The sequence below is a fragment of the Momordica charantia genome (genome assembly GCF_013281855.1).
Source record: "Momordica charantia cultivar OHB3-1 chromosome 8 unlocalized genomic scaffold, Mcharantia_2.0 BLBB01000008.1, whole genome shotgun sequence".
Taxonomy (NCBI): domain Eukaryota; kingdom Viridiplantae; phylum Streptophyta; class Magnoliopsida; order Cucurbitales; family Cucurbitaceae; genus Momordica; species Momordica charantia.
The window spans coordinates 28361455-28431657 of NW_028275166.1; the positions used below are offsets into that span (position 1 = coordinate 28361455).

The following is a 70203-nucleotide window of genomic DNA, read 5'->3' on the forward strand; positions in this document are numbered from 1 at the left end:
ACTAATACATTTCAACTCTTAATTGCAACATTAATACAAATTTAAGAATCAATTTGATGAAATTAAAACCTTAGGATAAAAATTGATTTATTGTACCGAGTTTAAGGATAAATTTTGGTTTTTTGGTTTCTCCTCCAAAAAAATGAAATTACAAAATCCTTTCAACTATCTCTCAATGAATTTACGGGTTTATTAATTTAAAAAGTAGGACATAGTACTATTTTTGGTCCTAAAATTTGAATTAAGTGTCTATTTGATCTTTAAAGTTTCAATTGGAACATTTTTTGTCATTCAAATTTGTAAAATAATTCTAAATTGTTGACTGGTAGTTGAATAACTTTAAGATGATGTGACTAATAATTTAGTTAGTTTAATGACTAATTTGGTAAAATTTGTTAATTTAATAATATTTTATGGTGATTGGACTTCTTCTCCTTCCTTTTCTCTTTCTTCTTCTCCTTCCTCATTTTCCGACAAGAGTGGGAGACAGATGGTGGCGAAGCAAGTGTCATCGGACGGCGATAGCTCGAAGGCAAGGTCTACTAGAGAAGAAGGAAGAAGAAGGAAAAGGAAAGGAGAAGGTAGAAGATAGCACTACGTCAACTATCAATCCAAAATAAAATTAATGTATTTTGCCACTTAATTTAAAATGGTCACGTAATCATAGTCAACAATGATGTTAAGTACCACGTAAGCATTCTGTTAGATCAACTAACGATCAAAGAGCTCAACGACCATTTAAAATCATTTCTCAAAATTCATGGATCAAAAGTGTCTATTTTAAAATTTGATGAACCAAGTAGATATTTAGTTATAATTCCATGGACCAAAAATATTTTTTTTTCTTAATTAAATATTATTTTCACGTCTACAGCAGAAAAATATATAACTGATACATTAATGCCATGTCAGTTAAAAAAAATAATAATAAAATAACGATCTATCTTCTACGCGTTTTAGTGTTGCAATAACGTAAAAAAAACGGACAGCAGAGACTAGAAAAACGTTTTTGAAACCTCAGTATTGAAAATGTTAGAATTTCAAATTTTAGGACTAAAATGAAGTTGGAGTCAAATTTTTTGAGTCATAAACTGTATTGCGTTTTTCTTCTTAAAAAAGAGAGTTGTTGGGTTTATTTATTTATTTATTTTAGTAAGGATAACATTTTCCTTATTTATGTGATCGCGAAAAAAAAGGGAAAAAGTCAGTAAAGATAATTGCATGAATTTTTGTGGATAAATAAAATAAAAATAAAAAATAAAGATAATGCTAGGAATTCAATTTATTTAAATTATTTTTTTAGTGCACCTTCAACCTTAATTGAGCTATGCTCAAATTCACTATTTAACTTTAAATTTAAAGTCACCCAATTCCTTTTTTTTTTAAATACTGTACCTTCTTAATTTAAAAATTGGTATTCTTCATAAAGTTTCGAAAAATAATAATTTATCAATAAAATCTGTTATGGAGAACGAAAATGACCCGAAATGAGACAAGGAGTTGAAGTCTGATTGGGGAAGACCGGCCCGGGACATAACGGGCCGGCCAAAAGAGTGACCTAACGCCGGGGCAGAGAACGAGGAAAGCGACCAGAGGGAAGCCCACTGAGCCACGAAGGGCTCGGCCCCGACCCGGGGCTCGGCCCACGGCCCAGCCAGTGATCCCCCGTCTTCGATCGACGATGTCGCCCAGGCCCTGCAACGGTGAATTAGGGTTAGCTACGGAAGATTCTGGAACAACTTCACGCTATAAGTATTGATCCAGCCTTAGAGGTATAGGGGGAAGAGAGTTGACTATATTTACGTTATTCTCTTGCTAACTTAAGCATCGGAGCCCATGTGACTAGAGTCACACCGGTTTAGCTCGATTTGATTTTGCAGGTACTAGTCTCGGATCAACAAGTTTGGTGGATGCGAGGTAGTGAACCGGAGGACCGAAATCCACGCATCAACAAAATCAAACTTTTTAGAGATTATTTTTAAAATTTTAAAGTTCATAGATTATAATTGAGATAAGACTTGAATCTCTGACTTCACGAAAAAATATTTTATAGTTCAGCTATTCTTAAATTGACAAATAATAATACTAAAATGCATAGACTCTTTTGCAAAATAGATGTATTTTCCTTTTGGTTAAAATTTAAAAAAAAATAAACAAGGTTGAAAAAACCGATGATTTTTGTTATTTTTTTTAAAAACAGTCAGTTTAACGGTATTCATGAAAAAAAAGCATATTTTTTTAAAATATAAACTAGAGTATATTTCTATTTACTTAAAAAAAAACTACAAATAACGAATACTGAAAAAATAAATAAAAAAAACAGAAATAAAAGTAGTGAGAGTGACAGAACACAACTCCGAAGAGAGGGGGTAGAAAACGGTTCAAGTTGTAGAATAGAAAATGGGATGCACTGACTCCATTGAAGCTCTCCATTGACTTTCTTCATTTTCTCTCTCTCTTTGAAAATTCTTCTTTTTAAGCAATTGGTAGAGAAGTCGAAGTTGTGGGGGCGGCGGTCAACCAAATACAGTGGAAACCAAGGATGTCGGCAAGGTCACAGAATTCTTTTGACAGAGAGGCACTGCCAGATTTGATCGACTGAGACGTCCAGAAGAAGCAATATACCTCCATTCAAGATCCCCACAAATCAACTGTATTTCTTTATTCAAAATCAACGGAGATTTGGACTTTGTGTTCATTCCCCTGTTTCTTTCGGTTCTTCAACTTATTCTCTCCGCATTTGATGGTGGCATTCTCTGGTAATTAGAGCTGAACATCGCTTGGGTTGATTTTAGGTTTTGGCTTGAATCTCTGTTCTGTTTGGTTTCTGGGGTGGTCTTAATTATGGAGATTGCAAGATTCAGCGTTGTAAGCTGCTTGGTGGTGATTTCGTTGTTGGCAAGTGGGGATTGCAACCTGGTGTTCCAGGTTGAGCACAAGTTCAAGGGCCGTGAGAAGTCATTGAGTGCGTTCAGAGTCCACGATTTGCACCGTCGCGGCAGATTTCTCTCTACCTCTCCTATCGATCTCCAATTGGGTGGCAGCGGCAACCCTTCTGAATCTGGGTTAGTTTTCATTAAAATTCTGCAATCTTTATTCGGTAATCTTAGTTTCTAATCGCTTGTTTAGTGGATGGATAGTTTAAGATTCCGTTGTGATCTTCTTTCCAAAAAGGTTTGTGTGATTGGATCCATTTCTATTCTATCTGCTTCAAGTAAATACCGTGTAGAATCTTTTCTTATTTTTAAATTTCTTTACGCTTTCTAAAATCACTGCATAAGTTTTTTTACTGGCTTACGGACTTGGGTGTTTGGGGGACTTGATAACTATGTATTTTTCCTTTCATTATTTCTTTTTCTTGCTATTGTTCCTCCTCTGATGCAGAGTATTGATTACTTTTTCATCCTTTTTTGTGATGCTTGCACCAAGATTCCGTTTATCATATTAATTGTTGGATGGTGGATATATTTATATGCTTTCTTTTCTCCATCTGTTGGATTAGGCTGTACTTTGCTAAAATTGGGCTTGGGACGCCTGCAAAGGACTATTATGTACAAGTGGATACAGGAAGTGACCTTTTATGGGTGAATTGTGCAGGCTGTACAAACTGTCCAAGGAAGAGTGATCTTGGTGTAAGTCTCTTCAACTTAAAAAATGCTTCTTGTATTTTTCATTATGGTCAGAACAAGTCATCAAACATTAGTCACTTCTCATCTTATTGCATTGATCGAAATTTCACAAGCTATGATCTGATTATTGAAAAAACATCCATTATATGATCATTCGGCTACAGATAGAACTGACTCTATACAATCCATCGAGCTCCAGTACTTCAAACATCGTTACATGTAATCAAGATTTTTGCACTTCCACATACGATGGTCCAATTCCTGGTTGCAGGCCCGATCTACTCTGTGAATATAAAGTTGCATATGGAGATGGAAGCTCAACTGCTGGATATTTTGTAAAGGATCATGTATTACTTGACCGAGTGACAGGAAATTTTCAAACTGCATCTACAAATGGGAGTATAATATTTGGGTAAGGGTAGCATTTTCTACATTATCATTTATTTTTGCACTGTGTCTGGGAGCTGAAATTTTGGGAGATTCTGTTGCTAATCTAGTAACTATAATAGTTTGAAGAATATGATGCCTTGAGGAATATGATGATGTTGACTGTAACAAAAAGAAAAGAGAACTCTTTAGATGCTTTGAGATTGTTACGTTTATAATCTACCTTGAACAAGTAAGTTCAAGTCATTTGGGTAATTTACTTTCTCAAATGCTTTTATTCGTTGGATCTTTACCGTCTCCAAAGTTGTGGTTTTTTAAGCAATGGCTATATGGTTTTATTGTTTTGAAAATTCAAGTTCTTTTATATGAATTTGTTATTGCATCTTGAAATTTTCTACTTGTACAATGATTTAGTAAAGAAATGTTTTTGGATGAATATTAGATAACTCAATCACTAACCAGTCATCTGTTTGAAATATTGTATATTTAGGGATTAATAGTTACCTACCAAGAAGAGATTGTTATTAATTTCCCCTCTTCAATTGGCTGCTGTTGGCGTGACAATGTTTTAGCCGACATTGCTGTTACTGTTAGTAAATCCCAGCATCTCCTTTTATCTAACTGTGATGTAATATTTAAGTGCCATAAATGTGCTACGTTTCCTTCGTGTAATTTGGCATTGACTTAATCATTTTATGTTTCTTTTGGTGCCTGTTTGATGACTTTCCATAATGCATGATTTATTTCTGGTCTTATACTTTTTTATCTCTTCATGCTTATGTTTTTTTCCCTTGATGGATGGATAGTTGTGGCGCTCAACAGTCTGGCCAATTAGGTGCAACATCTGCTGCGCTTGATGGGATACTTGGTTTTGGACAAGCAAATTCATCCATGATCTCACAGCTGGCTTCATCAGGAAAAGTTAAAAGGATTTTTGCACACTGCTTAGATAATATTAATGGAGGTGGAATTTTTGCCATTGGGGAGGTGGTCCAGCCAAAAGTCAGCACTACTTCATTGGTGAAGCAACAGTACGTTGGTATTCCTTGCGATTAGTATTTTTTTGTCATTTTGAATCTATAATGTTGATTTACTTTAGAAACTATAAATGCTGAGGGATAGTATATTTTGGGTGAAATATTTTCATATTAATGTTGTTAGAATTCATATAAATGAATTAAATTTACCTAACTCATCAGCTTAAGCTTTTGGGTTGAGTGGTGGTTTGTTCATCGAACCCCTGCGTTGTCGTTTCCTCCCCATTTATTATGATTTCCACTTGTTGGGTCTTGGGTCTTGATGTTGTTTTCCAAGCCCACAAGTGAGGGGGAGTGTTAGAATCCATATAAATGAATTAAATGTACCCAACCCATCAGCTTAAGCTTTTGGGTTGAGGGGAAATTGAAAGCAGATCAATGAAAAATCCCATAGAAAATGAAGAAAAGTGAACTTCCAGAGCCATAATGTCATACCAATTTTATTGAAATGTATGCACAGATATTTTATCTATACGTTTGATCCTCACGCTACTTTGGAGACTCCTTCAACAAGGCCTCTACATCAAGTATTCCTTTTGATATTACCTGTTGAGGCTTTCATAGAGTCGTTCGAATTAGTAGGACCCAGGCCTTTTCCTTCATGAATTGTTAGTGTTGGAAGCCTTTACCAATTATGATTTTCCTTCTTTGTATAGGTTGTATTTCGAGATTGTAATGGGTGGGCTTTTTTGGAAGGTTCCCCCACTTATAGTTCTTTGTTGGAATCACATAGGTTTCCAAGGCAAGTCTTGTGAGCCCAGTTGATCCTTCTCCTCCTTTTTCCCTCCAACATCTCTGAATATTTTGAATTTTTGGGGATAACATTGTCACTTTCCAGCCATTTGGTCAGTCCTTATGCTGGTTGGGTACCTCCTACACCGTAGTTACAAAAAACCTTCTTGTGGATTGTTGCCCACCAAGAAGCCATATGTTTAATATTCACACAAAAAGAATCCACCAAGGCCCTTTTTCCTTAAAAAATTCTACTATTTCTTTCTTTTCATAGAAGCCATAGGAGAGCCCTTGCCGCACAATTCCAGAGAACAAAGGATTTCCCTCTAAGAGTAAAACCACCAAAACCCTCGGTGATGAAATCATCAATTTTTCTAGGAGGACAAAAAGAAAAATCAAGAGCAGCAACCACAAAATTCCAAGCTTGGATAGCAAAAGGGCAATGCAGAAATAAATGGTCAATGTTTTCGGTATCCTTCCAGCACATATGGCACACTGTTGGAGAAAGTGTCCAATGGGGAAGTCTTCTTTGCACCTTATCGGGCGTATTAATACCCCTATAAAACAGGGTCCAAAGGAAAATTTTGACCTTCTTTGGCACCCTAAAGTTCCAAATAGAAGAGGCAGTAGCAGAATTCAGCTTTTTCGAGGGAGAGGTGATGGCCAAGAAGGTTGATTTGACTGAGAACGTGCCTTTGCTATCTGCTTTCCACCCAATCCTGTCTCTTCCTTGGCCTAGAATCACCCCTTCCAATTTTTCAGTGAGGGCAGCCCATCTATCAATCTCCCTATCAAAAATATGTCTTCTGAAGCCTAAATCCCACGTTCCAGCCTCTGAAACCCAATAGTTAGCTATCGAACAACCCTTCTTAGAAGAGAGCCTATACATATCTGGGGAGGAGGTAGCAAGAGCTGTAGAATCCACCCAAATGTCCTCCCCAAAACGCACTTTTTCTCCAGAAGCCACTTCGAAGAAGGCGAGGGTTGTGAATTTCCTTCTCGTTTCTTGAATGTCTCTCCAAGGCCTTCCTATTGAGGTACCATTTGTTGGATGCGTCGACCAACCAAGAGCTTATTCTTCGTAGATAGCAGCTATGATTTTCCTCCAGAAACTATCCTTCTCTTCCCCAAATCTCCATAAACACTTCATAAGGAGGGCGTTGTTGCGAAGCTTTAAAGAGCCAACACCTAAGCCACCTTGTTGATCAGATTAGATAACGCAGCACAATCCCATCTACCTCCGTTCCAGATAAAGTCTCTGATGATCTTTTCCATCGAAGAAATCACAACCTTGGGAGCCTTGAGGATAGAAAGATAGTAGATGGAGATGCTGTTTAGAACGGATTGAGCCAATGTAAGGCGACCCCCTTTCGAGAGCATCATAGAACACCATTTTTGAAGACGCCCTGCCAAAACGGCTCTGAAACAAACAAAAAAAAAGGTGCGTGCTGCACTCACGAGGGACTGCCAGTGATATACTGGAGAAAGGTGGGGATGACGTCAAGTCCGCATGGCCCTTATGGGCTGGGCCACACACGTGCTACAATGGCAATTACAATGGGAAGCAAGGCGGTAAGGCGGAGCGAATCCGGAAAGATTGCGTCATTTCAGCTTGTTCTCTGTTACTCGGGACCAATATTTCTCTTCACTTACACCACCTCTTAAAGTCTTGCAAGATCAATCGAAGGAGTCAATATTATTATCTTAGAATTGTATTGTCGTGTATCATGTGAAGGCACCATGAAAATTGATACCTCTAATGGTGTAAAGCTTAACAAATGCCAACGCCACGATCATATGGAAGACTAGGAACTGGCTAGGGTTGTAGAAGTTCTGTCAGAGATGTTACTAAATATTTCTGTTGTTGACAAATGTCACAACTGGTGACATAGTCTCCCATGGTCTTCCTCATCGCTCCCCTAAATTAAACTGAGCAACCAACCCCATACTCGAATGCATCTCTCTCTACCACAAATTCCTGGTTGAAATTAGAAAAAGAGTGAGAGATCGAATTTATCGTTCCTTTCTGAAATTAGAAAGAGTGAAAGATGGAATTTATCATAGTATATTTCTTGTATGGAAAAGATATATAAGTAGTCCTAATTTTATAGTGTATTTGGCTAGTAGGTATACAAATACATGATAAAAGAATATGGAAAGAAGGTGAATATAAGAAAATGTCCAAATATAGTGGGATATATGAAACAAGTGCTCCAACGATAGAAAAGACAGGTCGGAAATGTATGCTGGGTTTAGGATAAAAAACCAATATCTTAAAAAATCCATCTCAAGTTGAGTTATATATGATTGACCAAAACTTGGATCCCGATTCTTCAAATTTTGTCCTTGACATGGGTTTGGTGAGAATGTCAAACTGTTCACTGAGAAAGAGTTAAACTAGAGCAATGATTTTTCCTTCCATCTTTTCTTTGATATATATGCCTATCTATGTTGAGATGATCACAAGAGTGTTCTCGTGGCAATGCTGAAGGCATGGTGAAAACTTTTGAAAATTTTCCAATTACCTTGTGAACCGTAATTGGTGTGTCAATAGCGTTTTTGTTGGTTATCAAACATGGGGAAATAAGGATTTTGGATGCCCATAGGGAAGGAGAATAGTTGCAAGCAAGCAACCCCCATATGTGGGTAATTTGCTGCTTATTTTACCCTTCTCGATTGTAAAATAGATTAGTCCTTTGATGTTGGTTTTTATATGCATTACAAATTGTTCTTCAAGTATTTATCCTTTCTTTTCTTAATTGGTGGCCCCTGGACTTAGTTATTTCATCATCTACTTTAGGGCACATTACAATGTGGTTATGAAGGCAATTGAGGTTGGCAGTGACGTGCTGAATCTACCCACAGATGTTTTTGAGACTGATTTTAGGAAAGGAACAATTATTGACAGTGGAACAACATTGGCTTATTTTCCAGACGTGATTTATGATCCATTGATTACCAAGGTAACACATAAAAGTATTTCTTTATATTTTAAGTTTGTGTTCTTGCTTTCCTATCATAAGACGATTTAAAGTTTATGTTTCTGATACTGAATCTGTATTTACTATGCTAGATTTTTGCAAGGCAGAGTGGACTGAAGTTGCATACTGTTGAAGAACAGTTCACCTGCTTTCTATATCATGGAAAGTAAGACGAGAAGATACCTACCTGACTAAGTTCACGTGACCTTTGTTGAACTTATAGAATATCGATATTATCGTTCTAACTTTGATGCTCATTTAGATTTTTTTTCTCCTTTCACATGATAGTTAAATGCCTAGGCTAGTTTTGTATTTTCTGATGCTGTTTTCTTTTTTGGTCAGTTTTTTCTTGATTCATGAGCAAAGATTTATTAGTTTTGTCCCTGGGTAAATGATATCCATGTCAATAATAGTACTAAATCGCTGGAGGAAAAGAGATATCTCGAATTAACATGTAAACAGTTCATCATATTTTAAATAACTTAAAATGGATTGTGTCTTGTACTAAAATCATGTTATTGTTCCTGTGTTAAAATTGGAAAGCTATGAATTTTAATTTCAATTAATCATCATAGTTACCCCAAAGACTCTGATGACAAGAGTTTGAGATGTTTGGAGATACCCTCTCGGAATTGGCCTTCGGATAGGTGAAGCCTCTATAGGGTGGGGTCATGAGTGGGGCTGTAACACCCTGGTTATCTAAAAAGGATGCTAATTATTTTAAGAGTTTAGCTTAGTTTTCTTTATCCAATGAAAACATCCTCGCACATAATTACATTGTGGAAGATACTTGTAACCGTTGGTGAATTAAAAATGTTCGTTATCTGGACATTCTTTGAAGTTGCTAATGTGGCTTTTATGTTCTTCATGCAGTGTTGACGATGGATTTCCAACTGTTACATTCCATTTTGAAGATTCACTATCTTTGATAGTTTATCCCCATGAGTATCTATTCGATATTGCGGTGAGTGAAATGAACTTTAAAGTACGATTAGAATTCCCTTTTCTCATTCTTTATTGACAGTCACCTCAATATTAAAAATCTATAATTTAAAGGTCAGTGGGTTATTAATTACGAAAGTTTCCCTGGGAAATTTTTTGGTAACACATCCAAGTTTGTTTGTTGTAGATGGGTTGCCACTAATAGCAGTTAACTAAATTAATTAATTGTCAAGTGGTTGATACATCAATCTCAGCTAGAAAGCATACTGAACCAATTATGCTAGTGCAAACTATGGCTATTTATGGATTTCTTATGATTTTTCACATACCATTGTGAATTACTTGTGCTTTCTTCTTTTTTGGATTTTCATTAGGTGTATTTAGAAGTTTGATCACTTTCTGAGCCCAATTTGTTAACCTTTCCCATCATATCTGCAGAATGGTAAATGGTGCGTCGGTTGGCAGAACAGTGGTTCCCAGTCTAGGGATGGAAAGGACATGATTCTGTTGGGAGGTTAGTGACGAACAAACGCATCTACGTTTTCCTAGATTCTGATTATGAAATTCTGCTGCTGCAATTTGCTTTGTCCATATCAGAACTTCGACATCGATTCTAAATCTTAAAATTTGCGTGAATGCCAGTTTATTGAAACATCATGTTCATACTACTTAGTACACTAGTGTTATCTGTACTGGAAATTATGAGAATTGGGGAACAAAAATAAAAGATACAAGACATTGGAAGCACAATCCCATTAAATGTGCAGAGTTACCATATAAATTATTCATCCAAAAGATCTCCTAAGCAATTGAAAGTTCATCAAGAGCGGTACTTCAAATCACTCAAACAAAGACCTGAAGGGATTCTTCCCCCCCTCCCCCAACTTTTTTAAAGAGTCATTTGTAGAGATGAAACTAAATTAAATGGTGATCTTCTTGGGGATTTACACATTATTATTAACCAGTTCTTCCATTTGTTTCTGATTTCAGATTTGGTGCTTCAAAATAGGCTAGTTCTGTACGATCTGGAAAACCAGGCCATCGGTTGGACAGAGTATAACTGTGAGTATAACCAGTTTTTCCATTTGCTTCTGATTTCATATTAGTCTAGATGGATAAAATAAAACTAGGCGGGACGAAAAATTTGATGGGTAGGCGGGTAAAGTAATTGGCCTCATGCCTTTATTATATTCCATTGACTTACTCGTGTCAAACTATTACTCATTAGTCCAATCAGCGTGCCTGCTACATCAACCTCTAACTTAACAGTGTCTACTATTTGGTGCCGAAAATTTCACTACTCTTAAAATTTTTTTTGTTCTTGTTTTTTTGAATATATATTGCAGGCTCTTCAAGCATCAAGGTGAGGGATGAAAGCAGTGGAGCCACATATTCAGTTGGTCCTCATAATCTTTCTTCAGCTTCTGCTATGAGAATTGGAAGAATTTCAATTCTCTTTCTAATACTTCTGCTAACCATGCTTCATTCTTTCAGAAATTAGAGTGTTTCCCAAAGTGACATCAATTTTACCATGTTGTATAATAATTATTTCAATGTAAATATGCTCTGCCCACATGATTCTTTTTTCATTATTGAATTGGTTCTTTGTGATCCATTGACAATACTGAATATATAGATATTTTTTTGGGCTGAGTGAAATACTTGTGTTGGTCTTTTTGATTATTGAAAAATCAAACTGTCTTTGTTTAAGACCAATTTTCATTTTCCCAAGCTGCCCATAATTATTATACAGGCCTCAACTTTAACCTATATGGAAACTTTATTGTAATGTTACACTATTTATTCAATCTTCAAGTATTTATTGTTCACAAAAAAAATGCATGATTTGTTTTCTTTATTCCACATTTAATTTTTCTTTAGGGATGACAAAAATTGAGAAAAATATTTATTGAACTTTTTTTTTTTTGCAGTCGAAATGAGAATACATAGCCTACCTTGATCTCGTCATTACCCTTGATTTCTTAAAATACAAATACATTACATATTTGTTAACCTTTTTGGTTAAACTATTTACAAAAATTATTAAATATTCTAAAAATGAATTATTTTAGGTAGAAAACAACATGAATACAGTTTTCTTTTTGGATTTAAAAAAGAAATAATGTAGTTTGTAAAAAATAAAACAAAGTTGATAGTTTTGAAACTAATGACAAAGATCAAGGCAGGCAATGTAGTCTGAGAAATCAAGGATATTCATGTTGAAAATTTTAGAAAATATATAGAAATGTAAATTTTGGAGGGGGAGAGAAATAATAGGAAATACTTTTTAGATGAAAATTTTAAAGAGATAAATTTAGGTAAGAAAATATTTTAGAGTAAGAAATTTTATTAGAGAAAAATATGTTGAAGAAAAAAAGGTTGAGTATTAGAAGAAAAAAGATTTTGAAAAACAGAAATATGTTTTTAAAAACTAATTTTTTTGTTTTTGAAATTTACTAATAGTTTACAAAACGATATTAAAAAATAGAAAATTGAATTAGTTATCAAATTTTTCAAAAATAAAAAATAAAAACAAAAAAACACCAAATATAGAGAAAGACCAATTTCAACATTTGAAAAACATGACCAAATAATGAAAAGTTTACAAAATTAAAATAGAAATTGACCCAAAATTGAATATGAATATTGGAGATTCTTGAAGTGCTTTTGAACAATTCACATAGAAGATACTCAAATGTCTCAAATTCAAGCTCAAAGTTGAAAACTTATTAACTTAAACTAAGCTATTTTTTCAAAGCCTCCTACAAAATAAAAATAAATAAATCTGTGTTTTTCATTTTTTAATAGTTGAAGAAAGATGTGTATTTTGAAACCTTTGGAGTACATAGTTATCTTTAATTACAAAAAAAAAAAGGAGCATTTAGTTGAATGTTATATAAAATTCAATACATTGTTGGATTTTAATTTGGCTGTGATTTATTTTTTGTTGGTTAATTAGTAATGTTTAGAATATTTGATAATACAATAATTTAATTACAAAAGATTGAAGGTTAGGCACAAGTTATCAACAAGGATTGATCCATTAAAATTACTTTTTTTCTTTTCCGCAAGTGTCTGGAAACAACTTTCTCACGAAACAATTGTCTGACCATACAACATTTGATACCAAGAAACATATGGAAAAAATTAATTCATAAGATAGAAACTCTATATTTAAGTAAAAAAAAGGCACACCAAAAGGAAAATGAGCTTTCACCTTCACCCAATAGAACAAAATTCAAAAAGAGAGAAGCCACGAATGAGCAACGTGCACTTCACAAAAAGGCCAATTGAAGAAGACTTTAAGATTTGCAAAACAAGTTGAATCTTAGAGGGCTTTACAATCACAAAATTTATTATCAACATGACAAATATAACCAACAATTCGTACAAGATTTATGACAACAACAAAAGGATGGCAAGTATCAGATTCTACAAAACTCGAATTCTAGCGATATGAGAGACTCGACGATTCCCAGACGCACTAATAAGGCTGGGCCGACCTCTCTCGGGTTCAATATTTTATGATTTCTTTTCCTCTCCTACAGAAAGAATAATAACAGAAGCAAGAAAAAGGAAAGCTGGTAAAATTTTACCCAAACAAGGCAGTAGGCAGTAGGCACCCATGAGAATGAGATGAATCTTCTTTACTTTTACTTTTCTTACTTCCGCCCTTTCTTCTCTTCTTTTCCAGGATCGAATCTCGGCAGGTTCACCAAAGTGTTCACGCGTGAGACTCCTTCAAGGGCGGACCATTCTATTCCCACCTCATAATGTTCTTCCTCCTTAAATTCATCTTCTTCTTCGCTCCCATCCTGCAGAATTTCCTTGCTCGTTCGGACAGTTCCCGACCGAATCAGACCATTGAGGCCAGAAAGATCTTCGTTCTCAACTGCACTGCTGATCACTTGATCTGCTGATGTAGTATGTTGCTCTTCTGACTTGGCATTGGAAGCAGATGATAAAGTGCTGGAGTTTGAGTCGAGGAAGAGGCAAACCACCGCACAGTCGTCGATCTTGGAAGTTGGGTATTTATATTTCCATGCTTTAACGGCTGTCTCGACCAGGGTTCGAGCTGCGGTGGTGCGTTTTGGAGCTGATGCAACAATATCTACAACCTCTTTGTTCGACAGCACATCCCATATCTGCAAAAAGGAACACAAACCAAACTCCAGACATGAGAAGAACAGAAGCAGGATCCACTTTTGAAAGCAAATGGTAGAATAAACTGTTCTCATAAGTCATACTCCATCTGTAGCCAGAACAATGAATTTGTCTTTTTCAGTGAGCCGTCTATATGATATTTCAGGTACGGAGATAAGACCAAAGTCTTTGAGACAGAAATCTCCAAATGCTCGTGCCATGGCGAGTCCAGGAGAGTTGCTGTTTGGAAGCCAAACTCGAGGAACATCAGGTTCATCTTGGAGAGCAAAGACACGACCTTTACACTTACGGATTCTCTCTGCTTCAGCTGTTAAAGGGAAAAAGATCATCGTACAAAATTACTTTAGCAAAGTTGGCTACAGTCAAATAAATTACAAAGTAACTTAAAATGTGGCTTATACGAACACAGTCCAAAGTACTAGACTTAGATGATTGGAAATGAGATAAGCCCCTCTAGTTATTATTCAAGATATACAGTACAGCCCATTGTCCAAAACTTCCATATTGGATTGTTACCAGTTGTTTAGAAAGAAAAGGAAGTACTGACTTTGTATTTAAACTCGAGGAGACTTGGATACCATTTGGTTTGAGATTTTATTTTTATATTTTCACAAACAAAGAATACTATGAAAACAATAAAAATGTGTTTGGCACACTTGTTTCTGACACTGTTTCTAAAAATTTTGAAAACATTTCCAAAAATAAAAAGGAAGAAAAGGAGAGTAGATTTTCATCAGTACAGTAATATGAAAGGTTTTTATCATACTGCTCCCCATCAATTTTCTGCCATAACAACATTATTTATGTAGAGCCCATATATTAGAACTTAGAAGAATATTTCAATAGAGTCGAGGTCAGGGTTGAGGATGGGGGAAAGAGCAAAGACCTGGAAGATTTGGCTTGAGATCCACCGTCAATTGAATTGCAACAAGAGAGCCGTCTGTATCTCTCGTACCCAAAACAGCTCGCGAGTCCCCAACATTTCCGATGACAAGATCCTGGCCCTGAAAAAAGCCCAACTATTTTCATGAGCAAAGAGAAAAGATATCTTATTTGAAATCAAATCTGAAACATTTATTTTTTAATATGAAACAGCACCTGCTTCACCATAGTCACTGCTGTAGTCCCACTACAGAAGCAATCTATAGTCTGGTGCATTCTTAGTTCCCTGTCCATAACTTTAAAAGCCTTGAAAAATGAATCCCTCAAAGTATGGAAAATTTCAGGTTGCTTTTCTGTTCCATCAACATCAGTGGAGGCCCTAAACTCTTCATCAGCAGATAAAAAGGAGGTAGCTTCGTCCGAGTTAATGCTTCCAGTGTTAAGGCTGATCTCTTTAAGAACATCATCCGTGGTCAAGTTGACCTCCCAATGTGCACTCAGCCTGAGAGGAAGAGAATCCCGAACTTTCTTTGCAACCATATGACCGTAGGGGCCGTGGCCATCGAAAACCCCACAGAATATTGTGTCAGTTCGAGAGCCAAAATTCTGAAATCGAAGTTTAAATCAGAGTCAGTTGAGATAAAGATATCATGCCATGCTGGTGCACGTTCTACTATCTGACAAAAGGGGAAAACAACCTAATGGTCGCCCCTACCAAGAAGGCAGAACAAAAAGTGGTAATGGGATGCTTGGAGATACTCCCCAAGATCCCGGATTTGAATCCATGTTGAAAAATGAAAACTCATGAAATTAAAAGCTCGTGCTATCTCTCGGAGTTGGCTAGGTGGGCAAAGCCTCCCCACGACTAGTGGAGGGCGGGTCATGAACATAATGCAAGGAGTGAGGCCCACACCTAGGTTATCAAAAAGAAGAAAAAAAAACATACACAACATTTTTTTTTTTAAACAAATAGTTATAGGATATAAAGTTGGCAGAAGCAAAAATAAAATTTGAGTAAAGAAGAAGCAACCCAAGTGATGTAAACTGTGTTGGATCAGATTAATTAATAAAAGAGACTCCAAGCAAGCAATTAAGCCTTGAATAACCTATGCATATGCTGATAATAGGAAACTCACACGCTATGGCAAACTCGAAAGGAACAAAATTAAGCTTAAACAAATCAATGGATTTTCTTTCATTCTTTCCGTTTTCTACTTGGATCTAAGATTATGGGCGTGGACATGAGAAGAGTAAATACTAAATAGGTTGTGAAAGAGAAGCAACCTCCCAAACAATCATGGCATCTTGATTGGTCCCCTTCTTGCCCTGCTGCGTGAACAGAGAGGCGACATCACTGAAGCCATTGAGGCAGAGGCGCCCCGGAAGCTGATGCAGCGGGAGATCGCCGAACGACGAATTCCGGGAAGAGTTTCGTCGCCTGGAGTTCTTGCGGTTCTTCCCGGAACCCAAGGCCGGAGAGGTTGGGGATCCAGGAAGGGGGCTCCTGCTCTCCGCAGACAAGCAGGACCCCATCCGAAGGGCCCTGACAATGCTTAGAATGCACTCCAGACCAACCCCGCAATGAAACCCCTCACAATTTTCTCTGTGCGGATCCGTCAGGAAGGAACCCCTTCCGCCTTCCAAATTCCCCGATCGCTTCAATCCAACCTCATCAGATCCTTCACCATCATCAATCGATTCCAAAATTACAAACACTAAACAGAACAAAGGCAGGGCGCTTTCCTGGAAGAATCAATGCGGGAATCCCACTGCAGCACCTTCTTTTCGCTTTAATCCAAAAAGGAAGATAATACAATAATAATAGGATAAAAGTGGAGATCTATTTTTGCATGCAAATGGGTGAAGATAGGATTATACTTTCCGATGCCGGCGATATGGTAACTTGTGAGGATCAATCGGAGACGACAACGATTTCCCAATTGACTGAGCTTCCTTTCAGTGCCAAATTATCCGGGGAAACGAAGAACAAAAGGAACACCCCCAATTTTGAATCGGAGAAATCCCAAAACAGAGGTTGTACCACGGATCAATCTCGGATCACAGAACAGGCAATCGAAACACGAACAGGTGGGTAAATAAGGAGAGGGAGAGAAGGAAATGAAGTTTAGAGAGAGAGAGGAGAAAGAAAGGAAAGGTTGAATCTGGAGAAAGAATAGGAACCACGAAACTTTTGCAAATGGCAATTGGCAAAAGTTACAAATATTTCAACGTGTTTTTGGACCTTGTGTTGTCTATCACTCTCACAAATCTCACCTTCTCCCCCACACAAATTGTGGCTCCATAAAATTGGACAAACTTTTTTCATTTATATCTATTTTCATGTCTCAAATACTACATGTTTAAGATCAAAAGTTTTAAATATCGAGGTTGATTGAAAAACATAAGTTGTCGAGGTTGAGTGTCAATACCAATAAAAATATCGATAAAATATCAAGATTGATGGATGTTTCTATAGAAAAATTTTAAAAATAGTAAAAAAAATTTAATTTAACAAATAAATATTTTCTATTTATAAATAAGTTAAAAATAATTAATATTAATAATATATATATATTATAATTTTTTTTATTAACTTTTCATATTTTGTCAATTTTTTTATATTGTGATTGAAATATTGATTTACTCCTCATGTCGATGTCGAATTCATAGATACATGAACATGTTGATGGAAATGTTAACGTGTGGATGGATATTCAATATCATGGTTTTAAAGGAAAATGTCGATGTGTTCTAAAACAAAATGAAAAATGTCGATGTCTGAATTTCTATGGTTTTGTCGAGTAAATGCAAATAGAATGTTGTTGTTGATGAATATTTTTGAAAAACTTATGAATTTTAAAATTTAAAAAAAAAATGAAAAATGTCGATGTCTGAATTTCACCCTCATATGTCGCAATCAAATAGACTCCTAAGCTAACTTTATATTTGACATAAAAAAATGTTTAGGAGATGATGATATAAAATTCGAGAAATAATTTTAAATGAACGAAATTGAATTTGTTTATTTGTATGTTCACTGCGAAGAGAGAAAACAAATTACTAAGGCAAGATTTTATCTGGATTTATAATTTGTAATTTACTTAAAAACGTTATAAAATCCGACAAATTTTGATAATTTTGGTTGGAAAATTTGTTTACTTTAGAAACACGTGAAATCACATCAAATTTCAAATTATTATATTTCGTGATAAGAAAAAAAATCATTTGAAATTTATGGGTATAAAAACATCCCTCAAATCATCTAAAGTAAGAATAGTAAAAGTCTGAGTGACCCCACCATATGGATCCTCTCATTACACTCCATTCACGTGATATATTAAATTAGCATGAATTTAGTGACAAAATTACATAGGTAGAATCAACCATTTATGCAAGTGTTCTTGGACTCGCATGGTAAGGAGGACCACTCTGTTTTCCCAATAGCTCAATCGTTTTAGAAACACATTCAGTCAGGAAACTGACAACGTTTCTATACAAAATAGAATTTATGTTCACTCATATAATGAAAAGTGAAAATGTGTATTTTTTTTCTCGTCTAATAAGTATATAATTAAACAATTCATAAAAGTGTTGGTTCAAAGCATAAATAACACAAGTCGACCAACTTGAGCTGTCTAACCCAGATCGACCCATTCGAACCCATCAAAGACAACCAACATCAATGGCTGACCACCTTGGATGGACCAATCCAGGTCAATTACCATAGGCCACCCATCTCGGATCAACCACTTCGGGCATGCCAACATGGGCTAACAACTCAAGGCAACCACCCCGTGTCAATCAAGCCAGACCGACCAATCCAAGCTGACCACCTCAATCCTAACCATCCCAAGCTCGACCACCCCAAGTCGATAAGCCCAAGTCAATTGGCTCGAGTCGACTAGCATGAACCGACAAGCACGAGTCAATCAACCCCAATTGACCATCTGAGCTGACTACCCTAGGTCGATCAATTTGGGCCAATGTACATGGGGTGGGTGCAACCACCTCGGGATGACCATCACAAACCCGACCACCTCGGGCCGACCATCCTAGGCCTAGGCTAGGGCGGCCATCATAGCTTGAAAGCCCAGGTATACCAACTCGAGCCAACCACCCGAGGCTCCAACCACCTCGGGACAATCATCACCAAGCTTGACTACCCCGTGACGACCATCTTAAAAAGTGACAAGCACGTGCTTGATGACCTTGAGACGACCATCCCAGGTACTGACATTGGTCGACTAACGCCTATTGGCTAGCCAGGGCCAACTAGATCGTGTCGACCACCCCTTATCCACCAAGTCTAGCTAATCACCCCAAGTGGACCAATTAGGTTGACAAACCCAAGCAAACCAACTTGGGTTGACCACCATGGGTTGACCCGTTTGAGCCGACCAACTCGAGTTGACCACCTCGAGTCGACCAACCCGGGATGACCATCTCGAGCCCAACTAGCCTGGGGACCAACTTGAATTAACTCATGGCGACCATCACACAGACCTACCACCTCAGACCCATCCAGCTCGGGCCCGAGCAACCCAATTCGACTATCTCGAGTCGACAAGCATGAACATGATGACCCAAGGATGATCATCTTGGGTCAACCAACATGGTTGGACTTAAGACAACCATCCTAGGGCAACAAGACTGGGTCACCATCTTGGACCGATCACCCCTAGCCAATCAACGACATATGTTAATTATTCTAGGTCAACCAACTAGAGTCGATACTAGGGGTTGATCAACCCGGGTCGACCACCATGAGTCGACCAACTCAAGCTTACAAGCCTAGGATGATCATCCCAAACTCAATCATCCTAGGCCAAACCATCCAAACCTCAACTACCTTGCATCGACTAGCATGGGCCCAACGACCATCGTCTTAGGTCTTACAATCCAGGCCCGATCACTCTAGGTCGACAAGTCCTAGGCTGACCAATTCGGGTCGACCAATTCAAGACGACTATATCCCAAGTTCAACCAATCTAGACTAACTCACGTCTACCGACATGAGTTGACCTTTTTGGGCCAACCATCCTAGGTTGATGAACTCGAGCCAACCACCATGAGTTGACCTTTTTGGGCCTACCACCCTAGGCTGATGAACTCAAACCAACAAATTCGAACTAACCAATACGGGCCTACCCGAACGAGCTGATTAGCTCAAGATAACTCAAGATATATATGGTGGTCGCTTTTTAAGAATTTTCAGAAAAATTAAAAATGGCCATAAAGATTGGGTAGAGAGAAAGAAAAAAAGAAAAACGTAATAATAATAAGATATTTATAAAATACTAAATTTAGTGTAATGGTATTCTCTATTTGTTATAAAGTAATTTATTTATCTTAATTTATTATTATATATAATGTCTTATAATTATAATTTTAAAATCACTCTAGAATACAAACATTAATAATTTAAAATCAGGTGGTTTTATGTAAAATTCTAAATATTAATAATTTAAGGACCTAAAACCAAATATTAAAATTATTATATAAAATTCAATCATTTTTTTCTTTGTTATCAATTACTAACCATTCTCATCCAAAACGTCTGGATGTTATATTGTTGTATGATAACAAAATGATCTAAAATTCTGATGGACGGAGTATCGAGCTGATAATTTAAGACACAAGACACGTTTTTTCCTTTTTATCCTTATCTTATCCTTATCTATTTGAAGCATGCAGTACATGTGTCCGTACAACTTCAAAACACAGAGACAATCACAAAAGAACACGTGAGGACACCGTGCAATGCTCCAACATAGAACATGGAAAATAGCCTTACTTACAAAGGTCTCAAAGTTAGAGCCAAGTCGCTTTGAGAAGTGGCTGCATGGAAACAGCAGTATCTCCAAAAGTCTCCACCAAATCACAGTGCCGAGTCTCGCATTCCACCTCCACCCCCAACTCCTCCTCTATATCGTCCGAAGCCGAAATGAGCAACAACTCGCACCCCTCGAAGTTCAAGAACTCGGGCGGGTCCGCCGCGTGGTACCCTCTCGACCCAAACTGGCCCTGCAACCGCGCCGGAAACCGAGCCCTGCGCTTCGGCTTCGGCTTGGTCTTAGAAGATCCACCTTGGTCCGGGTTCTTTATTTGTATGATGAACGAGCCTTCCCTTTCGATGTTAAATGACTTCTGAGCCTCGTTGTTGTTGTTCTTCTCCTCCTCCTCCTCTTCTTCTCGAGGAAACTCGAGCTTGTAGATCAAGTGAGTGTGATAGTTGTTGCCCTTCTTGTGCCGTAGTATTCGGTAAACGCCTTCGCCCACGGCTCTTGCGGCGGAAACATGGCGATGCCCTCGCGTTGAAGTATCGTAATCCTCTGCATGAGCCATACAATAATAAAATAAAATAAAATAAAACTGGACTCCTCGTATGCGACTAAGAGAGAGAAATATAAAAACAAAAAAATAATGTGTTGTCAAATCTTTGTTCTTTGGAGCCAAGAAAAATTAACCTAGTTCATTCGAACGTATTCGGTGTTCATAATTAATTTTATATTTTGTATAAACAGCGTCTGTTGTATTAGTTATTAAATAAATATTTTATGGTGAGATGAGGTAAATATTTATATTTAGGTTGAATTTGGAACACAAGACGTACGTGGTTGAAGAGCAGCTTTGAGACGTTGCACGTCGGTTGTGACCATGTCTACAAATCCCCAGTAGGGTTGGCTCTTGCGGGCTGGGTGCGGAAGCCTTTTTCGACCCATGATGATGAACCGAAACAGGGGTTCCTTTTCAGTCTTCACTTCCTAAATACATTCCCACCACATCAATTATTTAGTGACGTCCCGTTACAATTTTCTTAAGAAATTACAGAATTCTGCAACTAAATTCGTTTCTTATTTCTCTTTTCTTCTTTTTTTTTTTTTTTTTTAAGATTCTAAGGGTAGAAATTTAATTAATTAAATTAGATTAAATTTACCTGGGCGTGGGCCCCATGTCCAGCTTCAGTTTCAGTTTCAGTTGTTCCGGAGCTCTCACCGGTACCGGAGTGTGGGCGCAGGATAATGTAGAATCGCTGCACGTCATCAGGGCTATGCGCCTCTTGCTTCTCAACTTTAGGCCTGTAGAAGAAGAATATTTCTCCCCTCTCCTGAAATTTTAATTAATTAATGTTAAAATTTTGTTCAAACCAAAATGAATATTTGAACACAGAATATAAATAATTAGAATCCAATATATATTGTGCTTGTGCATGCTGGTTGGTTAGGTTAATTAGAGAATATTTGAACACACCTGTATTTGAACAGATCCAGGTTGGGCATCTGTGTCGAATTGTTGGCGCTCTCCCATCTCCGCTAATTTATTTGTTTCGATGGCCGAATCTCCTGTTTTTGTAGGTTGCCAATTTTACTTTCCTTTTTGTTTTTTGCCACACTCATGCCCAAGCGACACGATGACTGCCACGACACAGACTTCCTCGCCATGTGGAACACAAACAAAATTACACCTAATTTTTTCTCAAAATATTTATCTTCAACTTCGGTACATTTTTCAGTACTTGAAACGTGTCTATTTTCCAAACATTATGATAAACAGATTCTTTTTTCTTTTTTCTTTTTTTTTTTTTACAGACTGATAAATAGGGTAGCCTGAATCCGCCAAGACAGTTTAGAAGGAACAGAAAGTTGACACAGCCTATAACGTACATTTTAAAGATAAATTCCTTCATCGCTTTTTTTAATTGTTTATTAAAAAAATATAACCAAAGTCTATGCACGGTAGTAAGGTTGTTTAGCTTCTTTTCTTTCCCACCGAATATTTAAACAAAAGATTTAATCCTACTCATTCTAAATCTCCCTCATTCAAAACAGAATAAGAATATATAATTATTTCTTCAATTTCAAAACTACAAGACTTGAAATCATCTCTTAATCTAATAATTTGACAAACTTAAAAAGTCAGAGGATATATACGCTACAAGGTTCGGATATTACAAGTGTAAATATAAATGTTGAGAATTAAGAAGGATTGTCGTGGGGTAAAAATCTTCTTCAAGTACTGTAATATTGGTGCACCATAATTTTATTTACCTAAACCAAATTAAAAAGATTTTGAATATTTAAATAAAAAATATAATAATAAATAAAAGATTTAAAAAATATTGTTCTCTCAGGTAGGAAAAGATTCTAATATATCTCGCAGTCTCTCCCAAGTAAATTACGCCTAATCTCTAATCTCAAACAAAATAATTAGAAAACTAGCGAAATTAGGAATTAAATTAATAATATAATTGCAAGACATCACTATGTCTGCATCAGTACTCTTAACTTCTTCAAAGTTGCATCACGGGATAATGACCAAAATAATTGTTCTTTTTCAAATAACTAAGACATTTTAAAACTTCAGTTCAAAAACAAAAATTAAATTTAAACCTTTGAGTTGAACTACCCAAAATCAAATAGAAAGAATCACATAAAATTATCGTTTCGATCTTATGCCGAAAACAACCAATATTTCTTACACATTAACATGCGCAAACTAACACAATTAAAACCCTTACTAAAGCATACCATTAATATTCCACAACTCCACATATACTTGTGGTTTGCAACAGCCAACAGCCTACTATTCTCGAAATTCTTTCAACTGAAACACAGCTTAGGAAATGGATACTTACAGAAAGACTGAGAGGCTAAACTTTCCAGCAACCAATGTTGACAGTACTTGTTTCTTTAATCGCAACTCAATCTGTACCTTTCAATTCCATGCTTACTGCACACCACTTTAGAAACTAAAACTCAAACAACTGTACCGCCCATTTAATGAACTTTTTCTTTATTCCTAGATCTCCATTTCCTATCCAATCTTTTTAAAAGAAAAGTTGAAAGTATATTTTAGTAAAGACCATTTCTTATTTTTGTTCTCTAAACTCCAGCAAAAGAGAAGGAAAGAAAAGTACCATATTGCAGACAAGAAATGAGTGGAAAAGGGAGAATAAGGAGAGAAAAAGATCATTCATCAAGCCGACCTATGAATTTAGGTTCTTAATACATGGAACGGTGGTGGGTCAGCAGTTAATAGGCCAAATCTTACCAATTTCTTACATCTTGTGATCAAAAGTCTCCAAAATGATGATATGAAGAATTTGTGTCCAATAACCTCAGACTGTATGCCCTATGAAGACTGCAAGAAAACTACTCCACTAACAGCTAGAAATAATTTCAGTAATGAGTACAACCATACCTCTCAAAAGTATTGTCAACATAACCTTGTGGTGGTCATTATAAAATCATTAGAGAAGATACAGCCAAACTGCACTCAAAATAGAGGAAGAAAAACAGGACATGAACCTGTACTTTCACTTCCATTGGATCCACAGCAAGAACTGTTTAGTACCGATCACGGCGCCTGCACAAAGCATGAAAATCCATAAGAATTGAGGGGGGGAAACGATATAAACGGAAAAATAATAAATTAATTGTGATACAATGCTAAAAAGAAGAACCAGTCATCATATCCATGTGGTTTTTAAAATTTAATAAAGAATAAATATAAATCTTTAATTTCTAATCAGAAATCCAACCAAATTGAATAATGGCTCCAAACCATACAGATGCAACAGGTAGGGGACAATGAGAATGGAATACAAGAATAGTATCCCTAAGAAAACGTGCTCCTTGGCAGTTCTTAGTAAAATTTATTAGATGGCAAATGATATAAAATCTGTATTAAAGAAATTGTAAGATTCTGAATCACCATCTTTTAACCATGAATATTCAGGCCAACTTATGTGCATATCAATTTATCTCATAGAATACTATTTGACCCTAACATTAGGTATTGAGAAACTTGTAAAATAAATAGCATTCTTGACAGGTGTGGTAAATATGATTTGAACCCAAGGAGATTTGGAATCACCATGTTATAATCTCAATTTCTAAGGGATGTAGATAACTAGTTATCGAGACTGTTCAACACCCTCCAAAAGAAACTGCAAATATTTGCATTAGATGTTTATGAACTACCAACGAGACATTTCCTCAACAGATGTGACATACGAATGACAACAAAAGAAATCACACAAGATACATAGCACAACAAGTTCTGATAAAGTCATTAAACAGTACTTGTGACGATCATAGTCCCTTGAACGTTCACGGTCTGCTGATCGTGAGCGTGAACGTCGACGACTTCTAGAATCATAAGTGCGATCTGAATCCCTATTGCGTTCTCGGTCATAACGATCACGATCATGATATCTATCACGATCTCGGCTCCTACGATCATTATCCCTTCCACGGTCACGACTATCACCACGGTCCCGGTCTCTACTCGGTTCTCTATCAGGTTCTTTACTGCGCTCCTTTGATCTAAAAGAGAGCAGCTGGATAATGAATAACATACAAGTATATAAAAAACAACTTTAGTTATAATAACAACATTTACCGTCGATCATCATGCCGATCAACCTTGCGACTTTTGTTTCTTTCTTCCTAACAAGGTAGCAACAAGAAAGACAATTGAAACCACACAAAATGTTGATTTAATGGAACATCATATCATGTCGATAGCACAAGGCATCATAAACTAACAATCATCAGCACTTATAATCTCAAACCATAAACCTCTAAGGAGCCATAAGGTTCGGTTGTATGCTCCTGGGAATATGATGTTTCAGAATCAAATTTGTGTTTGATAGTGAACAAAAATGTTATCAGATTAATGTACGAATAAATGATGTATGTATTTGTTTTCTAGGATTATTCTTTTCTTATGAAGTTGATGTAATTGTAAGACATTAATTAATAAAAATAAATAAAATTAACTCCAAACAGTTAATAAATTTAAATAAATGAAGTTTGACAAATATATTAATTTTAAGTTATATAAATAAATTAATTCTAATTAATAACCTAATTTTTTATTAAGTTCAATTAATAAATCAATTTTAACAACTATGATCTAATTAATTATCAAATAATTATAATTAATAAAGATTGATGATAAATTATTTACCTGTAGTATTAAATCGTGATCATTAAGAGTATCTAATTAATAAATTAATTTTAAATAATATGTTGGAATTAAAATTAATTAATTAAGTCAAATTATCAAATTAGTTTTAATTAATAAAATTTTAATTAACTTATTTTAAATTTTATTTCACCGTCATTAGTCTGTGTAAATTTATTAATTAATTTAAATTTAATTAAAAATATATGACTAAAAATTTTTATAAGAAAACAAGTGATTAACAGAATCCCAAAACTCTTCAAGACTAGAATAAAAGACTTTGAAGACCCTCTGATTCCTCTCAAAACCAAATCCTCCCTGATGTACATAACTGCATTTGCCCACAAAACACTAGCTTGTCCTCTGAACGAGTTTCCAAGAGCCTCATCATTCCTATTCTAGAAGCACCAAAGAATGCCAAAGAGATAGCCCACACAATGGAATAAGAGGTGCTGATGATTTTCCATCCCCCCAAGCATAATGATCTTTAAAGATGCGGACCAAGGCCAGAGTCGATGACATGGAGTGCATAATAAAAAATAATTCAAGGATGAGTTAGGATTTACTACATGGAATACATCAGAATAATCTAAAATTTCGGAACATGGGTAGGAGACAAGGTTTTGGAAAATATCCCTTTCCTCTGGCCTAAAGAGATGGTGCAATCAGTCAGTCTGGCCTCCATATAATAGATCGCTTTGCTTTAGAGATAGGGCAATCAGTCAATCGTAGGTGTGGGTCTCAACATATTTCCCATCTAACTCCATGAGACACTTAACTAATATCATAACATAACATTTGATAACAAAATATAGATTTCCTAGGCAGTTGGCCACTAAAACTTGCACCCCTGCTCTCAAAATCAATTAGAGTTTGAAATTTTTAACACCATTAAGTTATACTTATAGTTCAACTGACATGTGGGTGGAAACTTGAACCTCTAACCTAGGTTAGAATAAATGTCTTAACCAATTGAGCTATGCTTTGATTGGCGTTATACTTTTATGAATGGAAGAATTTCATATTCCAATTTATTCATTCATAAAAAATCAGGTTTCTGCGGAGTTTACCTCCTACCAAGGTTTTACTGCAAGAGCAAGTTCTTCTTACAGAGAAAATTACTGTAGGATAATTTTAGGGTAACATGGATTTTATCCTCAGTTTTGTTAACTGCAGCTATTCTGTTAGATGTATTAGTTTGGAGGTTATTTGTTCATTACTTAGCTTACCTATTAAGGAGAGTTTTCACTTGTATTACGTAGTTTTTTGACGTCATTCTAATAAAGATTTCTCGAAGGCTAGTTCCCATCTTATTGAACCAGGCTAAGCCCAATGGCTAGCACTACGAAAACACCAGCAACCAGAAACTTGCATATACTTTGTGGTTTAGGAACTCAACAAATGTCATTCAAAAAATAGACACCAGTGGAACTTATCATATTACGTGACCCTCAAAATAAGATCCAGCTCACTGCAGTCTGGCATTCAGTCCATAACACACCTAACACTTCACCAACCAACCATAAACACACCTTCCAGACAAAGCAGGTTAAATATAGTCTGATCTCTTTTGTTTATTTTTAGCAGCTAGAATGATGCATATGGAACCGGTAATGTAACAGACTAAAATCATCTAACCTGAAGCTCTGCTAACTTTTCACGGATTTGCATGTAGCCAAGGTGAAGCTTTCCTCCAAAATGATCTGCTAAACGACGATCACTGAAAGAGAAAGAAATTAAAATGGCCTAACACTCGCAACAAAAAATTCAAGAATTATCATTTATTTTGAAAATTACAAAAACATGTAATGCATGGTTCCCCATAACATTCTAAGCAACAATAGCATGATCCACAAATATAAACAGAAATAACGCACAGTCTTTAGCTGGAAAAGTTATCCTCGTAAAACTGGGCACAAGAGCCTGCTGGGGAAAAGGAGGTATAATTGTCGGGTCAAAAGCTGAAGCACTAGGAAACCCCAAAGACCAACTTTACATTTTCCTCAGAAAGCTTAGATCATTAAAGTAACCTTTATACGCTTAAAAATGTACCTGTCATATACGCTTAAAAATGCCCCACAAATGTCACACACCCGCAGCTTTTGATCCGTCTGGGTAAATCCAAAAGAAGGTTACTTGGTATGAGATATAAATAAATTTGAAATAAATTTGTATATTTTATGCTTTGATATGGACTGAAGGCCATATTATAAATCTCATGAACACTTCAACATTCTTGCAGCCTGTCACTTCCCAATCGCAACACTCATTTGTTTACTGTCTTGAACCATTTCTTTCAACAATCAACAAATATCGCTGCACAAAACTTCAGACTACTACACTGCAAAATTCTATTTTCACGGATATTCTCATTTTTTTTTCTTTTGAAGTTCTTTCGATTGCCACACAGATTAGAGTAAATAATCAGAATTCAAAATAACAATTCCCTGGAAAAGATGAACGGCTATAGCAAGAACTATATATGAGTAAGTGATTTCAAGGCGCAAGGCACACCTCAAGGTGCAAGCTTCTTTATCGCCTTAAGGCGAGAGGCGATAAAAAAGCGTCGCCTAAGTAAAGTGAGGTGCACTTAATAAAATAATAATTAAATATTATTTATAGTAATTTTGTGGAAAAAATAGAATACTCTGTATGCAAATATTTGTAAAATTATTTATTGCATAAATAAAATTATATTAAATAATTAAACAAATTAAACATATAAGTTTTTTTAAAAATTTAGTAAACATAGTGGTTAAATATGGTTAAATAGAAAGATGTTAAAACATTTATACTTAAATTAAACAAAAATTAAATCATACTTTGACATCACTTTCTCATAAAGAAAAAGAAAAACACTTCAATGAAAATAGTGAGTGCTTAGTGACATTCGGAAGTTTTGCCACCACATGGCAATTTTATTGCATGTGAGTCTAGCACTAACACTCCTTTGAACAGCTTGGCGGCCGCTTTTGTCGCCATGCAAGAATGGTATGACGACAAAAAAGCAAATGAGGCGAGCGCCTTATTGAACCTACTCGCCTTGATTATTGCTAAGGCGACTAAGTTCCTCCTCGCCTCGCCTCTCGCCCAAGGCGAGCGCCTTGGGTCGCCTTGAAAACACTGATATGAGTCTTCTCTAGAGAGCTTCCAATGATCCTCTTCAGAGAGCTTTCAGTGGCCCTCTAGAGAGGAATCTCTAGTTTCATCCTAGCATCATGATATCTTGGAACTATCATAAAGACATTGCTCAAAGACAACAAGATCTTTATTAAAGAAGTTGGAGGTAAGGAAAGTAGAGCTACTTTGTTGGAGGAAAGCACATAAATACACATATCGTAAGTAGTTAATGGATGTAGGTAAGGCGAGCGCCTTGGGTCACCTTGAAAACACTGATATGAGTCTTCTCTAGAGAGCTTCCAATGATCCTCTTCAGAGAGTTTTCACTGGCCCTCTCCAGAGGAATCTCTAGTTTCATCCTAGCATCATGATATCTTGGAATTATGAGATAGACATTGCTCAAAGACAACAAGATCTTTATTAAAGAAGTTGGAGGTAGGGAAAGTATATCTTGGAATTATCAGATAGACATTGCTCAAAGACAACAAGATCTTTATTAAAGAAGTTGGAGGTAGGGAAAGTAGAGCTACTTTGTTGGAGCAAAGCACATAAATACACATATCGTAAGTAGTTAGTGGATGTAGGAGTTCCCTTTTCCTTCCCCCAAAGGATTTTCAAAAAATACCTGGACCAAATAGAAAGGTGGCTTTTAGAAAAAGAGCCATAGTAAGTCTTAAGCTTCACAATGATAGTAGGAAAATCATTTGAAGTGGAAGATACCACACATAGCCCTGTACCCTAACTGCTGCCACATGTGCTACCAAGAGACAGAAACACAAGGTCGTCTCTTCATAACTTGCGGCTTCTCCTCCTTGTTTTGGAGTAGAATGCTCGGGACTTTCGGATGGCATACAGTCTTATACAATATTCCTCCATATTTCTTAGCTCTTTGCTGACTGGTAATCCTTTTAAGAATAAGGGGGAATCTAATGAGAACATTTCGTCCGAGCTTTTTTATGGAGCCTTTAGTTGGAAACAAAATAATCTTCAACACCACATCTCTCCCTTTTGAGGTTTTGTATAGGATTATTTGTTTTAGCTCTTGGATGGTGTAAATGTATTTATTCCTCCTTCAAATAGCTACTCTCTAAATGCCCTTGCCTCTAATCGGAAGACTTTCTTGTAATTAGCCATCATGGCTTTTGGTTACTTCATACCATCAACTAAATACTTGTTTCTTGCCCAAAAAAAAAAGGAAAGACATTTGAAGTAGATGGAGAAAGGTGTGGAGCAATTTGAAGTAGATTGAAGGATATATGCAATCAAAATCTTTGAATTAGCTTCAGGCTTTTCACTTATTTGTCAATGGTTTCCTTCCCTCATCTATTGGTTGAGACTCTTACAATTATTCGAAATTGACTAAGTCCCACCAATCTCAACCTATGGTACTACTATGTTACTTGCTCCCTGTTAATTTTAATCTTAACAACAAAGCTTCAATTCTTTATCCCAATGCAGTTAGATCTTCCTTCAGGTCTATAGTTCGGTCTACTTCACTCTAGAGTTCATCTTCATAAGCTTTTCTTTCATAACTATTCTCCTTCCTTCACGACCTACAATTAGAAAGCCTTTTTTCTTTGTAACCATTATGGTATATTCCATTAACATCAACGAATACTTGTTTCCTTAAATCTAATTTAAAAAATGCTGCTCATTTGGAGCAAAGTAGCGTGGCTATATTCTTCTCTTGTTCTCGCAGTTATTGGTCTGGGTGAAATCCTTAGGTTGATTCTTGTATCGTCACCAATATTGGGGAAAATTTTTGCTCAACTCTTGAAATGGAAGCATTCATTATTGTCTAAAGGATGTAGGCTGACATTGTGATACATCCTAGTCAAAATTGCTAATTCAGTTGAGAAGATTCCAACGAACTTTCTTCAAGAAGGGTGCAGCAATAGAAAAGTGCTAGGAATGGCCTTTGGGGATAATTAGAGTTATTAATAGAATAGAAACTGTAGGTTAGTAATTAAATAGAGAAGTTGTTAGGGAGAGTTGTTATAAATAGAGTGAGAATGAAAGGACAAACTTAGGCAATTGTTCAGTGTGATTTAGGCTGGAGTGATCTCGAGAAGAAAAGGTCCAAGTACCTCGAATGACTTGAGGATTATTGTAATCCTTCTATCATTTCCTTCTCGCTCTATTTATAGCAACTCTTCCTTACAACTTCTAGTAACATGCCCTAACTATTCTGACAACTTCCCTATCTAATTACTAACATATCTTTATTATTCTATTGATACCCCTAATTACTCCCCCAAAGGTCATTCCTATCAAAAAGGTGGGATTTAGTTAAAGGGAAATTTTTCTCTCTTCCCACTAGTAGGGGAGGTCAATTGATAGGCAATCTAATTCACAGAAACGCTACTTTACTGGCCAAATGGCTTTGGTGAAGATCCCTTGAAAAGAAATGCTTTGTGGTATAAGGTTATGGCAAGAAATACCAAATTCAGTGGTTGGGGCCTGGGATCAACATACTGTTCTCATCAATGAAAAAACCTAAACTGAACTCCGGCAGAAGACATTTTATTTCATCAATAGGAAGTACAGTACATATGAAGAAACCTCAAACTGGAATCTGACGGAAGACGAGTATGGTATATGTTAGGGAAATTTTTGGGTCACTAGGTCCCAAGTGAACTTATTATGAAATCCAATGAAAATTTAAAATTAAAGAGAGTGAGAGAGAGAGGAGAGATTTAACTTCGTGCATGTATTTTTCCCCTTGACAAAAATAAATAAATAAAACAACTCCCCGTAAAACAGTGACTTATTTTAGATATTGGAGCGGAAATAAGAAACTAACTAACTTGCATTTCATTTGAAGCTTATTCTTATTCACTCCAGCTACAATATTTTTCCAGTCATCTGGAAACCGCTCATTTATGGTATAAACTTCTCAAGAAAAGAAACATAAATATGTGAATGTTAGCCTAACTTTTGCTAATCAGAATATAGATGCATAATTTAAACTTCTCAAAGATAAACTTCCCATTCTAGGAGCAGTCACAAACAAGCCCAATGTATACAAAAGAGACTGCATCCTAATACTATTAAACAAGCACATCCACAAATTGAGATGTGAAACACACCAAATATGAAATAGTGTCAATAGTTCCACCATGGCATGAATAAGTAGAATTATTTTACATGATTCATAGTTTAAATACTAAATTTGCTTTTTTCGTGAAAGAAAGAAATCATGTTTTGCCAAATACATGAGAAGGGTTCAAGAAAAAGGATCTCACAATTCGCACATCAGCAGCAGTGTATTTGGACGAATCCACCACCGGCTCCTGCCTAGCAGGCAGCTGAACAAAAATATACTGCTATTAATAAGATACTCCAGAAATACAAATACATATATATATATATTAAATTTTTTAAGAAAAGTATATATACTTGTAAGTATAAAACATTAATTGACTCTCTCTCTGCTAACAAGTGAGGGACGAACCTTCTTAAGTGCTTCAGCTTCCTCCAGCGCTTTTTGAGCCTCGTCGATCATTCCTTGCTCACCTGAAAAAAGGAGAGAACACTATCAGTTAAAACCAATGTTTAGCAGAGGTATGAAAAATGAACTTCTAATACCCATTCAACAGAAACAAGCTGACGAGACATGCTGACAACTATTACTCCTACTCAAACAATTACACATCAATTATTATCAATCATTACACAAAAAACATGATAAGATGAATAAACCCCAACAGTTACAATTTATGACATACTTCGAGCACACAAAGCAGCTACTCATAAAACAAGTACACAATATAACCCGTGTCTATTGAACAAGACTTACCAAGTTCCTCAGCCTTTTTCAACTTCTCATTAATCATCTCCTGTGTACGAGGATCAGAAGCCACAACAGGTAAAGGAGCTAGAGGTGGTGGGTTTGGCAGAGGTTGAGGTAAAGATGCCCTATCTTTATTAAAAGCATCTAAAAGAAGCATGGACTGTTAAAAAGTACACATTTAAAAGTTAGACAACACATACTCACGTTGAATGTTAATAGAACAAAAATAAGAATCATGTAACATCTACCAGGTAAAACTATAAGCATATAGATGGAAGGTTCAACCATTTTTCATCAAAGTATGTACCTGTTTGTCAGCTCGTTGAGTCCTCAATTCTTCTACAACCTCTAAAACTCGAATTTTAAGATCTGTCTTGCCCTCAAGATCTGCAATATTTGAGACCACAACTTCTCAATGGACCTTCAAAAAGTAAGGATCATAAACTAGAAGAGAAGCCATCAATTAAAGTAAAAACAACTTTAGAATCTCTAATACCTAATAAACCTACCCAAAAATAGAGAGGGAAAATAAGAGAGAAATAAATCTCAGCAGAGACATTTTACAAGTTTTGCATGTGTGCATGCAGCACACTACTATGAATTGAATAAACGAAAAAAGACAATACCTTTAAACATAAGGCATAATGTACGGGCTCTTCAACATTACAAGGTGCTTAGCATAACTTTTGAACTAATGAAAGTGCTTCTAAACTAAATTTAAGAACATTAAACGATTTAAAATTTTCGGCTACATGGCAAAATTTTCTTTTGAAAGTTTTAGAAGCACACAGAGTTTTTATAGAGTGGCTAATTAATATTTTTCTTCCAAAGGTGCTTCATTTTTTAACACACATCATAAAATTTTCATTGAAATAATGGGCAAAGATCCAACACACCTCTTCCTAAACTGCCCTTTTGTTGCTGATTGTTGGGCGAATTTGTTTAATACTTTCAACCTCCACTGGGTCTTCCCTAGCAATGCTTCAGAAGCCTTTGTACAACTCATATTGGGGACAGGTTCTAAAGGTCAAGCGAATAACCTTTGGTTTAATGCGATTGTAGGTCTGCTGTGGAAAGTGTGGCCCAAAAGAAACAAAAGGACCTTCCATGAAGATGAAACGGATAGAGCTATCTTTTGGGATCTTGTAAAAAAATTGTATCTTCTTGGTCTTAACCTTTTTGAAACTATGGAGTGATGCAAATCTTTGTCAATTAGGAGTCTTTTTCTTGTAAAAAATTGGCTTGTGGGGATATCTCATCTCCCCTTTTTGTATACCAAGTTGCCACTTGTATCTAGTTAGTAGTTAGCTCCACCCTTTCCTCCCAAAGGGAAACTTTCATCCAATCCATATTCTCCAAGACAATTCCCAAGCCCATCTAGGGAATTTTCCTATAGCTCTTTTTTCACCTGTTAAGTGTCCCCTCTCCTCCCCTTTCCGCCCCGTTGTTTCCCTCGAGTTAGAAAATTCCAAAAAAAGAAAGGAAAAAAAAAACCACATGGCAGGCCTTATTTGGGAAAGTCAACACCTAAGATCATATTCAAAGGCATTCTCCCTTCTTTTTGGGGTTGGGGCCGCACTAGTGTGTGCTCTGCAGAAGTACCTCGAAGGATCTTGACCACATTTTATGAAGATGAGAGCTTGCTGAAAATATTTGACGTTGATTATTTGAGTTGTTTGGAGTATTTTGGACTCATAACAAGGACTGGCATTGATAGAGAGATTTTAATGTTCCCTCCTTTTTGTAATAAGGGAAAGTTTATGGGGCAGACTTGCTTTTCTGCTATTTTGTTGGAGATTTGGCTTGAGAGAAACAATAAAATTTTTAAAGGAGTTGAGAGATCCAGACAGGATAAATGAGAGCTTATTAGATTTAATACCTCCCTCTGGGTCTAGCCCCAATGTCTTTTGTAATTTTCAGTGGGGTGTTATTCTTTTTTATTTGAACTTCTTTCTCTAGGTGGGCCTCCTTTTGTTAGGCTGGATTCAGTATACCAACCAAGATCTTCTTTCTCATAAATACTATACTTTAACTTTATACCATAGTTCATTCGACCTGGGAAATCTCTCCCTAACCATTTGGTTTGGCAGATACTGCTCCATATTTATAAAATTGCCAACTCCCGAACTGCCACTAAAATGTTTGGATGAATTGCTTTGCTCCAACTAGACGCCTTAATCTCTTTGCTTTGCTACCAACCCAAAAAACCCTAAGTTTCTTTCAGTTCCATTCCAATAGCAACCTCTCTTAGAATTTGGAAAACAAAACTATTATATATAGGAAGGTTTGAAGCTCATCCTACACTGCATAAGTTCATCCTACCCCTAGACAAACAAAACTATTTCCATCTATCAATTTTTCTCGAGATCTAATCTACAGCACGGTTCTAAAACTCATATCTTTTTTTAATTTCCTCCCACAGGCATCGCATCCCCAAGTATGAAAAAGGAAGATACTTATACTTCCACACCACACTTTTTGTGCCAGCACAAAATTCAAATAGCCTTTCCAAATTAAAAATTAACTCCACCCCAATGAGGATTTTTTTAGATCAATTCGCTTTTAGCTCAAAAGCAGCCTAAAAAAATATTCATCCTCTTTCCAATAAAGAATAATACCGTTTGAAAATGGAAAAATCTTTGCTGATAAAAGGGTTGGAGGTCGGATGTCAAAAGCAAATTTTGATATTGCTTCTAGTGGCAATTGAAAAGGTTTATACCGCCCCTGGAAAGATATTGCTAAACAAAGACTTTCTTGGAGAAGAACTCTTGCTATAAGCTGGTAAGGGTGATAAAATATCTTCTTGGGATGATGGTTGGTTAGAACCCCAGCTGCTCAGCTATCTCTCTTTCCCACGATATACAGAATTTCAGGCAGTGTTTTCAAGGCGCAAGGCGCACCTCAAGGCGACGAGCCTCGTTATCGCCTTAAAGCGAGAGGCGACAAAAAGGCGTCGTCTGAGTGAAGTGAGGCGCACTTAATAAAATAATAAATAAATATTATATATAGCAATTTTATGTATTAAAAATAAAAATATTTATAAATCTATTTAATGTACAAATAAATTTTAACTTAAATAATTAAGTAAAATAAAAAAAAATTTAATTTAATAAGATATTAATAAAATTAGTGGTTAAATAGAATACTAAAATTAAATAAAACTTAAATCATAAATTAACTTAAATAAAAGAATTTATTTCACTCTTGCCTGCCAGATGGCAAAGTAAATGCAAGATGGCAAAGTAATTGCATGCAATTAGTGCCTTGAAAACCTAAAAGGGAATAGGAAAAGACTCCACCAAACCTCAAATACCAAAATCTCTTTAATTCTACTTTTTATTCTTCTTCTACTTCTTCCTCTTTTCCGATTCTTCATCTTCGGTTCTTCTTCTACTTCTTTCCCGAGCACAACCCGTTCATAGGTGAGTGAGACTAGATCTTTTGGCTGTCTACAAAGAAGGAGATGACTTCATAATCGTGCAATGACCAAGCAAAGGCAGTGGCGGTGGTGGCAGTGAAGGATGAAGCAGTAGTGGCGAAGGAGGAAGGTTTTCGGGTGTGGGTATTTGAATCTTTGGGTGTGGGTTTTCATCTTTTTAGGGGTTCTTTCATGAGTTTTTAACATTATAACAAAAAAAAAAAGAGTCGTCTTGCTTCTAAGAGGCGCTCGCCTCACCTTATGACAATGGCGCCAAGGCGCAACAAGGCGCACAAAGGCGAGCGCCCGATTGAAGGCGCTCGTCTCGGCGCCGTTCAAGGCGCGCCCAGGCCAAAACGCCTCGCCCCTCGCCTTAGGCGAGCGCCTGGGCACGCCTTGAAAACACTGATTTCAGGGGCAAAAAAAGGCTTGGTGCAAGAGATGTGGAATAGCAGTGCTTGGAATATGAAGAAACCTCTTTGACTGGGAAATAAATGAGTGGGATAGGCTCATTACGATGACAGAAGTTACTATGGTGGGGCTGAAAATGATACTCTTTTATGGAATTTAATAATTAGGGTCATTTTTCAGTTAAGTATGCACTGCTCAGTCTCCATACAGAAAATAGGAACTCGACTCTACATTTTGAAACTTGATTGAGAAAGAAAAGTGTCCTTAAAAAGTTAACTTCTTCATGTAGACTATGGCCCTCCAACAGAATTGATATCCTAGCTAGGGTGCAAAAGAGAATTACGAATTTTAACCTATCTCCTCAAATGTTTATTATGTGTGGCAAAGATGTGAAGTCGATCTCTCATCATTTCATCCATTGTAGTTTTGCCTCTAAAGTTTGGAACTTCGCCGGCAATAAGTTTGTGATGGCCTGGACTCACTCTTGCTTGGTTGAAAATTAGCTCTCTTTTGTGCAGTAAGTGGTTTAAGAGAGGCAAAATTTTGAATTTGCAAATACCCCAAGCATTTCAAGAGGCTTGAACTATCCAAAGAAAACTATGCTCCAAATTCTGCATACTTCTGAAACCCTAACTCACTATATTCATAACACATTTCACTAACAAACTCCTATGATTGACAAATATCCCCTATAATGTCCTAATATTTGCCTAGTAATGTTTCTAACAGACTGATATTTTGACACAATTCAAATCATTTCCAACATAAAAGAGTAAGCAATGCATTGTATGGTATGGAAAGAAAATAAATAGGTCCTGGTATTTAAGAGAAACTTGATAAAGGAACCAACTAATTTTTCCACCAATTCAAATGCAACTACCGTATTGGTCGGCTTCCTTCAACTTTTCTTTAATTTGCTTTGATAACTCAAGCACCTCAGGTATCTGTAATTGAATAGATAAATAAATGAATAATATCACCATAAAGATTACAGCTTCACCAGATACCCCAAGGACAAGTACCTGGGTGACTTCAGAAACAGAAATTGCAATAGCTGCCTTTGCATCTTCCTCCTCAAGTCGTTTTAGAGCTCTAGCAATTTTCCTATCACACTCGATAATGAGACGATCTATAACATCCTCCAAATCTCGATCATAGTTATGAACCCCCTTAGCCTTTGCTTCTTCATATCTAGAAAGAGTTAAAGGAACCACTTCGAAACAAATTATCTGCATTTGAAATCTTCCAATTCCACCTAATTTTTTTTAGGTAATTGAGATAAGTAAAAATATATACATCTTGAGCAATGTTTTTTCTTTCATGTTTCTTGATAACAAAGTGGCGAATTTCTTTTATGTAATTGAGATAAGTAAAAATATATACATCTTCAGCAATGTTTTTTTTTCATGTTTCTTGATAACAAAGTGGCAAGCTATATTCATAAATATTCAAAATATTTGAACTCACGACTTCTTACCATTCTAAAGGAACTATAAAATTCATTATTTTCAGTTAAATATTACGTAATGCATCATCAAGTTTTCCTTTCCCAACTTACCAATAAAACAAAATCTTTACAAGTTACACAATACGACAAGTACTATAGGTTTACAAGATTCAACTTTTAGTCCATAGATCCATAAATAATCTAAGTTAATAATAATACAAAAATAAGCACTAAGATTCTAATATGATGATATAAGTTAATTACAATACAAAAATAAACACTAAGATTCTCACATGTTAAAATACAAAGTATATATGTCGCAGGCAAGGCATGCCTAAATTAATCAATTTGTTATTAGGCTAAGCATGGCAAAATTGGGTAATAGATTATAATGGATTTTTTTATAAGAAAGTGAGAACGTATTAAATCAAAAGAGCACAAGAGGGAGATGAGATACCCCAGCCAAAGGATTACAAAAAATAGCATGTACAATCAATGGAAAATTATGAATCTAATCAAATGAGATTCAACATCATGATTTTTTACACAGTTGAGACACCACTCCTCAAGCATTACAGATTACAAAATAAGTAAAAATAAAGACGATTTCCTTCAGGTAGAATAGCACAAATTCATTAAAGACAAATCGCAGAAAATAATGGCTCAAAAATACTTTTAAGAAATAAGTAATAACCTAGGCAACAAAATATAGAATAAACTTTAATGAATGATTAAGGTCCCTTCTCAGAAACTCTTTAATCGACTAGCGCACAATTGAAGTTCCATTTTCAAACCAAATGATAATAGCAAATTAACCAATTCAATGGCTCTAGCACCGTAGCTAGATAGTAAGGCACCATAAAAGAAATATGTCCGAGTAATTCCTGCTATGCTATTAACAACAAACACTGTGACCTGTAACTTTAGCAAGGATACTCTTTCCTAAGTTGCAAGGAGTGGATCTTCGGGCATGGACCCATATCCATTTTCTGAAACAGAACACAAATTTGTTGAGATTGTAGAATAAATTAATATTTTAACCGGGGAAAAAAATAAACTCGATAGCAGAAATCAATTTCCCACTACAAAGAAAAACAAATAATCCTCGGCATTTTCTCCTCCATCTTTCCACATCCAGACAGCTGATCACCCAGATTTTTCCTAACAACTAAAACAACAAAAACTCGAGAACCAGCGAAGAACAGCGTAATAGCACGCACGAAACTTTTACCGGTGTTCTGACTACCAAAGCAATCCTCTAAAAAAAATATGAGGTGGGAAAAAGAGGAAATACTGAATTGATCTAACCGTGAGTTGGAAGAGCTCATGGGGACAAAGGCCGACTAAGAACATGCGGCACACATCGCGGTCGTAGTACTTGCGGCTGACTTCTTGAACGTCGCCATTACGATTGGCGCCCATTAGCTGGTCGAGTTGCCTTCTAAAAGCATCCATGGCGGTCTCTCTCTCGCTCCAGGAAACCTTCCCACCAAAGGGTGTCGTCTCTCTACTCTAAGAGCGATGGTGTCGGAGGCAAATACAAAATTAGGGTTGGATTCGATTTGGGTTTCCGGGTACAGACTCGAAATCTTTCGGGGGATTGCAAAATTCTCTTTTCGACCCGTTTTCATTTTTTCCGGAGCATCCGACAGAGCACGGCTTGACCCGACTTTTCAATCTTGCTTTGCCCCGGCCGTCTTAGCAAGTGAGAATTTTCAACTTCATCTCAATGGAACGATCGAATTTCAGGTTAGATATATCTCATTTAAGTTTTTTATGGAGTGATGATTTATTCATTCAGGTATGGGAGAAGGTAATTAAATTTATCCGACTACTGCAATTTTATCGGTCTGCCTGTCTTTAATAATTAATTCACGCTGACCACATCTGATAGGAATCATCAAATCTATAAATAAATCTTGAAGTAGCTCATAGTAAGGGTTCAAAAGAAGAGATATCTTCAATCCTAATATATAAATAATACCAATATATTAAATATTACAAAAAATATATATTTATAACAGAGCCCCTGACCAATTCGAAACAAAAATAAATAAAAACATAGTTCCAATATTTTGGACCTTAGTTCCATAGAACAATATACTACTGCTGGTATTACCTGCCTAAACAAGAATTCTTGCTAACAACAGAGTTAACCCATTACCGCTTAAGATTTTAGATAGAACGGTGATTTATTTATCTCTCGTCATTATGAAATGTTTTCAAAATTATATACAAATTTTAGAAATGACAAAATTAATCTTTCATTTCACAGTCATATTTTCTTTTTTTCCAAACTATATATGAGAGCATTATTTTATCTAGAACATAAAAAATCTAATATTTAATTTCAAAAAAATTTCATATACGACCTTTTTTTATATACACAAAATTCTAGAGAATAAGAAACAACGAATGGATACCACTAAAGAGAAAGAACAACAAATCAAAAACAAAAAACAGCTACTTAATGTGTTTTTGTTTTCTTAATGGAAGAAAATAAATGAAAAACAAAAAATAAGAAGGTTAACATGGACCCTTTAACTGCCAAGTTCATGTTGGTTGAACTAAACTTAGTTTATGGACTTGTTCTTAAATTTAAAAACTGTCTGATATTATTTCTATACTTTTTAAATTTTGTAAAATAGATGTTTTGACTTTCAATTTTGTGTTTAATATGCTGGTCATTGATCGACTAATCGTTTTTAAAATTCACAAACTTGTTAAACATGGAATAAAATATCTCAAATTCCTAATAAATGTGTCTAATACGTACGTGAATCATAAATAAGGTTGAAATGAAAATGAAGTAATACAATATATTAAATTCAAAGTCTTTAGGTTTCTGTTAAAAAGGAGGTTGCAAATAAAGAAAACAAGAAGTCAAAGGATAAGCACAAGGATAGTTATTCAACGTTGACATACAAGTTTTTTCCATCATGCTTAAGGATAATATTTACTTTATGAACCATTCAAACTAACCACTTAAAATAAATAATTGTTGTAAGAGTGGGATTGTGGAGAACAATCGAGCAAACTTAGGGAAGAATATATTATCCTAATAGATTTAGGTAAATATGTTTGATCACTTTTTAGATTTTTCAATTGCCAAAACATCGTCATAACTACTTTTACATTTAAACGAGTGAGACCATGTAAACAAAAAAGGCATCAGAGTTGAACTTTAATATTGGTATAAAGTTGCTAAATTTTGGAATTAATGAATTTGAGAGGGTGATAGGGTTAAATTATGAACTCTTTTGTATTCGAAGTTTTCCTGGAGTTGGTAAGGCGAAATGGGGCCACCCTAGCCCAACCACCAAGCCTTGCAAAAGCGGGGGTACGACTGGTCGGGCAAGTGGTTGAGCGGGATGAGCCGCCTTGTTTTCCGAAAGAGATCGGGGAACAGATTCCCCCGAGCCTCCCCCAGGGGGGGCGAGTCTCAATTCGAGATCAGAGTTTGATCGAGGGCGCTTCTCCCCAATATGAGATAAGTTGGCTATAGTCTTGGTCTTTGATGAGGAAGTGGTGGCAGGGCAAAGAATGGGTAGGGATCCGCCTCGAATCAAAACTCTTTCTCCTTAGCACAAGCACTAAGTAAGCAAGCTACCTTTCTTTTCTACGCTACGATCTTTCTTCTCTTATGAAATTGTCGAAGCTTGGCTAAAGCGAAGCGCTTACCAAGTGCGAAGGAAAGGCTTACCGTGGTTGAACATGGACCATATGAAAGGAGACAAGCACGTAAAAAAATGTGTAGTTTGAGAGTGAGTCTTACCTCTATGTTATAAATATTTTGTTGAACTAATATAACGTGAACTCTAGTAGAATAAATTTCCACCTCCACCAAGTTTATACTAGTTTCAACCTGGCACGAAAAAACTTTCACGAATAGCAACGATGAAGAATAAGATTTTTATTGATAATGATCGTTGTAGTCTTTTTAGTTCCACAAATGTATAAGTGAGAAATTGAACCTTAATGATATGTAACTCAACCTTAATGATATGTAACTTTCTCCGCCCTATATATGATGTAATATTTGAAAAAAAAATTAAACAAATGCTCATCACTCTTCTTTGTCATTTCCCCTTTACGATTACGATTTAATTTTCAAGGAAAAATATCAAATTTGACCCATCAAGTTAAAAGAACTTTTTTTGTAATAATGTTTTATTTTAAACTTATTCTAAATATATATATCACCCCATCATAATCAATAATCAATAGCTTTAAAAAACTATTTGCGTTAAAATAGCTTTAAAAATCTTATACTATCGGCAAATAACCTTTTGTCTTCCATGAATGTCAAATTTGACAAACGTGGTGAATTAATTCATAAGTAAAAAAAAAATGAAAAAAATTATTTGTTGAGTATAATAAGTGGGAGGAGAGATTTGAACTCATGAACCCAGCTGGCTGGTCAATCTCAAAGATCTTATCGGTCGGCAAACCGGAGACGGACGACCACGGTTCCAACCTTACCAGCACCAGAGGTTTACTAATCAATGAACCCCCGAAACCTACTTTCTTTTCTGACAAAATCAACCAAGCCTAACCGGTCACGACATGTTGTTGATATTGATTGAGTTTGAGGGACTTTCGTTGACTGAATCCATCCATAAACCTAGACCCCGGCAACCTTCGTAACCAAAGTGTCACGACAACATCCAAAGGTCACTTTTAGATTCTTAAGTCGGTGAGCAAGGAGGTGTTGGATCGGTATGACAACCCTAGAGGGGGGTGAATAGGGTTTAATTAACAAAATATAAACTTTTTAATAAATGGGCTCAATTTAAATAAAAATAATACACTTTTTTTAGATATGCAATTTTAACTAAGTAAGATAAAACACATTATAAGGCAAACAAGAGAAATTTAAAGCAAACAATCAAATTCTAAGATTAATTGTAAAAATAAATAAGAGAGAGGGTTAGAGAAATTTGACACCGGGAATTTTTATAGTGGTTCGACACAACTGTCCTACTCCACTTCCCAAGCACCTCTTGGGTTGTAAATTGAAATTCTGACTCTTTCCACGGTAGGAGTCAAACCGGTACACTGCTCTTCACAAGAGCAAAGACGATCATCTCCACGATGAGGATCACACCGTTACAATGAGTTGAAGATTTTGAAACACGCACTTACAAACTCTCAAATAGAGTAAATATACAAATTTGAGCTCACAAAAATTTCAATCCTCATAACAATAAAATTTCTCTCACAAATAAGATGGAAAGAAAAAATTGAGAACTTGGAGAGATTAGCAAAATGAAAATTTTGAAGTTATGGAGGATTGAGAATAAGAGAATTGTTGTTTGATTTTGAATGAGAAGTTTAGTTTAAATAGAGGGAAGAAAATGGTAAAAAAAAATCAAGTTTAATTTTAAACCATTAGATTTTAATCATTAGGAATGAAGGGTTGAGATAATTTTGAAAAAGAATTAAGTATAATATATATAATAATGATAAAATAAAATAAAATATATATATATAAAAAAGTGATGTGGCAAGTTATTTTAATTATATATAATATATATAGGTGTGTTGAGAAAACGGTAACTTTTCAAAAAACTTTTTTTATTCTTTTATTTTTTTTTAAACTGACAGCATTTAATGTGAAAGTGACAATTTTTTTTTAACAAAGTTACCAACGGTAACTTTTGACTTTTTCTTTTTGAATTTTTTTTTGAATTTTTTTTTATTTTTAATCTTTTTTTTCAATATATATATATATATATATATACTTTAAAAAGAAGCTTGTCACTTGTCAGCTTACGAACTGTCCACGTCATCTTCTCGGATATTTTTCCTTCCAATTTGTTTCGATCGTAACTTCTCCGTTTGAGCTCCGATTTGGATGATCTAACAGTCGTTGGAATCGTTGTAACGAGCTCTACACTGTGGACACTTTAAAATACACAAAATGTCAATAAATAAAATTAAATTTGTTATCATCAAAACATTAATTAATTAATTAAAATTAATTAATTTGAGATTAAGGCCAAAAAGCCAACAGGAGGAGCACGTAGGAATGCCGACCACTACATAAATAAGCAACTTGTGGCTGAGAGAAAGCGAGCAGCACCTTGTCTTGTATAGGTTGGGCTCCGGCTTGAAGAAGCGAGCCCAAGACCTATGTCAATTACCGCTGAACTAAGCCCATGTCGACATAATTAAAAAAAGATTATGGGGATATTCCAATTTTATATTCATTTGCATGTAACCAAACAAAAAAAAAAGAAAAAAAAAAACTTTTGTCAAACCTCTCCTGATCTCTGGCATAATTCTATGAGTTTGTTCTCTCTTCTATCTCCTGCGTGGATAACCTCAATCTTAACGAAAGTTTTGTGGATGGAAAATTAGAAGATCCAACCAAGAATAATTACTGAATATAATTTCTAATAAATATTATAAATTAGAGAGAACCAGGAGGAGTCAAAATTAAGAGAAGTACTTGTAGGAAATGTTCTTTTGTGACGTATATGTTTAATTTTATGATTAGAGAATCAATTATTGAGATTTAATAATTAGATCAAAACTTTGTTTCATAAAGTAAACCCAAACTTTTCTCAATTTGAGGTTTAGATCAAAATAGAACAAGACATACAATAGTATTCATTCAACAAAATTAGCCTACTAAAATTAAACAAACCAGGAAATTAAATAAAAATAATAATAATGGAGATTTAACGAGCTCTTGAAGGAACAGGTTAATCACATTTCTTAAGTATATGGCCCATAATTATCTCAATATTTAAATTAAAGTAGTTTTATTTATTATACCATGAAAAAAAAGAAAAAATTCATGTCCTATACCAAATTATAGATTCTATAATTACTTGAACACCTCATTAAACAAGTGGGGGTGTAGCTCATATGGTAGAGCGCTCGCTTCGCATGCGAGAGGCACGGGGTTCGATTTCCCGCACCTCCAAAACTTAATTTTTGTCATAAAAACGACGATATATATTCTCATAAGAAATTTTAATACCTTTTTTTTTTGTAAAATTAATGATGCAACTGGAAAAAGCATAAAGTAACATCGTGACATTCTCAAAGGTTCGAATATACTCACCAACCCATTGTTTTTTTTAGTACAACAGGTGTGGGTAGGAGAATTCAAACTCTTGACTTTAGAGATACGTGTCAATTAGCACTAACTTTATTGAATAATTCAAAGAATGCAATGCTCTATACACAACTCTAGATTATACTATAATTTGAATGGTTTATTAACTAATTAGGGAGTGTAGTCTCATATTGTAGAGCGCTCTCCTTGGATTGTTCTAAATTAAAGAAGAATCTAGAATTATGTATAGAGCATTTCATTTTCGAGGTTTTCTCGCATGCAAACAAGTACTCTACCATATGAGCTACATCCCCTACTTATATAATAAACAGCTCAAATTATACGAGAATCCTTAAGTTAAAAAGTAAAATCACTTGATAAATAATTTTTTTTTTGTACAATCACTATGTGATAGTGGGAATTCGAACTCACTTTGTAAGAATTTTCATGTTTTATCAAAAGACACCACTTTGTAAGAAATTATATGTATATTCAGATCAACGTGTTTCTCGTTAATAAGAAAATATGAAAGTTCAAGGAATAATAAAAAAGCAATCCCCCAGAGGGGAAGATTTGAACTTCTCATCTCATAAAATTAAAGATGTTCATTTTATCTACGGGGCTGGAGACTCGCCTATAAACGGACAGGAAATCTTTGTTTAAATTCCTTGTTCGGCACGGATGGAGAAATGTTTTTCCCCATCCCACCCGGCTCACTTTTAGATTATATATATACTAAAAAAAATATCTTATTATTCACTCCATATTTATATATACTAAAAAAAACTATATTATTCTCTACCCAATATATAGAGGGAGGATTAGAGCATGTAACAAAGTTTTATCACTAAAAATTAAACAATTAATTAGAAGTTTCTTTATAAAATATATTCAATCGAGAAATAACTTTAAAAATAAAAGAATAAACGGGAAAAAATCCCCATAGGTAACCCAATCCCATAAAATCCCCCTCCACCACCACCCCCACCCCCACCCCCACCCCCACCCCCACCCCCACCCCCGAAATTTTATGGAAATTTTCAAGGATGGGGAATTAAATGGGCTTCCTCGTTTCTGATCTCACCCCATGAACATCTCTACACAAAATGTTATTGTATGTTTTTTAACAGCATTCTACCATATCAGCTACACCACCTATAAATGAAAAAATTGTTCAAATTATACTAAAACCTACAAGTATGTGTACAGAGCCTTCCATATTTTGATATTTTTTTTTTAAAGTTGGTTGGAAAAGGGAATTGGACCTAAAAAAATGCATTAATTGCTGAACTAAGTTTATGTTGGCCATTTCATTCTTTGAGTTAATAAATAAAAGGTTAAAAAACATTTTTAGTTCTTGTACTTTCGCTAAAGTAACAATTTAGTCCCTAAACTTTAGTTTGTAACGATTTAGTCCATGTACTTTCAAATTGCTAACAATTTACTCCTTCAACTTTAATGTCTAACAATTTAATACTTGTAATTTAAAGTTGGTAACGATTTAATTCCTTATCGTAAAATTTTTTTTGTTAAGTTTCTTGTACGTATAAACTAAAGATGGACCAAATATGTTTATGAATTTATGAAGATTAAATTGTTATATGATAAAATTTGACACTTAATTTTAATAAAAAAATTTTACGATAGAGACTCAATTATTATAAATTTTAAACTACAGGCATTAAATCGTTGTAAGTTAAAATTCATGGAGCATACTAAACACGAATTAACTATTAAAATATAGGAAAAGTCTATACAGTATCTACTTATCCAATATGTGCATTTTTTATCAAACAAAAATTGTCTTCGGTAGATCATTTAATACATGGTTTTTTTTTTTTTTGATAAAGCATTACATGATATTTATCTTAAAAAAATATATTTCACAAATGTCGATTTGTTTTCACTATTTATAAATGTAGATTTTGAGATTTGAATTTACATTTTTAACCTTAAAATTATCCACAATCAATACCATCTCATTACCTTTATTAAATCTTTTCTTAAATATATGTCAAAGCTAGCATACCTTCACAGCTCCAATCATTTCGGTGAATTTATTTCACTATTTCGGTGGTCTTTTCTAATTTTCCGACGACCCATTATTTTTTTCGACCTTCTATTTCACTTTTCCGACGACCATTATATAATATATATCTTTTAATCTAATATATAGTATGATAAACATAAGTTATATAATACATCCTTTTTACACAATTAGATTATATAATATATAATTTTATCAACAAAGTATATGTGGTATATATCTAAAATATACTCAATATCATTCATAATATTATAAGCTATCTACAAATAATACAATTGAAGTATGATTGAACATTACAAAATATATGCTCCATATACAAAAATATATGGAGGATGTTAAAAATTTAGGCTACTAATTCTCCTACTTAACACGTTTATCAAAAGACCTTACTTTTTCTACGGAAGAATACATTATATTTCTTAAAAAAAATGTATATATTCTTTTACAAGGATGTAACTCTCATATTGTGTCTCTCTTTAATAACAAAACAAGAAGGTGCTAAAGTGAGCATAGGTTAACGGGATTTCATCCTATAATTTAGCTTAAATTAAAAACTTTAAACATGAAGGTTTGAAGGTGATAAAAAAAATTGGAGGTGCAAGGAATCGAACCTTGTGCCTCTCACATGCAAAGCGAGTGCTCTACCATATGAGCTACACCCCCTCAATTGGTACTCATGTTTTGAAACTAACTATATGGAAACAGCATTCCATTCTTGAAGATTATTCATTTTTACTCCATTCTTGAGTTAATAATAAAATTAATATAAATATTGAGAACTAAGATTCATGATGAGATTGTGGATCTTTTATCAAAAGACACAACTTTGTACTTTGTATATTAAAGTATACATTCAGAAGATATGTAAATGTGTTTCTTCTTGAAAAGGAAACATGAAGGTTTGGAAATAATTATTAAAAGAAAAAAAAACAACAAAATTTGGAGGTGTGGAAAATCAAATCTCGTGTTTCTCGCATGCAAAGTAAACGCTCAACCATCCTATACTTCGTATGAATATTCAAATTACAGAATTATTTATAAAGTTTTCTAATACTTTGAGTTGAAAAATAAAATTATCAAACTAATATTAATAACTATGAGAATATAGACATCTTTTTATCGAAAGACATAACTTTGTACGAAAACATATTACATTCATTCATATTGGACGATGCTCCCGACCAAATGGATGATGGATTGGCGAAGCGAGCAACCAACCTAGGAGTTTTGGAAAGACGACTTTTTCACCATGGGAGCGACCACTCTTTCCCTCAATGTCTATGTGATTTAATGGAGCGTGACATGACTTTTTGAGTTCTTTTTGTTTTCATATTTAATTACCACAAAAATAAAATCAAAAGACATAAAAACAAAAGACATAACTTTTTATGAGAGTATATATTATTTAAAAAAATATGGAGGTTCATGCAATAATAATAGAAAAAAAAATTTGTAGGTTCGAGAATCAAAGCATCACGTCTCTTCCTTGTGAAGCGAGCACTTTACTACTCTTTTCTTGGTAAACAACCTTTTCAAATTATAACTAAACCAATAATAATGTACAAAGCATTTTATTGGCTTGATTTACTTAGTAGGAATCTGGATGATAAAAAATATGAATAAAAATCAATTGGAATATAATTAATCAAAATAAAAACTTATTTATTCGATGCTATTTTTTAAAAATGGTGTAAAATCAATTTCAGAAATCTGATGAAGTTGTCCACACAGAAATATGAATCAAACATATTATAATTATTAAAATGCACTTTTAAGATTTGTAGTCAATTAAAAATTCAATAAATAAACAGTATCCTAATATAACTGAATACTATTCATAGATTTTAATTTATTTCATTTGATAGTAACTGAATACTAATCATAAATTTTAATTTAGTTCTTATACTTTCAAATCCGTAATAATTTAGTCTCTCAACTTTAGCGTATAACAAATTATTTCTTTACAAATTCGTAATAACTTTAGTTTATCAATCTACATATGTAATAAATTTCATCCAATCTTAATAATATTTTTTACAAAATGACCTAAATTGTTAGAAATAGGAACTAAACTGCTACATAGTAAATTTTATTAACTAAATTGTTATAAATTGAAAGTACGCGACTAAATCGTTACAACCTAAAGTATTATTTCAATAAAAGTACATTCATTTTCGATGAACAAAACCTTGATTTTTATTTTCTATTTTTTATATCCATTATTAAAGCGAGCATAACTAATTGGCATATATTTGAAACTAAGAGGGTGTGAGTTAAATCTCTCATATCCACATGTTGTACCAAAAAAATATCATTTCGTCAATTTGTTACTAATAAAATGTATAATTAATATAAAATAAATAATAATGAATGACATAACAATTCAGAATATTTAATTTTTCAAGTAAGTTTTTATTTTTCAATTAAGAATTCTAGAGAAGGAACTAGATACGTTACCAAAAACAGTTTTATTTATTTTTCAATTCAAAAACAAAAAACAATAATATATATTTTATAATTAATAGAAAGAATAATTTTTTTAACAGTTTTTCAAATAAAAACTTATCATAAACTTTTGATTTGTCTAATTGCACCATAAACTTAGATGTATATTGCGAAATTGATGCACACCAACAAATTCAAAGTAAAAATGGATCTTTTCCCTATAAATTTCAGGAAAGCATGAATACTTTCAGTTATGCTCCATGAAGAAAAATTCATTTTTAGTTTACCAATTTAAAAAATTTATAAATCCTACTACCTCTGCATCGTTGAGTTATACTTTTAAAAAAACCAAAAATTTATAACTAAAATAATACATATATAATTAGGCATCGACCATCTTCAAATATAAATCGGAGATCCACTTCAATGTTCAAGGCTAACAGCACGAGCAATTACAATCCCTATGAATTTCATTAAGTAATATTGCTCCCTTCAAATGCATTACGTTACGGAGTTCTAGATCTTAACACTCTACACTACCTCCTGGTAACTCTATCGCTCTATTTTTTAAATGCGCTCTTATTCAAGCCTTGTAAGAATTTTAATGAGTAGACAAACTTGAACACTATTAGGTAGAAATTAAGATCAAACAGAACTTTTCTCTTTCAGAATAAATCATAAATGCAAGGATATGTAAAGTAAACAATATGTGAATATGAGTAAAAATATTTTTTTTAAAAAGTGTTCTTAACTTGTTATGATCTCATCCCATCCTAAGGATGAATACAAATACAATAAAACATCTCATTACATAAAATGAAACTGAATCAAATTCGTATTCTAAAATATTTTCAGAAATGACAATCATAACATATTCACACATGCACATGCTACAGTGTGAAAAATTACAGAAAAACGTATTTCTAAATATGGTAAGATTATCAAAAAAATAATAATCCTTTTTCTCAAACCAGACCTGGCCAAAATTTCTCTCAAAAGACCCACTCGCATCAAAGTTGCAGAGGGCATTGTAAACTTACAGAACACAGTAGAAGATAGAAAATGCATATCCGGATACAAATCTACTTTATAATTAAGTCAGTAAATAAGCAGGCTATGAAAAATATCAATGGCAGTAAAATATTCTATCCAAAATCATGAAAAACCAACCTATTCCTCCTCGTTTTGAGTTTCATCTTTGTAAAGCTTGATCATGTCGTCAATACGCAGAATTGTAATCGCTGCTTCGGTTGCAAACTGGGGGCAAATTTTGGAGGAAAAAAATATGTATGAAGAAGGTTGCTAAAGAATAAACATAAACGAAAATTTTAAAAGAAATTTACCTGAATTATCTTGACTTTGCTCATGGCAGGCTCAATGACACCTGCTTCCAAGTTATTGCGGATAGTTCCATTGGACAGATCTAGTCCCATGCTGCTCAAAGAATGGAAGTAAAAAACAATTTACAAAAGGTTGACAACACCGTTAAACCTTAAATGCACCAATGTAATCCCAACCCAAACAGAAACCAAGAGGGGATGACAAGTTGGTTGCCAAGAAAACTAGTGGGATTTTAATATCCTAGTGGGTGGACACGATCGGCTCCAAACTCATTTCCCTCGAGTCCCTTTAGTTTCTCACTAGCCCCAATGACCACTAGGTCTACCTATGATGGTTGTCGTCACATCATAGTTGATTACCATTTTAACTTAGGAATGGATAATCTTTCTCCAATGTGTATGAGCAACACTGGACCACCTATTTCTCCATTGCCTTTAGTTTGGGGCTTTATAGCTTCTTTGCTAGATTACATTCCTAGAAGAATTGAGGATTTCATTGCTGAAGATTATGGAGGAAGGCAGCTCAAGGGCAAAGCTTGGGTTCTTTGGAATTGTGCGGCCCGGGCACTTTTATGATTGATATGGAAGGAATGGAATAGTCGGATTTTTGAAGATAAGTTGATTTTGTTAGATTCTTTTTGTGTGAATATTAAGCATCTAACTTCTTGGTGGGCTTTACTACACAAGAAAGTTTTTTGTAACTACAATCTTCTTTTGCTTACACAAGATTGGAAAGCGGTGATTGTATAGAGTTTTGGGGAGGGTTAGCTCTACCCTCCGCCTTTTGTTTGTATCCCTTTTAGGGGCCTTCTTGATTTGAATACACATATTTTGTTTCTTATCAAAAAAAAAAAAAAAAAAGGAGATAACTGTTGACTGTAAGCATGCCTATGGCCTGCTTTTAAAAAAATTGATGTGTCACGGTATATTAGTCATGCCATATTTGTATTTTGTGCCCATGCTCCATAGGACTTTATCAATAATGAACAAGAACAATATGATGCATAATCAAAGTGAAACATACTAAAAAGCTTCCTCGCAAAGAAAACAAAATTAGCAGGGCAGATAAAGTAGACTAATACAATAATAAAAATACCTTGAGAGATGCTTCTTATCTGCCTTTGTCTGTGCTGTGTGGTGGTAAGCCCGTAGTTTGGCAACCAACTCCGTAGCATCCTTAGCAGCATTGACAGCAAGTACCTGCACAAACAAAGAACATGCAAATGACATTGATGACACCTTGAAACATAAACATAGCTCACTTGTTAAGACATCTACTCCTTCCTTAGGAGTCAGAGGTTCGAATCCCCAAACCCACACATTTGTTGTACTATACCTTGGGAATAATTAATAAAGATTCAGCAAACTCAGCAATTGCCAACTGCTCACGGGAGCCTAGAGTTGTGGCAAGGTATTCCAAATACACAGATAAAGCAGATTCAACTGCACCACCACCTGCTACCACCTGTATGATCAACACAACGACATAAATAGGTAATTGGGCAACTGACTAATGAAAAAATATAAGTTTTTGGTTCCTGCTGTCAATCTATCGCCCAATTATCTTGGTTCAACTGCACCACCATCTACCCTCTACCATACATGAGATTGCAACCTAAAATTTTAGTTTTAATAATGTAATTTCAGCCACCCCTAATCTAAAATGGTTTGGTGGTAGATTTATAATCTTTCTTTATAAAGAAACCAACATTCATATTGAATTTGGATGCAGTTGGCTTTTCCTGTTGTAAAAGAGTTTTTTATCTAATGGTGTGTGGATTCCCTTTCCAAAGAAAAGACTGAAGTATTCTGGACAAATGTGATTAACTTGTTGGGAAATTTAACTTAAAAGGAACGGGAGAAGCTTTCAGGAGAGATAGGAACATCTGGGAATGTTGGTATATTATTTGTTATTTATCCTCTTATAGGAATGCATCAGATAGGGCTTTCTTTGTAATCATTCTCTTCTGTTAGTGTGCTATTGAAGTCTTAAGAGTTATTTGACCTCCCTTGTCTTTCGAGGTTCTTTTATTATATTTAATTCCATTAGTGAAATATTTTTAATTCCTTAGCTTGGTGCAAAAGGCTTCTTGCAGGTCCTTTTTCAGCCCATCTCGAATATGATCCTCATCCATAAAATTATTCACCAACAATAGAAATTCCCAGATCAAATAACTGACCATATAAGCAATTAATGAGTACACAACATGATGTAAATACAGAAGATAAGATTACACGGGATACTCAATTCCAACTCACACCAAGCATTACCGTATTGGACTCGAGGGTCCTTTTGACAATAGATAATGCATCATGCAAAGCCCTCTCCATCTCATCAAGCATATAGTCATTTGCGCCTCTAAGAATCAAGGAAACCTACAGAATAATATTTTAAAAAATAAGCAGATTATATCACAAGGCTATCATATTATTTCCCATTGTTCAGCACCCATGCGAAATCTTATCTATTTTCAGAACAAGTCTAATTTTTTAAGGCGAAGATAACAATTTGAAAAATATATCATGATCAGAATAAATACCTAGCATTCTAACATCATCTACTTCAAGAATTAATAATTTAAAACCATTAGGTTTGAAAGTTGGCTTCACAACAGCTTGAGCAAAGTAACTGACCGCACTAGTAGTTTTAGAACCCTTTATCATAACAACATCATCATCAGCAATTCTCTCCTCTACGACCTCATCAGCATATCCAAGAAGTGACGACTCAAAGGTTTCCTCCCCCTCCATGTCAGCAAATGTCGAAACCTGCAGGCCCATGAACAGTGAGGATGACAATTAATAACAAAAAAGACAATAGCTTGAAGTACAAGATATTGGCATAAGATATAAGACATTATACAAAAAAATGAACGTAGAAAGTCCCAGAACATGAAAATCAGTGGCTCAGATAAGGAGCTCGGAAGCTTCACTTCACTGAAAAAACCTCACATAGAAGACTCAGTCTCCGCAAGAACACAAAAAATCAAATGCCCTCCCTTCCTGTCTATACCCTCCTCAGAAGGATACGACCATTAGGTCATAGGAGTAACTAGTAAGAAACGAAACCAAACTGAGTAGAGTCCGTTTGGTTAACCATATTGATTCAGTTTATCAGTGTTCACAGCTTTCACTCACCTCCCAGTCCAGTAACTCATGATCCAAACTGGTTTGGTTCAATTAGGTCCTCCTTCAATAATTGGTTTGATTCAGTCCCGATGATATATGAGACTGAAGCTGAACTGAACAGTTTGCTTATTTTGGTCAAAAACAAAATCAAACCAAACCAATTTACACTGTCAATCGGCCCTACTTACCAAATTACAAAAATGGTGATTCTACCATGAACATAAAATACGCATAAAGAAATCTAAGACTTAAACGTGGGATTAAATTGCATTGTGCCAACTTATCAAAAAGTCTCAATAGACCTAAAAAATATGGATCAAGAGATAACCACTGGAAAAAACTAATGAAACAATAACGAAAGCATAATGCACAAAAAAAGTGATCCAAGCATGCAAAGAGAATTATGAAAATACTTTATTTCCCTAAGTATAATATAATGGAAAGAGAATGAAAATAAAGATCTTCTATTTAGCAATCTGCTCAAGCACAAGCAACCATAACAATGTTCTCCACATATAAGAAACATAGTGTAGAAAATACATGTAAGCTCTCAACCAAAATTTGGAAGACCTTCAACAGTGAAATAAATGGCTCAGTAAATGAAAAGGGACAGTTGATACATAAGGAAAGCATAACTACTAACATACCATGGTTGCTCCAGTAGCCTTGGCGACATGGCGCATGTCCTCCTTTTTTACTCGTCTAACAGCAATAGCACCCGTCTCCACAAAATACTGACATTAGAGAAACAAAAAATGATTAGACAATTAAACACACTCAAAGAGAAATTAAAAAAAATGTCAACAAGTTTAAGTTTTTTCTATATATCAAGGACATCATATACAAATACAGCAGAACAAATTAGTCCTTACACAATCAGTAAAACAATTGAAACCAACATTCCATTTCCCCGATTCCGATGATGTAATGGCAAAAAGATTCAGAAACATAACGCCTCGGAAGATTACTGTTTACTAAAAATTACCCAAAATATTCTTTATAATTGTTTACCATTGTTTTCCAAGAAGCACTGGACACGATCATAGACAAAACAAGAAGTCAATTTAGAATGACCCCAGAGCCATACCACCCAGGCCCACATAAACAAACTAAAATAGGAAAAATTTTAAATTAGATATGTTGGAATGCATTTCATTAGCTTAATTTAATGGATGCGAATTTTTAATCAAAAAATATATATGAGATGCACAACATTAAAACACAGGACAGCTAACATAACAGAGAATGACATAAAATGATCCCAGATAAGTAGCAGACACTAATCAGTAGGGTATATATCTGTAAGCAGTTAAATGAGAAAACAAAATCTAAAGCAGCCTGCCTTGAGTGCCATGTCATCAATCCCTTTCGTGGTGAGAACAACATTTGCCCCAGCTTTCAGAAGCTTTTCAATGCGTTCTTTCATCATATCAGACTCCCTGTGAACAAGATGTGCAATAATTGCCAAATAAAAAGGTTAAATAATACAATAATTCTAAATTTTGAAGGCAACTACTTAAAAGTTTTCCCAAAAGAAAAGGTATAAAACACGTGAAATTTCCAAATAGCAATGGCAGTGAAGTGAATTTTTAGGAATAAAAAATCAATTTTACTCTATGGAACATTTGGGCGCATCAAGCTCAAAAGAAATTTGGGTGCCATCTATTACCGCTGACGAATTTTCTCAAGTTCTCTGGGGTCAGTGACAAGAACTTGGACACCTAGCTGCATTTTTGTCTTCTGGAGATTGAAGTCAAGGCAAGCAATCCTTGCAGGTGCAACTCTAATCGGCATCCCTTGAGCTGCTCGACCTGTATTTAGAGCATAACCATTCAACAGATAGCTATCTTTTGCACTCTTTCCATGAGCTTTCAAGATGTTGATTCCCTGCAACACCAAAAAGACAGAACCAAAAGTATAAAAGTCTAGTTCAACAAATCCTTATCCTCATACTCTTAATCAAGGACTCTGGCTCTACTCCTTAATAACATCAAGTTCAATTTAGAAGATTTGTCTATCAATAGCCAATGATATCTTTTTATAGTTCCACCTCGATTTGTCATCAAGGAGATGCCATGAAGGTTAAGAAGGGGGTTGAGGAAGAAAAATCCATGGGAGCCTAGTTGCAAAGGGGAAGAGAAAACATTTAAAATCCTTATATCCCGTTCATCTCTTTCACTTTTAAGAAATAATATCTGATTTCTCAAGGACCAAAAGAAATAGGCTCATAATATTGCTCTTCTTGAACACAAAACCACAAAAGCATACTTTCTTGAACTCGTTTAGACCATAGAGAAAGCAAAGGAGCAGAAAGCATCAATAGTTTCCACGACAAAGTAATAGCCAATGAGGTTCCCAAGCTAGAAACCTTGAAATAAACTAAATCCAAAATTCGTCATCCTCTCTCTTTCTTAAAGTAAAAAAAAAATCAAATTTTTCTCATGCCACAATTATCAATGGCCGGAAAAGATTGAGTCAATCCAAGTATCCATAGCCTTGTTTATAAAGGAGCAAAAACAAGTCGAAAAACAATTATTAAATTCCCGACTGTAGCACAGGAATTTGCACCGCTGCGGTCAATTATAAATCTTTGTTGTCTAACTAAAAACTTAAAAAAGGATCTTACGAGGAAATAAACAATATTTAAGCATTTCCAAAAGCCCAATTGGAGAAATAAACCAAATAAATGACAAACCTTAATTGGGTATTTGATTTCTCCCCTTGCATTGGTCATCTTAACCGCTTGCACTGCATCTACAACCTAGAGACACAACGATAAATGCAAGATTTTAAGAAATAAAATAAGGATCAGAAGCTACTCTATTACTCCATTATCCTAGCAAGTTCAAGGTAAAACTGATTATGTATAACAGGTAGTAAAGCAATCATGTATAACAGTTAGTCAAGCAACCACAGGCAACACTATTATACATAAAAGACCTCAAAATCACCGCAATAAAATTGGAGAGATTCTTTTTTTCTTTATCGATAAGATATAGAGAAAAGTTATATATTCCAGAAAAAGACGAAGAACAACCTAAGGGCCGGGGTGTAGGACAACCCCCTTCCATAAAATTGTAAGAAGTACTCAAACTCGGTAACAAGTAACAACTACAAGGACCAAGAACTTACCAAGTTTGCAAAGAAGTCACTATCACTTGTAATCAACTTGGAAGACATGCTTGTCTTGGCACAGTTTATTAGTGAGTCTTTTCCCAACCTTTCAACCTGACCATCCACGTTTAGTGATGTCAAAGAACTGTCTATTTTTGGATAAGAAACAAGACTTCCACTGTAAGGGTAAGGTACAAAAGCGAGAAATACAAAAAGGCTTTGAGTCCACTCCACAAACAAGAGAGCTTTTTTTAGAATAAACTACTTGATCCAATTGGCATTAATTGGGAAAAAGAAACCCCTTACAGAAAAGAAGCAGAGAGAATACAAAAGATTGAAAAAAAAAGGAAAAAAAATAGCCCTCCAACTCAACCCAATTACTTTTTAAAAAAACTACACTTTTAGAAACATTGAAGACAAAAAATGAATAAGTTCATCCACTAATAATGATGATGTTAAGAAGGACCTTATAGAACTTTCTTTAAAAAAGTAACGAGGAGTTGAGCATGATTTTTTTGTGGTAATATTACTTTATCATACATTTATTATTGGTATATTTTTTTTAATTAAATTAAGGCTGGCACCCCATTATTGAAAGATTCTTAACCGACAAAAAAAAGTTTGTGAACAACATTGTACACTAAAAATCACAGATACGAATATGACAAGACATGGATACGGTGACACATCATTTTACAAAAATATAGGACATGAACACGTCAAGGACACATTTATAATAAAATATACAATTTTTTAAAGTATATATCATTTTTATACCATAAGGAAATCCAAACTTTTTATATTGTCCTATGTTACCATTTATGTCTATTTCTTATGTTTAACAAGGGTTCGATACATGCTTATAATAAGTGTCAAAACCATATTCACTTTGTACCACTAGTGTTGGATACATGTCCAATAAGTGTCCGACACGAAAACGTGACCCAAATTGAAGAGTTCATACTTCTTAGATTGTACCCGAGTCCATCCATGTCATCAGAAGCGGATAGCGTATGGTTTACATAATATATTTATGAATGCAAATCATCTTCAACAATTATACAAAGATATTTTACTATAAATGCATCACCTTTACAGCCAACTTTTCTTCGACATACTTGCATGCTTCCCTCATGGCAAGCTACCAGCACCAAGAAACATAGAAGCGTATAAATATAAAATACTAAAATCAACCCTTTAACAAAACACTCACACCAATAGAAAACTAGAGCTACAAACCTACAAAAAAGAAAAACTAAGAAAAACTTCATTAGGATGAAACAAAAGAACAAAGATTGCTTACTCTGTACCCACTAATTATAGAAGTTGGATGAATCTTGTTCCTCACCAAATCATTAGCTCTCTGAAAAGATACAAGGAAAAAGATGAAGTTTTATGTGGCCATGATAATAAAAGATAATTTCTTAAACCTTGAGCATATCAAGTACACTTACCTTGAGCAACTCTGCAGCTACAATGACCACTGAAGTTGTGCCATCTCCAACTTCTCGATCTTGGAGTTCGGCCAACTCCACTAGCACCTAAAAAACATATAAATCAGCATTGACCATATAATATACAGAAAAGATAATTGTAAAACATAATGCATATAAATGTAAACAGGGTATTTGCCCACCTTTGCAGCAGGGTGCTCTACTTCTAACATCTTGAGAATTGTGGCACCATCATTAGTGATTGTAACATCGCCAATATCATCCACAAGCATCTGACACAAATTTTTTATTAAAAAATTTAATAGTTTACATTAGACCCTTCAAACACATAAATTGAGATGATAGAAAGGCTTCTAAAGGAGAGACGAGAAAGGTTAGTAAGAATCATTGTTCAATCCCACTCTTGATAAAACATAATCCTAAGAGATTCAGACGTTTTAAACATTCCTTCTCTTATTTGGAAGCTTCTCAACTTACAGACAATAAGTAAATTTCAAATAATTCGAAAAAATCTCAGCAATTAAATTTGCAGAGTATCATACCTACATCACACATGAAATTTTCATCAAAATTTACTAAAATGAATACAAGGTACATACTCACTGCATCTTAATTCCGAAATGCTAAAAGTAGTGCCATTAGCGAGAATCTGCAACCTCCTAATATAATAAATTGGAAATTGAGGCAATACCTTATCAAGGCCAACAGGTCCAAGCGAAGATTTCACAATGTTGGCAACTGCTTGACAAGCAACAACTGAAAACCCACCAAACAACTCAAATGAGTAATTCACATAAGTCTCTAACCAGTTCAAGATATAAAAGAACACCCCATGTGTAATAAAAAAAAGGCATCACTCTAGCTAAAATTAAAAAACTAAAATAAGGGAGAGAGAGAGAGAGAGAGAGAGAAGTGAAAAGTTTTAAGATTTACCATTTTGGGTGCGGACATCCTGACCAGATTGTCGCTCGCCCAATATATCAGGGGTTTGTGAAGCAATAGCCATCTCTTAGTGTCCTCTTGAGCTTGATATAAAGTAAACGCTAAAGAAGTACTCAGAACTGGTAAGAAAGGATTCGAAGGATGTTATTAATGCTTCTTGAGCATCAAAAAACACAGAGAAGTTTAAGGGGATGCTAATACTCCATAACCTTCATAATGTACACGTAGATCTTACTGCCTTAGAATTTATATTATCATAGACTAATAGAACAAAGAAATAGATATTCAATTTCAGCCTTAGCCTTAACATTTGTGTTTTAGTGGTTCAGAACATGCCTCTAAAACATTAGTAGGTGTCATTCCATTGTTGAACCCATTCTATATCAAATAGATCAAAAAACAACATTCGACAAATATGAGAACCCAGTAACTTGAAGACAAAGGAGAGTGGTAAAAAAATTTCAATTCACTTTCAAATAAATTTGTTTAGAAGGAGAAAGGTCATACGAGTAAATTTAGATCCTTTTGCAGGAGCGTATTTATGGATCTTAACATTGCCCAAAGGCCAAATCTTTACATGGAGTCGTAGATAATCAATAAGTAAATAAATAACGGTAGAGCAAAGTAAAAAAAAAAAAAATAGAATTCACCAAGCTCGAAACCTAGTACTATGATTCACAAGGGACGGACGGCTTCGAGGCGGCTGGTGATTTGAGGCGACTAAGCACAGTAACTTCCGAAAAATGAAGCGTGTAATACATGAAGAAGAAAGATTCCCCAACTACGCGATGCACTGACACTAAGAGAAGACGCTCACGCAGCAAAAGAGGCCTGAAATGAGGTGGAACCTAACTTCAAAGTATAACAGGGCTTCGGCTAGAAGAAAGTAGGCATCCATTGCCTAATTTCTCTGATAAATTCCACATTCAAACGACATTTTCGAAGCGTTGGTAAGAGAGAGATGGGGTTTAGCAAAATCCTAAACAGACATTCAATGGCGATTACAGGAATCGTGAAAGAGCAAATCTAAAACAAACATTTCATCACGAACAAACCTCGAAGCAGCCGAGAACCGTGAATGCGATTGCAAGCGAAGAACGATCCAGTGAGAGATAGAGCAGTCGGGATTGAGGGGCGGCTTGAGAGCTGAAATATTGCAGGAGATGGAGACTGAGGTGAAGGGCGGGAAGCGTAGAGTATTGCGACTTGCGTAGGGTTATAAGTTATAACTCATGAGTTTGATTTTCGCTTTTTTTTTACTTTTTTTTTTCCCTTTTCTTTTAGTTCAACTTTCATGTTTTAAGCAAGGTTTTAAATGTTGTAGTTTGATTTTACCTTTTCATTTCTTTTATTTTTTTCGTTTTTTTAGTTTAAAATAGTTTTAAGCAAGGTTTTAAATGTCACTCGTAGTTTAATTTTACCTTTTCATTTCTTTTATTTTTTTCGTTTTTTAGTTAAACTTTCATGTTTTAAACGATATTTTAAATGTAGATGTCAATAAAAGTATCAATGTAATGTTAATTGAAATATCAATAAAATATGGTGGGGAGGGATATTTTTTTAAAAATTATAAAAATAAAGAAATTCGTAAAAATTATATAAATTAAACAAATACATATTTTATCACTTCTATCAAAATTAAAAATAGTTATATTAATATATGTTTATATTAGTAATGTTTTGTTGATATTTTTCGTATTTTATCAAATTTTTGTAATATTATTGAAATGTCAATTTATCTATTTTGTTGATGTCAAACTTATGAATATATGAGAATGTCGATGAATATGTTAACGGATATGTCAAATTTATGAGTATATGAGAATGTCGATGAACATGTCAACGGATATTTAAAACTATATTTTTAAGTTGGGTTATCTTGAAAAAATAATAATAATAATCCTCCCAAAAAGAAAACAAAACTTTATTGTTATTTCAATTTTTTAACCTCGGCAGGCATATATTTTTAATGAAAATATGGGAATAAGTTTAAATTATGGTCCACACGTATTCTCCAACTTAGAGAGAGAACAAAAAAATCTATTTTATTTTCTTACTTTAAACATATATATAAATAAAAATATATATATATTTTTGGGTCAAGCAAAGGCATAATGTAAGCGTCATTTTCACTCGTATTCTAGCATCTTAATTCTTATTTGATAATAAAAGTTTAAATTGTGCAAATTTTTCCAGTGTTATTAACTACTCATATTAACACTCGCCAATATATCGTTATATTACATTCTTGTTAACTACCAATATATTATATTAATAGATATAAATAAAATATCCAACTAAACAATCTTTTTTTTTTTAAAACAAACTAAACAATTTTATTATTCTCTCTGTAGTTATACTAAAAAAAATCATATTCTCCCCTACCCACGTAAAATATATATGTATGAAGATTAGACTATGTAAATGAGATTTTATCATTACAAATTAAGCCATTAATTAAAATTTTGCTTTAAGAAAAAAACGTTTAACTAATAAATAATTTTTAAAATAAAAAAAAAACCAAAATTTTTTACTGCATGAACTCGATCCCACAAAAATTCATTAGAAATCCGACAAGATGGTGAAACTGCCTAACATTTATATCTTAGTATGCTTGTTATATTCTAACTGCTACTCAACAAGGTAGACCCAAAATATACAGCAACCAACCGTTGTCAAGGCTATAAAATACATTAAAAAAAAAGTTAATAAAAAATATTAATTTCATTTGAGTAAGGTATAAATTGAAACACCTATCCGAGTCTAATTTAATGAAATTAAAACTTGATCGTAAAAATTAACGCACCTTGCCGATTTATAATATTGAAAATAACGAGTTTACTCACAAAAAATATATTTTTATCTATCATGCTACGTACAGGAAGGTCGAGTCGCACAGTCAACTTTTAGTTGAACTAGTTAATACATATTAACAACCAAAATGTTCAAACTTATTATCCACCAAAATGTCAGAAGTTCAAATCTTCACACCACATGATATTGAAGTCAAACAAAAGATGTCAAAGTCATGCATTAAGATGACTTTTTCTTCCCAAATAACAAACTCAACGAGTACGTGTTGCCCTTCTTAGCAGCCGCTTCAACACGATTCCCGCCGATCTACAAGTGAATTTTACGTACATATACGCAAGATAAGGATGGGACAATTTCTGAGAGTGAGTAGACTTGTGTTTTAAACTCAACATGTAAGTTGAAAACATGGGGAGTGGCTTAAACTCGTGTTAAATGCAATACAACAGTTCTAAGACGAGAATTGTAAAATAATACAAATAACGCAGTTGCAGATTTGAAGACAGAGAATACCTTATCCATGAGCCAGTAGCCGATTGTTGGCATGTATTGGACCAAATACATAACAGCGAGGACGGGCTATAGGAATTAAACAACAGACCAAATGTCAAATAATAATTAGAAGATGAACTTCTTTCTCAGAAAAAAGATGAAACAACTTTGATAGTAACAAGTCAAATAAGAAGAAGAGGAAATAAATATCGTTACATGCTTTCCAATATTAAAGAAAGCTAAGATATTAGCTTGACAAGTACAGGATCCGCTGTTTAGACCATTTGCCTCGGTACAATTATAATCAAGATTCATTAGTCATCAATATCAATGCAAGTAGCAACCAACCATTCCATTTTACATGCAAGGTGCATGGCAAGCTTTTTAGTCCCCGAGCTTTTAAAGTGATGTCTAATAAATCTTTGAACTTTAAAAAATGGGTAATTGGTCTTTAAACTTTCAATTAGTCCTAAACCTTCCAATTTTGTGTATAATAGATCCTAGGTTAATTTTCTAGAACCTATTAGACATAAAATTGAAACATTTTGAACTTGTTAAACGAGAAATTCAATTTTATGTCGAACATGGCCTTGAATTTTTGAAAATATCTAGTAGGTTAAAGGACTATCAAACGTAAAATTGAAAATTCAGAAACGTACTGCACGCTTTTTAAAGTCCAGGAACTTATAAGGTTCAATGACCAAACTTATAATTTAACTATTTTTGTTGTTTTAATTTCAATGACATTGGGTGGATCAATATGTTTTGGATACCTGATATGATATCCAAACTTCTTTAAGATTATGGCTAGCAGCAATAATTGTTAGCTCAGCACATCTTTCTGATGAAAGCCGTTTCTGCAAGAAAAATAGAATAAAGAATACTCAACATGAGCTTTCTGTCCACCATGTTATGGCAGCTCAAAGGGACAACAGCTACAGAACAAGCAGTAAAACCTCTGAATAGAAAACAGAACCGTATGTGAAAGATTTTATATATTTAGTCTTCGAGCACATATCGATCTTCCTTACAGTGGTAGTATGTAGATCCACTCATATCTAGCAAATCCACAATACTGCCCTTATCCAATTTAATAGATTATGCAAAAAACTATACAACCAATAACAAAAAATATTTTTTTTAAATCAAATCTAACAATAGTTGATATGAGGGAGAGAGAACCATGTCCAACATGATTGACATAAAAGATAAATTAGATCCACATACCTCAGATACACCTTTCTTCCCCATAGCTTCTGAACTTGAGCTGTTTGATGTTTCGATCGGTCCAGGACAAACAACAGTCACTCTAATTCCTTTATGGTAGAGCTAAGATTCCCCATTGTAACAATGTAAAATAAGAAAAGATGCATGATTATAAAAGAAAAGGAAAGGTAGCAGAGAAAAGGTACGAGATTTTTTAAACAAAAATTTTGGAACGTCCTCAAATCCAACATCAAGAAGGTATTCCAGGATTACTTGAGTTCTTATTATTGCAAAACATTAAAACTGAGTTGAGAATATCCTACATGTTAATCTAATGAAATAGACATGTCCACTCATAAAAATCGAAGATCTACCCCCTTCATATGACCTAAGCCATAGTAACGTACCTAACTTGAAATGTCTGCTATTGCAGGAAACAAATCTATTAAACATGTCATTCTAATCCACGGTCTCATAAAAAATATATTTTCAAATTCATACAAAGGATACTCTTCAAAAACTAGGAAACCAGTTCCTAATTTTGGTTGAGTCTATCCAAGTATCGGAAGGAGTGATTCTTATTCCATCATTCCCAACAGGTAAATATGCCATTATTATAATATCAAAACAAAACCACAAAGACATTAGGTTCATCATTACCTCTGATCGTAAAGAATGAAAATAACCGTTCAGAGCATGCTTCGATGCAGAATATACAGCCTGTCCTGGTGCAGGTGTCTTTCCAGCAGCACTGCTCATCTGCCAAGCAATGCACAAGGAAACAAATTAAAAATCAACAATTCAGAATATACAAGTGTGAGGAAATAGAAGGGAGGAAACAAGATAGGTACAGGAAAATAAAATGATGATGGTCTCCAAATGTGAAATGCTAGAAAAATTATATAAACAACAACAATGTAGCAACAATCACTAACCCAAAAACTACCACTGTCAGATGTGAATCCGATAGACCCTAATCATAAATGTGTATAGAAGAAAAAATGGTACACTAGGGAAGTAATCATGATAAGGGTTTTCTTTTGTTAATTTAGGGGGCCATGTAATTAATTGGCTTTTATTTGGTGGGACCCATATAGGTGGTAGTGGCTAAACCCGCCCAAAGTAGCGGTAGGAAACTATATATTGGTCAGTATGCGTCAACAGGAGGCATCTTGGAAATATTTTATTGGTTAGGGTTAGGAGAGGGGAGCTCTCAAATTCTCCCTAGGCTTGTTTCTTCTGCATATTTGACTAATAAATTGAGATTTATCAGAACCATCCAAGAATGTTGATGAGGATGAACAGTCATTCTCATTGTATAAATTAACTGACATGAGGATTTTATCTGAATATTAGGAGAGAATTTGAAGATAGAACTGGCAATAGACGTTTGTAGTTGTAGCATAATAGCATAAATTAAAGGTACAGCCACAATGATCTGCTCATATCAATTTAAGATGCAACAATGGATATAAGTAAACAATGGAAAAGCATAACGTAGTATCAGTGGCTTCAACTCACAACAACAAAATGACCTCGTCCTCGACGTAACATAAAAGGTGCAAGAAGCCGAGTGAGAGATATGGTCCCCAGAACATTAACGTCAAACGTTGTCTGCTTGTAATAAAGAGAAAACAATAAAAATAGAAAGACATAATAAACAAGCACATTATATATCAGTAACAAAAGTTAATAATATAAACAGAAAGATAACAAAGAAATGACACGAACATATCTTGGTAACCAAAAGAGGAATAGTACTGATAATCATATCAATCCATTTCAATGAACATTCTCCCCCAATCAATAACAATAATTAGAAATCACTCTATGGTCCAGAAATAAAATTGTGTGTGTCACTAGTTTACTCCTCCATACCTTCAGACTTTCCTCTGATACATCCAAAGCTGTTGTTTTCTGTAAAAAATAAACGAACATAGATATCAAGAAGGAGACAAATAAACAGAGCATATGGAGCTTTCTATACATGAAATCATGAGAATTAAATGATGAGAATCAATCATGTCCTTCGTGCACAAGGTATACTCCATAGATTTGGTTGAGTCAATTTCAAGCATTTTATAGTGCCAATCTAAATTCTATAGTTGACAGCAGATTCAATCTGAATGAACCAAATTTACAACCTGACATGCACTCCAAAAGGATTGGGTTGGATTGAGCCAGGTTATCACTTTTGCCAACTATCAAAAAGGAAAAAGATAGAGGGGGGGAGGGAGGATGGACAGAGGCACAATAACTCATTTTGTTTTTCCCCATCCAAAATTCAGCAGTATCATCATAAATCCAACAAACATATCACAATTTTAGCAAAAAAGAAAGGGAAAAAAATCCAGATAACACATTTGTTGTAGTACAACTGTAGGAGAATCAAAGTAAAATCAGAAACCCATCTGAAATTAGCTAGCAAATCAGACAATTGTACCAGAAACAAAAGGAGACGATATTCGAACACTCAGGCAGTTGAAGATCAGGTGTGGGAGTGTGTGTTGCATAGTGGTCCCTACCTGATTTTTGTAACAGGCTAGCGTGGCAAGCAATAGACCACATAGGAAGGGGGTATTTGGCGTGGGATTGGAGCCCTTGCATGGGTATGGGGTTATTTTGTGTTTTGGCTAAGAATTCCTTCTAAGGAATTGGGGGTCGGAGCTCTAAGAGCTAGGTACTTTGTTCTTGCTGATTTTATTTTCTCCAAAGGGATTTTCACATATAGGCCTTTTGGTTCCTATCAGTATCACATGCTATACCATTAACAGCCCGTTTGGATCTTAGTTATTGTTGGATGGGTATGGATATTGAATATCTAAGAGTTAAATATATAAGATAATAAATATCTATATGCAGGATAAATAATGTCTAAACTCTAAAGTTAAATATTTGTATTTGTTTAACGGATATAGCTTATGAAAATTGAAATTAATTAATTAAGTATAAAATATTAAACTAATGCTAGTCAATTATTTTATTTATTCATTTAAATTTATCTTATTTAATATAAAGGAGATCTATAATGTAAGAAATCAATATTTACATGTACAACAAAGCATGGACTCTTGCCTATATGCCTCAACGTGATTACTTGTCTGCTGATAGTCATAGGCTAGTTTAGAACCAAGTGTACATGCTCATGAGAATAACACAAACATTGAAAATTGACAACTAGCATTTCTCAAATAGGTTCGTACACTTGTTCGGAGAGAGAGAAAAAAAAAAAAGCATTTCTCAAATAGGACAAGATCAAACTTTCACACAAGGTGTAATGTGAATATCTTCCTCAACATATTTCAAGATCTTAGATGATTAATTAAACTCCGTGATTCCGTTAATCAAGTCAAGATATTACCTACATGTTATTAGTAACTTACTGGACGCTCAAAAGCAGCATTATGGATCAAATAATCTACACCACCGGGAAAAAGGGATTCTGCTATCTCTACAGCCTCTTTCAACTTATTTTCCCCGGATGCCAAATCTAAAGGTAAAACTTTCACGTCATTAGGTGCAAATTTACCTGTGACGGACCAAAAGCAGCTTTAGAGTGAGGAAAAAATATTTGACCCAATAAGAAACCTCCTTTCAGAAACTTTTATGCAAAATAGCAAACCAGAGAGCTGTTTCTTCACTCTCTCCAACCCAGCTTCATCCCGAGCAGAAATGATGAGCTTGGCCCCTAAACCAGCAAGTTGTTTTGCAAGAACCTCCCCTGAAGCCACCAGAAAAATATGACGATAATAAAAATGTCAAATGAAATAAACAATAGTAATCTTACAATCGAGCATTAAAGCAGACAATGTAGCAGAAAGTTTCATGATCTAGTAAAGCTTAATATTTCAGATACTTCAGCGAAATAAAGTTTCACAAGAATGTTCAGTAAATGGAACAAATTAAATTTTAAGAAGGAAAAGTGTACTACGTGATAAAGATTAAAGAATTCATAGATATCTCCAGTCAATCTTTCATTAAATATATCCATAATACAAGGAAATTCATTAAGATTATTATCCATGCATTTATATTTGATAAAGAATTACTAACCCAAAAGAATTAATTTACAGGTAAAATGCATTTGTATTTATCCATGGAGATGTGCACATTTTAAGGCATACATACATATCTTCATTTCTCAAAACAAGTTCTTATGAAACTTCAATAATCTAACAGGGAAATAAATCTTTAACGTAGTGATACTGAATCTCAACTTTAAGTAGTGAAACGAGAGGTATGTTTAATATGTTCTTGAAAGAATTTTCTTGGAAGGAAGATTCAGGAACAACCAGCCTAAGGTCATAAGCACAGAGTGAAATGAATGATGGGATGGATCAAATTTTACTTTTGCAATAGTTTGTAGAGAATCTGATCAGTATCACATAACTGCTATAGCTAAAAGATGAAGATGAAAATGAAAATGAATCAATAGTTCAGTACCACTTGAAAACACACCATAAAACTGCCGAACACAGACCAATCTCGCAACGTAGGGTAATATGGTTCTAAAATTAGAATCTGAGCAGTAATAATCTAACTTTAATTCGATGAGGATCATTTAAATTCTTTCCTCGAACCCCCAAGGCAACTCTTTAAATGGTCATGTTCAGACAACATAACATCAATTCAATCCAAGTACAATAACTAACACGCTACAAAGAATTTTAAGAATGCGAAATCTTAAGTACCAATTCCTCGGCTAGCACCAGTAATCCAAACGACCTGATACGGTATAGTTTAATACATCAGAAAATAACGAACATTATTAGTCTCATGAAGAATGAGTATTTGAAGAAAAACATAAGTTCCGCTACAAAACACGAAATTATCTAACCTTATCTTCAATTTCCTCTCGCTTGACATGCTTTTTGGACATTAAAGTGAAGTCGCCTGTGGATATGAACAGAGAAAACAAGGCAATAAAGCCAAAGAATGAAACTCATAGACATTTCTAACTAATCAAATTCAACAGTGGAATGAAATTTGCAACGATAATTACCATGACCGGTAGCGAATCTGAACAAGAGAAGAACGAGGACGAGAGAGACAGAGCAAAAGACGATAACTAGCATTCTTCACTTCTCTCAAGTCTCACTTGGAGATGGAATGAACGCTGGGCTCAGGTGTTTGTATAGTATAGTGTAAAATAAAAATAATAATTTTTTTTATCATATAGTTAAATTACAAGTCGAATACTCCATAAAAAAAATAAATACAAAAATACAAATTAGAATACCGAAATTTCAAGGTGAATTTAATAGGTGATTGCGATTAAAAAAGTTTTTAATAATTCCTCCGGCCTCAGTAACTAGTATACCAATCGGAGGATGACTATACTTTATGTTCGATTGAGTTCAAATCTTCTACTTCTGGATATTGTATTAAAAGAAATTGGCTGTAGTTTTGAAAAAATATATTAATAATGTATTAACTCAAAAAACATGAATTTAATGAGACCAACTCTATTATAAAATTGAATTTGATTAATTAAATATTTTCTCAACACTTACAAATTTTAATCTTTAATGTGTTTTTATATGAATTTTATTGAATTTATACCAAATATCTGTTTTATAATTCATTTGAGCATGATATTACTTTTTGCAATAATTCTTTTAATAAAAACACATCGTGAGGTAAAAATTGCAACATTGTACTATATTAAAAGGCAATGATCTTTTTTCAAACATTTTTAGATGATACTAACTCGTGTTTGGTGTGAATTACAAGGTACCATTTTAATTCCCAGTAAATCCTAATTTCCCCCGGACCATTAAATTTAATTAATAAATAAACGAAAAATAAATTATTTGTAACTTCCAGTTAATTACTTGCACAGCAATAATGATAAGGTGGGACAACCACATTTATAATTTTATTTTTTATTGTCATAATTATTAAAATAAAAACGGTTGACTGTTAACATTGCACGTGGAGTATATAAATGAAATATCATCACAACTCTCCAAATCTGAGTGTGAAGAATTCATACTTCCCAATTTTTTCCTTTTTTCTTGTTTTTTTTAGAATATAGACTAATCACATTTCTTGATTATTGATAAAATAAAATAACATCTCTACTATCAAATAATTTACAGAGTATCAAACTCCAAAAATCCAACTATGAAGAAAGTTACATGAGGAGTCTGCTGAATTCATCAAATTCAGGTACACAGTGCTTTTTTCTTTTTTCTTTTTTTTTTTGGTTTAAAATGCACTACTGATACTCATCAGTTA

At 34.4% G+C, this 70203-nt stretch overlaps 6 protein-coding genes and 2 non-coding genes across 12 annotated transcripts; 2 read left to right on the forward strand and 6 right to left on the reverse strand.

Moving 5' to 3' along the window:
* The first annotated feature begins 2391 nt into the window (after positions 1-2391).
* Positions 2392-11367, forward strand: LOC111014180 (aspartic proteinase 36). Its single transcript, XM_022288820.2, has 10 exons — positions 2392-3065; positions 3503-3632; positions 3794-4041; positions 4823-5047; positions 8586-8748; positions 8859-8932; positions 9640-9730; positions 10147-10222; positions 10699-10770; positions 11055-11367. Exons 1-10 carry the CDS (start codon positions 2845-2847, stop codon positions 11207-11209), a joined length of 1455 nt encoding a protein of 484 aa, XP_022144512.1. The 5' UTR covers positions 2392-2844; the 3' UTR covers positions 11210-11367.
* Positions 11368-13036: 1669 nt separating this feature from the next.
* LOC111014162 (Protein phosphatase 2C family protein) lies at positions 13037-16983 on the reverse strand. Its single transcript, XM_022288790.2, has 6 exons — positions 16633-16983; positions 16039-16542; positions 14971-15360; positions 14759-14876; positions 13956-14179; positions 13037-13853 (listed from the first exon to the last, which is right to left on the reverse strand). The coding sequence occupies exons 2-6, from the start codon at positions 16285-16287 to the stop codon at positions 13371-13373; spliced, it is 1464 nt and encodes a 487-aa protein (XP_022144482.1). The 5' UTR covers positions 16288-16542; positions 16633-16983; the 3' UTR covers positions 13037-13370.
* Positions 16984-20342: 3359 nt separating this feature from the next.
* LOC148209889 (uncharacterized) lies at positions 20343-23561 on the reverse strand. 2 transcript variants are annotated; one of them, XM_088127084.1, is made up of 5 exons: positions 23390-23561; positions 22006-22097; positions 21692-21862; positions 21368-21518; positions 20343-21086 (listed from the first exon to the last, which is right to left on the reverse strand). In XM_088127084.1, the coding sequence occupies exons 2-5, from the start codon at positions 22060-22062 to the stop codon at positions 20566-20568; spliced, it is 900 nt and encodes a 299-aa protein (XP_087983210.1). In that variant the 5' UTR covers positions 22063-22097; positions 23390-23561; the 3' UTR covers positions 20343-20565. The 2 variants fall into 2 exon arrangements, with proteins under 2 accessions (XP_087983210.1, XP_087983209.1); XM_088127083.1 differs by having other exon boundaries at positions 22006-22184.
* A 146-nt stretch (positions 23562-23707) lies between these two features.
* Positions 23708-39550, reverse strand: LOC111014201 (LUC7 related protein). The gene is made up of 13 exons (XM_022288853.2): positions 39223-39550; positions 38851-38903; positions 37490-37658; positions 37348-37411; positions 32946-33025; positions 32645-32798; positions 32300-32361; positions 32091-32153; positions 27778-27836; positions 27364-27445; positions 25159-25205; positions 24840-25082; positions 23708-24120 (listed from the first exon to the last, which is right to left on the reverse strand). The coding sequence occupies exons 1-13, from the start codon at positions 39367-39369 to the stop codon at positions 24102-24104; spliced, it is 1242 nt and encodes a 413-aa protein (XP_022144545.1). The 5' UTR covers positions 39370-39550; the 3' UTR covers positions 23708-24101.
* Positions 39551-44775: 5225 nt separating this feature from the next.
* TRNAA-CGC (transfer RNA alanine (anticodon CGC)) lies at positions 44776-44848 on the forward strand. The gene has a single exon. It is a non-coding gene; the product is annotated as a tRNA-Ala (tRNA).
* Positions 44849-47620: 2772 nt separating this feature from the next.
* Positions 47621-47693, reverse strand: TRNAA-UGC (transfer RNA alanine (anticodon UGC)). The gene has a single exon. It is a non-coding gene; the product is annotated as a tRNA-Ala (tRNA).
* Positions 47694-50380: 2687 nt separating this feature from the next.
* On the reverse strand, positions 50381-60670 carry TCP-1 (T-complex protein 1 alpha subunit). 3 transcript variants are annotated; one of them, XM_022288799.2, is made up of 18 exons: positions 60510-60670; positions 59446-59573; positions 59204-59268; positions 58695-58784; positions 58513-58599; positions 58362-58421; positions 58149-58199; positions 57077-57172; positions 56640-56705; positions 55614-55831; positions 55287-55383; positions 54592-54678; positions 53450-53584; positions 53087-53191; positions 52152-52280; positions 51912-52015; positions 50819-50909; positions 50381-50732 (listed from the first exon to the last, which is right to left on the reverse strand). In XM_022288799.2, exons 2-18 carry the CDS (start codon positions 59516-59518, stop codon positions 50646-50648), a joined length of 1641 nt encoding a protein of 546 aa, XP_022144491.1. In that variant the 5' UTR covers positions 59519-59573; positions 60510-60670; the 3' UTR covers positions 50381-50645. The 3 variants fall into 3 exon arrangements, with proteins under 3 accessions (XP_022144491.1, XP_087983984.1, XP_087983985.1); XM_088127858.1 differs by having other exon boundaries at positions 59446-59555; positions 60510-60659; XM_088127859.1 differs by having other exon boundaries at positions 59446-59529; positions 60510-60658.
* Positions 60671-62245: 1575 nt separating this feature from the next.
* Positions 62246-69100, reverse strand: LOC111014197 (NAD(P)-binding Rossmann-fold superfamily protein). 2 transcript variants are annotated; one of them, XM_022288850.2, is made up of 12 exons: positions 68966-69100; positions 68801-68856; positions 68655-68688; positions 67586-67684; positions 67347-67492; positions 65842-65880; positions 65485-65577; positions 64624-64722; positions 63985-64086; positions 63531-63614; positions 62779-62844; positions 62246-62574 (listed from the first exon to the last, which is right to left on the reverse strand). In XM_022288850.2, the coding sequence occupies exons 1-12, from the start codon at positions 69036-69038 to the stop codon at positions 62488-62490; spliced, it is 978 nt and encodes a 325-aa protein (XP_022144542.1). In that variant the 5' UTR covers positions 69039-69100; the 3' UTR covers positions 62246-62487. The 2 variants fall into 2 exon arrangements, with proteins under 2 accessions (XP_022144542.1, XP_087984269.1); XM_088128143.1 differs by having other exon boundaries at positions 62246-62624.
* Between the last annotated feature and the right edge of the window lie 1103 nt (positions 69101-70203).

What these genes read in the sequence shown, in the direction of transcription:
- LOC111014180 (XM_022288820.2), top strand. Translation starts at nt 2,845, where the DNA reads ATGGAGATTGCAAGATTCAGCGTTGTAAGCTGCTTGGTGGTGATTTCG. An exon ending in GGCAACCCTTCTGAATCTGG is followed by an intron (nt 3,066 to 3,502) that starts GTTAGTTTTCAT and finishes CTGTTGGATTAG; the next exon opens with GCTGTACTTTGCTAAAATTG. An exon ending in ACTTCATTGGTGAAGCAACA is followed by an intron (nt 5,048 to 8,585) that starts GTACGTTGGTAT and finishes CATCTACTTTAG; the next exon opens with GGCACATTACAATGTGGTTA.
- LOC111014162 (XM_022288790.2), bottom strand. Translation starts at nt 16,287, where the DNA reads ATGGGGTCCTGCTTGTCTGCGGAGAGCAGGAGCCCCCTTCCTGGATCC. An exon ending in TCTCAAGCCAAATCTTCCAG is followed by an intron (nt 14,180 to 14,758) that starts GTCTTTGCTCTT and finishes TCCCTTTAACAG; the next exon opens with CTGAAGCAGAGAGAATCCGT. An exon ending in TTGTTCTGGCTACAGATGGA is followed by an intron (nt 13,854 to 13,955) that starts GTATGACTTATG and finishes TCCTTTTTGCAG; the next exon opens with ATATGGGATGTGCTGTCGAA.
- LOC148209889 (XM_088127084.1), bottom strand. Translation starts at nt 22,062, where the DNA reads ATGGGAGAGCGCCAACAATTCGACACAGATGCCCAACCTGGATCTGTT. An exon ending in CTGGATCTGTTCAAATACAG is followed by an intron (nt 21,863 to 22,005) that starts GTGTGTTCAAAT and finishes TTAAAATTTCAG; the next exon opens with GAGAGGGGAGAAATATTCTT. An exon ending in GACATGGGGCCCACGCCCAG is followed by an intron (nt 21,519 to 21,691) that starts GTAAATTTAATC and finishes GAATGTATTTAG; the next exon opens with GAAGTGAAGACTGAAAAGGA.
- LOC111014201 (XM_022288853.2), bottom strand. Translation starts at nt 39,369, where the DNA reads ATGGATGCTTTTAGAAGGCAACTCGACCAGCTAATGGGCGCCAATCGT. An exon ending in GAAGGAAGCCGACCAATACG is followed by an intron (nt 33,026 to 37,347) that starts GTAGTTGCATTT and finishes CAAATATTGCAG; the next exon opens with ATCTTGAGGGCAAGACAGAT. An exon ending in AAGCTGAAGCACTTAAGAAG is followed by an intron (nt 32,154 to 32,299) that starts GTTCGTCCCTCA and finishes ATTTTTGTTCAG; the next exon opens with CTGCCTGCTAGGCAGGAGCC.
- TCP-1 (XM_022288799.2), bottom strand. Translation starts at nt 59,518, where the DNA reads ATGGCTATTGCTTCACAAACCCCTGATATATTGGGCGAGCGACAATCT. An exon ending in CTATAATTAGTGGGTACAGA is followed by an intron (nt 58,200 to 58,361) that starts GTAAGCAATCTT and finishes TGGTGCTGGTAG; the next exon opens with CTTGCCATGAGGGAAGCATG. An exon ending in GATAAGAAGCATCTCTCAAG is followed by an intron (nt 50,910 to 51,911) that starts GTATTTTTATTA and finishes TTCTTTGAGCAG; the next exon opens with CATGGGACTAGATCTGTCCA.
- LOC111014197 (XM_088128143.1), bottom strand. Translation starts at nt 69,038, where the DNA reads ATGCTAGTTATCGTCTTTTGCTCTGTCTCTCTCGTCCTCGTTCTTCTC. An exon ending in AGTGAAGAAACAGCTCTCTG is followed by an intron (nt 67,493 to 67,585) that starts GTTTGCTATTTT and finishes GGTCCGTCACAG; the next exon opens with GTAAATTTGCACCTAATGAC. An exon ending in TATCAGAGGAAAGTCTGAAG is followed by an intron (nt 65,578 to 65,841) that starts GTATGGAGGAGT and finishes TATTACAAGCAG; the next exon opens with ACAACGTTTGACGTTAATGT.